We start from the raw sequence: 72,089 nt of genomic DNA on the forward strand, positions 1-72,089 counted from the left end.
TCAAGCCAGAGGACTATGTAGGTGCTCCTCTGAGAACCACCAGGTTAGCTGGTGGACCTCCCAAATTATCGCCTGTAGCCTTAGTCACACTCATGATTGGAGACAAGACAGCAAAGCTTCCTGTCCTGGTTCAGGACAATGTCCCTGCTAACATTCTGTTAGGAAATGATCTAGTAGAGTTGGGATTGATCTCGGATGGTCTTCCCATGACTGCTGCTGCAGTCACTAGGTCACAGGTGACACTGGGTCTGGCTGTGAGTCAGGTACCCGAGCCAAAGGCGAGGCCTAAGGCAAGAAGAAGGAAGACCAAGAAGGCCACCTCTGTGGAGGGAACACCTTCTCTTCCTGCTGTTCCGACAGCCCCCATTGGGATCCATGCTCCGGACGGGCTAGGTCCAGTGGAAAACCCAAACTCAACTCCTGTGGGAGAAGAGACAGAAGACTCTCCTGTGGGAGAGGTTCTCAACCCGGAGGATCATCCCGACCTTCAATGCTTGTTAGCTGAAGGGGGACCCTCCCGGGCAGACTTCTGTAAGGGACAGAGAGAGTGCCACTCTCTCGAGGGACTGAGGAAACAGGCCCTGTCCCAGGCACAAGGAGAAGTGCCTAGGACATTCCGGATTTATTGGGAGGGTGAGCTCCTTGTTAGTGAGCCCACTAAGCCTGAACCTGGTGCCCTCAAGAGGTTGGTGGTACCCCAGGTTTACAGGCCCTTCCTACTGCAGTTGGCGCATGAGGTGCCCTTGGCTGGTCATCTTGGGACCAAGAAGACTAAGCAGAGGCTCTCTGCCCATTTCTACTGGCCACGATGGGAGTAGAGGTGGAGTCCCACTGCAGGACCTGCCCAACTTGTCAGTTGTCTGGCAAGACTGGAGGCAGTGTCATTGCTCCACTGCAGCCATTGCCAGTGGTTGGCACACCATTTGAGAGGGTGGGCATCGACATCGTCGGTCCCCTTGACCCTCCCACTTCAGGTGGACATCGGTTCATCCTGGTCTTGGTAGATCATGCCACCAGGTACCCTGAGGCAATACCCCTTCGGACTGTTACTGCCAAGGTGGTTGCCAGGGCTCTCCTGGGCATTTTCACCCGTGTTGGATTCCCCAAGGAGGTTGTCTCTGACAGAGGATCCAACTTCATGTCTAGTTACATGAAAACCATGTGGAAAGAGTGCGGGGTAACCTACAAGTTCTCCACCTCTTACCACCCCCAGACCAATGGTCTGGTTGAGAGATTTAATAAAACTCTCAAGGGCATGCTAGGGGCTTTGGAAGAACCCCTAAGGAGGAAATGGGATCGCCTCCTGCCATGCCTGCTGTTTGCTTACAGAGAGGTACCTCAAGAGGGTGTTGGTTTCAGCCCCTTTGAGTTACTCTTTGGACATCCCGTGAGGGGGCCCCTCGCCTTGATCAGAGAAGGCTTGGAAGCCACCCCTCCAGGTCCCGTCAAGCAAGTGGGGGACTATGTGTTAGGCCTCAGATGGAGGATGACACAGATGATGGGTCAGGCAACAGCAAATCTCAAGGCCAGCCAGGAATTGAATAAGTACTGGCATGACCTTAAAGCCTCGCAAGTGGATTGGACTCCGGGACAGGAAATCCTTGTGATGGAGCCTACCAAGCCTAGAGCTTTGGCAGACAAGTGGACTGGACCCTTCAGGATCATCTCCAAGATGGGCGAAGTCAATTATCTGGTTGACATGGGAGCCTCTGGGGTAGCCCCTCAGGTATTCCATGTCAACAGGCTCAAGCCTTTCCACCGGCGAGCAGAAGTCTCATGTCTCTTGCTAGCTTCAGGGCAAGAAGAGGATGAGAGTGAGCCCCTTCCTGATTTGCTGCATAGCAACCCTCAGGATGGCTCAGTGGAGGGAGTACATCTCTCTCCGGATTTGACAACAGAGCAACAGAGGGCCTGCAGGGCTTTGCTCCAACAGTATGCCTCTCTGTTTTCACTGACGCCAGGCCTTACACCATGGTGTAGGCATGAAATTGACACTGGTGACAGTGTGCCTGTCAAAAGCAGGTGCTACCGTATGTCAGATACCGTCAAGAACCACATCCAGGCTGAGGTCGCCAAGATGTTTGATCTGGGTGTTATTGAACCCTCAACCAGTCCCTGGTCCAGTCCAGTGGTCCTTGTCCCCAAGGCAAGTTCCCAGGCGGGTACCAAGGATTGGAGGTTCTGTGTGGACTACCGAGGAGTCAATGCCGTCACCAAAACTGACGCACACCCATTGCCCAGGGCTGATGAGCTCGTGGACACCATAGGTGCTGCCAAATTTGTGAGCACCTTTGACCTTACCTCAGGCTATTGGCAAATAGCTCTGACGGACCATGCCAAGGAAAAGACGGCCTTCTCAACACCTGAGGGACTCTACCAGTTTAGGGTCATGCCTTTTGGGTTGAAGAATGCCCCTGCCACCTTCCAGAGATTGGTCAACCATGCGCTCAGTGGGCTGGAAGCCTTTTGTGTGGCTTACTTAGACGACATTGCCGTCTACAGTTCCACCTGGGAAGAGCATTTGACACATCTGGATAAGGTGTTGCAGGCCTTGAAAAGGGCTAACCTCACTATCAAGGCCACCAAGTGCCAGGTAGCTCAGGGGAAAGTTACCTATCTTGGTCATGAGGTAGGAGGGGGTCAAATCCAACCTCTCTCCAGTAAAGTACAGGATGTACAGAACTGGGAGACTCCCACTACTCAAACCCAGGTGAGAGCCTTTTTGGGCCTCACTGGGTACTATCGCAATTTCATGGCAGACTATGGAACCATAGCTGCACCCCCGACAGCTCTAACTTCACCCAAACAGCCTAGGAAGGTTAATTGGACCGAAGACTGTCAGAGGGCCTTTGATGGCTTGAAAGAAAGTCTGTGTAGGGCACCTGTGTTGTGTGCGCCTGACTACAGCCGACCCTTTATCGTCCAGACGGATGCCTGCGACACCGGAATTGGAGCTGTCTTGTCCCAGTTAGATGACAAAGGGAGAGAACATCCTATCATATTCATCAGTAGACAACTCAAGGGTAGAGAACTTAGGTGGGCCACTGTTGAAAAGGAGTGTTTTAGCATAGTTTGGAGCCTTAGGCATTTTAGGCCCTACCTTAGAGGGGCCTACCTTCAAGGTCCAAACAGATCATAAGCCCCTGAAGGGGCTTATGCAGATGAAGGGTGAGAATCTGAAATTGCTCAGGTGGTCCATTAGCCTGCAAGGGCTAGACTTCACTATAGAGCACAGACCAGGGAAGAGTCACGATAATGCAGATGGCCTTTCCAGAAGGTATGTTGACCGTCTGGATGAGGGTGTCTATCCCGTGGGAGATTAGACACCCTCCACCTCAGTCTGGGGGAGGCGACTGTGATGCTGGAAATGCATCAGAGGGACAGGGCCTCTGAATCCTTGTCCTTTACTGCTTTTTATCGTGTGTTCTGTCATGTTTTCTGCCCAGGAGTCCATGTGGGACTCCTGGCAGTGCAGCTCTCTCTTTTAGTTTGGTGAACAGACCCATGGGATACCCTTATGGCCCCCATGGGTAGGGGTACAACCCTGTGCCCCTAGTGTATGTTTTTGGGCACCTGTGGGTGGCCCACAGAGCAGGGTATGGGCTGGTGGCAGCTCCATGCTGAATTTGACAGGTGCTCTGGGTGTCCTCCATTTTGGGATACCCAGGCCCTGCCATTGGGATCAGTTGATTCCTGATAGGAAACAAGATGGCCCCTGTGGCCTCTTGCTTTCTATTGCCTGTTACCTTGTTTTCCCAAAGTCCTGGGAAGCCCTGACTCTGTCCCTTCCCCCTGACTGGCTGTTGGGTGGAAGTTCCATATATGGTGTTGTTGTGAAGGCCCAGCTAGACTGACTGGAGCCTTCCCAGGGACTGTACGTTGTGGGTACCTCCTGTGGGTGGGACCTGGGTGAATGGAGTGTGTGACCAATATACACTCCTTGTTGTGGTTGTCTGGTTTCTGGCATGAGAGACAAAGACTGAGACAGCCCTGCCCGAAACTGGCCTGAATGCAGTGTGTAGTGTTGAATGGCTGGGTACTTGTCCCAATCCACATTCCTTGTTGTGAGTGTCTGAAAGGGAGGAGTGTGGCCTGAATGCACTGTGTGCCTGATTGGCTGACTGACTGCATGAATGCCCTTCTGTATGATTGGCTGCTGAGTGTGTGCCAGCAGTGTGGATGAGAGACAGAATAGTATATCTGGGGACTTCTCACCACTGGTAATTGTTCAGAAGCGTTCAGAAGCTGAGTCTCCACTCTAAGAGTAACTGGAACTGCTGATCCTCGACGTCCAGCTGGAAGAAGAAGACTTGCTGTTGCACTTGCTTCGACCGATCTGAAAGCTACCGAATTCGTCGAGGACTGACCCGAGAGAGGACCTGGTAAGGCGCCCTCTTCCCGTGCTCCGAGGGACCATCGAGCACCGCTCCATCTTCGCCGAAGCGCCCTGGAAGTCAGACCCTCGAAAGGCTGCCGACCCGAGACGGGACCGCCGAGGAGATCGAAGTGAAGCACCCGGACATCGCCGCCATCGAAGTCCATTGCCGTCGACCAGGGTTCGCGGGTCTGTGTAACCGCTGGAGGCCCGTCGAAGTTGTGTTGCCCAGCCGTGGGAACCACTTGACGCCGTGCCGCCGACGACCGGAGCCGTCCGCTCCTTGCCTAAGAACATTTGAATCGAAGGACTCCCTCGTCCGCACCGTCGACCGCTTTATCCTGCCGGAGAAAGTCGAGGACGACCAACGCGCTGAGGAGAAACCTACCGGTGGGTTTCCCGCCACCCGAAGACCACAAAGACTCAAACGACTCGACGCCCTTGCTGGGCCCCCGTCTCCACAATCTTTGCGGTCCAGAACAATTGTCATCGAGGTGCCCCGCACGCCTCTGCCTTGCAGGACGCCGACGCTCCGTCGTCGTCGAGCACCGCTTGGATCGAAGCTGCCGCCTCATCGACGCCGTTCTACCCTGTTTGTTGTCGGACGTTCGACGCCCCGTGTCTCCCCCTTGAAAGGGAAGGCATTCAAGAAGGGCCGTCGATTCCCCGACGCCGAACGCCGAGTTCCTCGACGGACGTTCGACGCCCCGTGTCTCCCGCTTGAAAGGGAAGGCATTCAAGAAGGGCCGTCGATTCCCCGCCGCCGAATGCCGAGTTCCTCGACGCTTCTCGACGCCTCTCGACGATCCGTGACTCCCGCTTGAAAGGGGGTCGCTCAAGAAGGATCTGTCGACGCCTCTTCGAAGAACTCGACTCCACCAGGTACATTGGGGGGGTAAAACCATTATAGGAGGGAATAAGACTTGCAGAACAATATATGGACTGGGCTTGTGCTATACCTTTATTTTACAGGTTGCCCAGGTGGGGGGATCTCCACACAGAACTGCGTCTGGTGATAGGGGCCAGTATTCTGCCTATTGCTCAACCATCTTGTTTTCTCTCCTCTCTCTATTGCTGGTTTCACTCTATTGATCTGTGTGACATTGTTACAGTATTGTTGATGTACTTTAATGAGATCTAATACAAAGGGTGGTACCACTTTAGAATTGTATATATTTGCCATTGTTGATTTTCCTAAGTACAAAGTGAGTTATTATGATAAGTGTACATAACCTTGAATATTGATTATATAAAGACTGTGTTCTAACCAATACAGTGTGTGGACATTCCTTTGTGGAGACTTGGGGACTACACTGTACTTAAGAACCAGCCTGCATCACCTCCTGAGAAGCTAGGCCTTGATTGCTCGACCATAGCTACCGAATAGAGAATCTAGGCTGGGGTCCTCTGTGCCTCCCCTCTACCATATAGAGAGCAGAAGTACAGACCACCCCCTACCAGTCTTTACAGTGGCTTGGACACCCGAGGCCCATATCTGTACGTTGTGCCGGTCGGCAGAATGTCTGAGATTTCGCTCTGAAAACAGACTTGGGGTTACTTGTGTTTTAGGCTTTCCCCTTGGCGGCCAGGTAGGTGCACCCACACATGTGAGGTACCGTTTTCATCGGGACACCTGTGGGAACGCGTGACGGTAGGCCATGTGTTGTTGGGGGCGTGTTTCGATGGGTGCGTCGAGAGAAATATGCGGAAAAGGTGTTTATTTCCCCACATTTCGGACTTTGCGGGGGTGTCTGGGTAATAAATTCTGGGGCGATGTGCGCAAATCATACCTCTGCGGATTCCCACGGGTGTCCTCTTTTCGGAAATGCATGGGGTTCCCTGTTTTCCTCGATGGCTTGGACACCCGAGGCCCATATCTGTACGTTGTGCCGGTCGGCAGAATGTCTGAGATTTCGCCATGAAAACAGACTTGGTGTTACTTGTGTTTTATGCTTTCCCTTTGCCGGCCAGGTAGGTGCACCCTCACATGTGGGGTACCGTTTTCTTCGGGACACCTGTGGGAACGCGTGACAGTAGGCCATGTGTTGTTGGGGGCGTGTTTCGATGGGTGCAACGAGTGAAATGTCTGGAAAATGCGTTTTTTTCCCCACATTTCGGACTTTGCGGGGGTGTCTGGGTAATAAATTCTGGGGCGATGTGCGCGAATCATACCTCTGCGGATTCCCACGGGTGTCCTCTTTTCGGAAATGCATGGGTTTCCCTGTTTTCCTTGGTGGCTTGGACACCCGAGGCCCATATCTGTATGTTGTGCCGGTCGGCAGAATGGCTGAGATTCCCCTCTGCAAACAGACTGGGGGTTGCTTGCGTTTTCGGCTTGCCCCTTGCCAGCCACGGCTGGGCAACACAACTTCGACGGGCCTCCAGCGGTTGCACAAACCTGCGAACCCTGGTCGACGGCAATGGACTTCGACAGCGTCGATGTCCGGGTGCTTTACTTCGGTCTCCTCGGCAGTCCCCTTCTCCGGTCGGCAGCCTTTCGATGGTCTGGCGTCCAGGGAGCTTCGGCGAAGATTCAGCGGTGCTCGATGGTCCCTCGGAGCACGGGAAGAGGGCGCCTTACCAGGTCCTCTCTCGGGTCAGTCCTCGACGATTTCGACAACCTTCAGTTCCGTCGAAGCAAATGCCACAGCAAGTCTTCTTCTTCCAGCTGGACGTCGAGGATCAGCAAATCCAGTTACTCTTGAGTGGAGACTCAGCTTCTGAATGCTTCTGAACAATTTCCAGTGGTGAGAGGTCCCCAGATATACTATTCTGTCTCTCATCCACACTGCTGGCACACACACAGCAGCCAATCACACAGAAGGGCATTCATGCAGTCAGTCAGCCAATCAGGCACACAGTGCATTCAGGCCACACTCCTCCCTTTCAGACACTCACAACAAGGAATGTGGATTGGGACAAGTACCCAGCCATTCAACACTACACACTGCATTCAGGCCAGTTTCGGGCAGGGCTGTCTCAGTCTTTGTCTCACATGCCAGAAACCAGACAACCACAACAAGAAGTGTATATTGGTCACACACTCCATTCACCCAGGTCCCACCCACAGGAGGTACCCACAACATACAGTCAAAGGGAAGGCTCCAGTCAGTCTAGCTGGGCCTTCACAACAACACCATATATGGAACTTCCACCCAACAGCCAGTCAGGGGGAAGGGACAGAGTCAGGGCTTCCCAGGACTTTGGGAAAAACAAGACAACAGGCAATAGAAAGCAAGAGGCCACAGGGGCCATCTTGTTTTCTATCAGGAATCAACTGATCCCAATGGCAGGGCCTGGGTATCCCAAAATGGAGGACACCCAGAGCACCTGTCCAATTCAGCATGGAGCTGCCACCAGCCCATACCCTGCTCTGTGGGCCACCCACAGGTGCCCAAAAACATACACTAGGGGCACAGGGTTGTACCCCTACCCATGGGTGCCATAAGGGTATCCCATGGGTCTGTTCACCAAACCAAAAGAGAGCTGCACTGCCAGGAGTCCCTCATGGACTCCTGGGCAGAAAACATAACAGAACACACGATAAAAGGCAGAAAAGGACAAGGATTCAGAGGCCCTGTCCCTCTGATGCATTTCCAGCATCACAGTGCACCCACGCATGTGAGGTACTGTTTTCATTGGGACACCTGTGGGAACGCGGGACGGTAGGCCATGTGTTGTTGGGGGCGTGTTTCGATGGGTGCGCCGAGCGAAATGTCTGGAAAATGCATTTTTTTCCCCACATTTCGGACTTTGTGGGGGTGTCTGGGTTATAAATTCTGGGGCGATGTGCGCAAATCATACCTCTGCGGATTCCCACGGGTGTCCTCTTTTCGGAAATGCATGGGGTTCCCTGTTTTCCTCGGAGGCTTGGACACCCGAGGCCCATATCTGTACGTTGTGCCGGTCAGCAGAATGTCTGAGATTTCCCTCTGAAAGCTGACTTGGAGTTACTTGTGTTTTAGGCTTTCCCCTTGGCGGCCAGGTAGGTGCACCCACACATGTGAGGTACCGTTTTCATCGGGACACCTGTGGGAACGCGTGACGGTAGGCCATGTGTTGTTGGGGGCGTGTTTCGATGGGTGCGCCGAGCGAAATGTCTGGAAAATGCGTTTTTTTCCCCACATTTCGGACTTTGCGGGGGTTTCTGGGTAATAAATTCTGGGGAGATGTGCGCAAATCATACCTCTGCGGATTCCCACGGGTGTCCTCTTTTCGGAAATGCATGGGGTTCCCTGTTTTCCTTGGTGGCTTGGACACCCGAGGCCCATATCTGTATGTTGTGCCGGTCGGCAGAATGGCTGAGATTCCCCTCTGCAAACAGACTGGGGATTGCTTGCGTTTTCGGCTTGCCCCTTGCCAGCCAGGTAGGTGCACCCTCGCATGTGAGGTACCGTTTTCATCGGGACACCTGTGGGAACGCGCGACGGTAGGCCATGTGTTGTTGGGGGCGTGTTTCGATGGGTGCGCCGAGCGAAATGTCTGGAAAATGCGTTTTTTTCCCCACATTTCGGACTTTGCGGGGGTGTCTGGGTAATAAATTCTGGGGCGATGTGCGCAAATCATACCTCTGCGGATTCCCACGGGTGTCCTCTTTTCGGAAATGCATGGGGTTCCCTGTTTTCCTCGGTGGCTTGGACACCCGAGGCCCATATCTGTACGTTGTGCAGGTCGGCAGAATGTCTGAGATTTCGCTCTGAAAACAGACTTGGGGTTACTTGTGTTTTAGGCTTTCCCCTTGGCGGCCAGGTTTGTTTGTTTGTTTGTTTGTTTATTATTTATAATGCGCCGAAAAGCCCAAGGGTAACAAGGCGCAGCAGATACAAGAATTTGCAAGACTTAGTTACAGACAGTAATATATGTACAGGTACGAATACAGTAATAATAACAATCAGCGGTAAATATAACATATGTACAGTTAGCAGTTATGTATCCAAGATGTGGGCCAGGAGGTCCTAGATGCTGGTTGTCTTCAGCCAGGATTTGATCTTTGAGCGAAAGATTTGGTAAGGTAGGTCCATTCTAAGAGTGGGTGGTAGGGAGTTCCAAAGCTTGGCTGCTTTCACTGGGAAGCTATTCCCACCTATAGTTGCACGTTTGTAAGAAGGGACGGATAGGGAGTCTTTGTAAGCTAACCTCATTGGTCTTGTGGATGTTAGTCTGTGAAATCTGTTAATCAGATAGGTAGGGGCTGCATTGTTAATGGACTTATGGGTGAGTGAGGCAGTTTTTAAGGAGATTTTATCTATAATGGGGGTCCAGTTTTGTTGTTTGCTGTATGTTGTGATGTGGTCTCTTCTTGAGATGCCCAGGGCCGCTCTAAGTGCGTTATTCTGGAGAGTTTGTAATTTGCCAGTGACGGCTTTAGATGACCCAAGATAGAGGGCGTTGCAATAGTCCAAGCGGGAGAGTATAAGGGCTCTGGCCAGGGTCAGACAACTGGCCTCGGATAAAAAAGGTTTGGCTGTCCGGATCAATTTACAAGTATAGGACGTGGAGGAGGCTAGTGAGTTCACTTGTCTGCTAAAGTTGAAGTTAGAGTCCAAGTAAAAACCCAGTGTTTTGACTTCATGTCCAACCCTGATAGTATTACCATCAATTATGAATAACGAGTATGCCGGGCTCAAGTTCTTTAGGCTAGCTTTAGTACCCAGTGTGATGAGTTCCGTTTTATCATCATTCAGGCATAGACCGTGAGTGGCCATCCATGCCTGGATGATGATGTAGACCCTATTCACCAAGGCCAAATCCTTTGCATAATCTCCAGAAAGCGGAAGGAGGATCTGGGTATCATCTGCATAGTTAGTGTAGGTGATACCGAGATGGTCCAGATCATCGAAAAGGGGCTTGGTAAATATGTTGTACAGTGTCGGGGAGACACAGGAACCCTGAGGCACACCGCAGGTGATGGGTATAGGGTCTGCCGCGTCTGTTGGCGAGAAGACCCTCATAGTTCTGCCATCAAGGAAGGATCTGATCCAAGTAATAGCCTCGGGGGAAAAATGGGCAGCCGTGTGGAGATGGGTACAGAGGACAGCGTGATCGACCAGGTCAAATGCTGCGGAAAGGTCAAGGAGGAGGAGTAAAGCTGCTTGACCATTGTCTTTGAGCAGATCAATCTGTGTTTTAAGGTCGATGAGAGCTGTTTCGGTCCCATGTTGGGGTCGGAAGCCTGATTGTCTGGCTCCTAGCAAGTGGTGATCCTCCAGGTGCTTCTGTATTTGTACATAGGCGACCTTATCCAGAATTTTCAGAAGGAATGGTACTGTTGTTATAGGCCTATAGTTAGTTGGTATTGCTGGGTCGAGGGTGTTTTTTTTTAGTAGGGGTAGTACCCAGGATTGTTTTAGGTTAGTTGGGATGGAACCGGTGGAGAAGGAGGCATTGATTAATTTAGTGATAAAGGGGGAAAGGTCACGGGCAGCGTCTTTTATGAGCTGTGCTGGGCATAAGTCTCCTTGGCAGTTAGATGGCTTTAATGACATGATGATTTTTTCCACTTCAAGTATGGTCACTTTGGTGAAGTTAAATCGTAATTGTTCAGTTGTGGACCGTTTCTCAGGTTTAGGCAGGGCAGGATTGTTCAAGGAGGCTTTTTTACAAGATATTTTCTTTTGTAGCGTGGCGATTTTATTAGCTAGGGCATGTTGGATGTCGGTACACCAGTTCTTGTCTTTTATACAGGTGTCTATGGGAGCTATGGGGATTTCTACTTCTTTTAGAATTGAGAATAGTTCCTTTGTATTTGATCTGGCTTGTGAAATGCGAGAGTCAAAGGAGGTACGTTTTGCAAGGAAGATTTCTTTTTTGTACAGGGCCGCTAATTTGGTAAATTTAAATTTGTTGGCTGCTGATGGGTCTTTTTTCCAGATAGATTCGCAGTGTCTTTTTTGTTGTCTTAAGTTTTTGAGGAGAGGTGTGTACCAATTGTTAAGGTGGGTTTTGGACTTGCTTGGCCTGAGTTTGAGAGGGGCAATTAAGTCCAGGGAGGAAGACATGATTTTGTTATATTCCTCAACCAAGGTTTCAGGATCCAAGTTGTCATGCAGTGAGTTCAGTGTAGGAAGTAGGTTGGGGATAAGTCTCTCCACTGTGATACTCTTTTTGTTTCTAGTAAGAGTGGGGGGTGCCCTACACGGTGGTAAGGGTGGTGGTCTAGTAGTGGACAATACAAAAGATACCAGGTGGTGGTCAGTCCAGGCTAAGGGAGAGATGTCAGTAACGCTGGCTAGGCAGTTATAGTCAGCTATCCAGTCTAGTATTCTGCCTTTGTCATGGGTTGGTTTTAGGCTTCTTTGAGTGAATCCTAGTTCGGTGAGGGTGTTCAAAGTGGTGATGGCGGCTTTGTCTTCAGGGTCGTTAAAGCCCATGTTGAAGTCGCCGAGGATGAGCATTTGAGTGGCATTTTTTAAGTTGGTGGATAGGATGGTGTTAAGATCCTCATCGAAGGTGCCTAGAGGACCTGGGGGGCGATAGATCAAATGGACATTGAGGGTTTGAGTATTTGTGATGGGGATTTTAGCTGAGAGTAGTTCGCAAGATGGGGCATTAGTGGGGGTAGCTAATCTTATTGGAAGGCTGCATTTGTGAATGATGGCAACACCGCCTCCTCTGGAATTGGGTCGGTCTTGTCTCAAGATGGTGTAATTCTCTGGGATGGCTAGCATCAACATAGGTCCTGCTGCCGGGTGGAGCCAGGTCTCTGTGATGGCGAGGAGATCCAGATCTTCATTGATCAGTAGGTCTGCGATTTCAGTTGCGTGGGCTACTAGTGATCTGGCGTTAATTAGAGCTCCCTTAATTTGGGGGCTTACTATAGGTGCAGTAGGGGCCGACAGTTTCTGAGGGGGTTTAGTGTTTTTCTGGAAGATGGGCGAGTTAAGGTCTTTAGTGGGATAGCTCAGAGATCTTTTGGGTCTGTAGTTGTCAAAGCTAGTGAGGGTGGGTTTAGATCTTTTATTAGTAGGCATGGAGCGGGCAAGAGGCTCGTGAATTTTGGCTAGTCTAGCTCTGAGTTTTATGTTCCTGACTACAGTGGGGCACGGGAGACTGATCATAGATGCTAGAGAAGCCTCAGTTGTTGTGGGCATTAACTTGCTTGAAGTCGTGTACATGGTGGTGGGGGGTTGGGGTGGCATGTTGGATAGAGTGAAGGTAATTAAGAGGAATATGGGGCTGGCAAGGTAGTTGCTAGGCAGGGGAGGCATGCTGGTTAGTGGCAAGTGTACGTGAGGGGGACCTTAGGCACAACACAGTATTGAAAGGACTGAGAGCGCTCTTAAGGCACAACACAATTTAACTGGTCTGAAAGCGATCTTAAGGCACAACACAATTTAACTGGTCTGAAAGCGACCTTAAGGCACAACACAATTTAACTGGTCTGAAAGCGACCTTAAGGCACAACACAATTTAACTGGTCTGAAAGCGACCTTAAGGCACAACACAATTTAACTGGTCTGAAAGCGACCTTAAGGCACAACACAAGTTAATGGTCTGAAAACGACCGTAAGGCACAACACGGTTCAAGTGGTCTGAAAGCGACCTTAAGGCACAACACAAGTTAATGGTCTTAAAGCGACCTTAAATGCACAACACGGTTCAGGTGGTCTGAAGGCGACCTTGAGGCACAACACAAGTAATGGTCTTAAAGCGACCTTAAATGCACAACACGGTTCAGGTGGTCTGAAGGCGACCTTAAGGCACAACACAAGTAATGGTCTTAAAGCGACCTTAAATGCACAACACGGTTCAGGTGGTCTGAAGGCGACCTTAAGGCACAACACAAGTAATGGTCTTAAAGCGACCTTAAATGCACAACACGGTTCAGGTGGTCTGAAGGCGACCTTAAGGCACAACACAAGTTAATGGTCTTAAAGCGACCTTAAATGCACAACGCGGTTCAGGTGGTCTGAAGGCGACCTTAAGGCACAACACAAGTTAATGGTCTTAAAGCGACCTTGAATGCACAACACGGTTCAGGTGGTCTGAAGGCGACCTTAAGGCACAACACAAGTTAATGGTCTTAAAGCGACCTTGAATGCACAACACGGTTCAGGTGGTCTGAAGGCGACCTTAAATGCACAACATGATTCAAATGCAGATAACAGGCATGGAAGCAGGAGGGCTCCTGCTCGCTCGAGGGATTGAGGCTGCAGAGGGTTGCAAGTTGACCCATCAAGTAAGCATAGCATAGTGTCACAGGTGTTTCAAAAGTCAATATATTCCGTTGTACTCACAGATCGTAGAAGCGCCGATTGAATGGGCACAGGATATCAAGGTGGTCGAAATGGCAAGCAGCGTTTGTCTGGGGTGACGATGCGCTCAAGCAGAGTTTTGGGGCCTGGGCTCTGGCAGCCACTGGTCAGGCTCAGGTCAGGAGCCTTAGTGGGAGCCTTCGATGGGGCCGGCTCACGCCTGCCGGTGCCCCACGCTAGGTTAAGGGAAGGTATCTGCCCAATCAGAAGGCAGATTCGCGGCCAAATCAGGAAGTGCTCCTGAATCAAAGTCGAGATGATCTCCGTTCGTCGGCGGCCATCTTGGAAGTGTGAAAACCATGCGGTAGGTGCACCCACACATGTGAGGTACCGTTTTCATCGTGACACCTGTGGGAACGCGTGACGGTAGGCCATGTGTTGTTGGGGGCGTGTTTCGATGGGTGCGTCGAGCGAAATGTGCAGAAAAGGTGTCTTTTTTCCCCACATTTCGGACTTTGCGGGGCTGTCTGGGTAATAAATTCTAGGGCGATGTACGCAAATCATACCTCTGCGGATTCCCACGGGTGTCCTATTTTCGGAAATGCATGGGGTTCCCTGTTTTCCTCGGTGGCTTGGACACCTGAGGCCCATATCTGTACGTTGTGCCGGTCGGCAGAATGGCTGAGATTTCGCCATGAAAACAGACTTGGGGTTACTTGTGTTTTAGGCTTTCCCCTTGGCGGCCAGGTAGGTGCACCCACACATGTGAGGTACCGTTTTCATCGGGACACCTGTGGGAACGCGTGACGGTAGGCCATGTGTTGTTGGGGGCGTGTTTTGATGGGTGCGCCGAGCGAAATGTCTGGAAAATGCGTTTTTTTCCCCACATTTCGGACTTTGCGGGGGTGTCTGGGTAATAAATTCTGGGGCGATGTGCGCAAATCATACCTCTGCGGATTCCCACGGGTGTCCTCTTTTCGGAAATGCATGGGGTTCCCTGTTTTGCTTGGTGGCTTGGACACCCGAGGCCCATATCTGTATGTTGTGCCGGTCGGCAGAATGGCTGAGATTCCCCTCTGCAAACAGACTGGGGGTTGCTTGCGTTTTCGGCTTGCCCCTTGCCGGCCAGGTACGTGCACCCACGCATGTGAGGTACCGTTTTCATCGAGACACCTGTGGGAACGTGTGACGGTAGGCCATATGTTGTTGGGGCCGTGTTTCGATGGGTGCGTCGAGCGAAATGTGCGGAAAAAGCGTTTTTTTCCCCACATTTCGGACTTTGCGGGGCTGTCTGGGTAATAAATTCTAGGGCGATGTGCGCAAATCATACCTCTGCGGATTCCCACGGGTGTCCTCTTTTCGGAAATGCATGGGGTTCCCTGTTTTCCTCGGTGGCTTGGACACCCGAGGCCCATATCTGTACGTTGTGCCGGTCGGCAGAATGTCTGAGATTTCGCTCTGAAAACAGACTTGGGGTTACTTGTGTTTTAGGCTTTCCCCTTGGCGGCCAGGTAGGTGCACCCACACATGTGAGGTACCGTTTTCATCGGGACACCTGTGGGAACGCGTGACGGTAGGCCATTCGTTGTTGGGGGCGTGTTTCGATGGGTACGTCGAGCGAAATGTGCGGAAAAAGTGTTTTTTTCCCCACATTTCGGACTTTGCGGGGGTGTCTGGGTAATAAATTCTGGGGCGATGTGCGCAAATCATACCTCTGCGGATTCCCACGGGTGTCCTCTTTTCGGAAATGCATGGGGTTCCCTGATTTCCTCGGTGGCTTGGACACCCGAGGCCCATATCTGTACGTTGTGCCGGTCGGCAGAATGTCTGAGATTTCGCTCTGAAAACAGACTTGGGGTTACTTGTGTTTTACGCTTTCCCCTTGGCGGCCAGGTAGGTGCACCCACACATGTGAGGTACCGTTTTCATCGGGACACCTGTGGGAACGCGTGACAGTAGGCCATGTGTTGTTGGGGGCGTGTTTCCATGGGTGCGTCGAGCGAAATGTGCGGAAAAAGCGTTTTTTTCCCCACATTTCGGACTTTGCGGGGGTGTCTGGGTAATAAATTCTGGGGCGATGTGCGCAAATCATACCTCTGCGGATTCCCACGGGTGTCCTCTTTTCGGAAATGCATGGGGTTCCCTGTTTTCCTCGGAGGCTTGGACACCCGAGGCCCATATCTGTATGTTGTGCCGGTCGGCAGAATGTCTGAGATTTCCCTCTGAAAACAGACTTGGAGTTACTTGTGTTTTAGGCTTTCCCCTTGGCGGCCAGGTAGGTGCACCCACACATGTGAGGTACCGTTTTCATCGGGACACCTGTGGGAACGCGTGACGGTAGGCCATGTGTTGTTGGGGGCGTGTTTCGATGGGTGCGTCGGGCGAAATGTGCGGAAAAGGTGTTTTTTTCCCCACATTTCGGACATTGCGGGGGTGTCTGGGTAATAAATTCTGGGGCGATGTGCGCAAATCATACCTCTGCGGATTCCCAAGGGTGTCCTCTTTTCGGAAATGCATGGGGTTCCCTGTTTTCCTCGGTGGCTTGGACACCCGAGGCCCATATCTGTACGTTGTGCCGGTCGGCAGAATGTCTGAGATTTCGCTCTGAAAACAGACTTGGGGTTACTTGTGTTTTAGGCTTTCCCCTTGGCGGCCAGGTAGGTGCACCCACACATGTGAGGTACCGTTTTCATCGGGACACCTGTGGGAACGCGTGACGGTAGGCCATTCGTTGTTGGGGGCGTGTTTCGATGGGTACGTCGAGCGAAATGTGCGGAAAAGGTGTTTTTTTCCCCACATTTCGGACTTTGCGGGGGTGTCTGGGTAATAAATTCTGGGGCGATGTGCGCAAATCATACCTCTGCGGATTCCCACGGGTGTCCTCTTTTCGGAAATGCATGGGGTTCCCTGATTTCCTCGGTGGCTTGGACACCCGAGGCCCATATCTGTACGTTGTGCCGGTCGGCAGAATGTCTGAGATTTCGCTCTGAAAACAGACTTGGAGTTACTTGTGTTTTAGGCTTTCCCCTTGGCGGCCAGGTAGGTGCACCCACACATGTGAGGTACCGTTTTCATCAGGACACCTGTGGGAACGCGTGACGGTAGGCCATGTGTTGTTGGGGGCGTGTTTCCATGGGTGCGTCGAGCAAAATGTGCGGAAAAGGTGTTTTTTTCCCCACATTTCGGACATTGCGGGGGTGTCTGGGTAATAAATTCTGGGGCGATGTGCGCAAATCATACCTCTGCGGATTCCCAAGGGTGTCCTCTTTTCGGAAATGCATGGGGTTCCCTGTTTTCCTCGGTGGCTTGGACACGCGAGGCCCATATCTGTACGGTGTGCCGGTCGGCAGAATGTCTGAGATTTCCCTCTGAAAACAGACTTGGGGTTACTTGTGTTTTAGGCTTTCCCCTTGGCGGCCAGGTAGGTACACCCACACATGTGAGGTACCGTTTTCATCGGGACACCTGTTGGAACGCGTGACGGTAGGCCATGTGTTGTTGGGGGCGTGTTTCGATGGGTGCGTCGAGCGAAATGTGCGGAAAAAGCATTTTTTCCCCACATTTTGGACTTTGCAGGGCTGTCTGGGTAATAAATTCTGGGGCGATGTGCACAAATCATACCTCTGCGGATTCCCACGGGTGTCCTCTTATCGGAAATGCATGAGGTTCCCTGTTTTCCTCGGTGGCTTGGACACCTGAGGCCCATATCTGTACGTTGTGCCGGTCGGCAGAATGTCTGAGATTTCGCTCTGAAAACAGACTTGGGGTTACTTGTGTTTTAGGCTTTCCCCTTGGCGGCCAGGTAGGTGCACACACACATGTGGGGTACCGTTTTCATCGGGACACCTGTGGGAACGCGTGACGGTAGGCCATGTGTTGTTGGGGGCGTGTTTTGATGGGTGCGCCGAGCGAAATGTCTGGAAAATGCGTTTTTTTCCCCACATTTCGGACTTTGCGGGGGTGTCTGGGTAATAAATTCTGGGGCGATGTGCGCAAATCATACCTCTGCGGATTCCCACGGGTGTCCTCTTTTCGGAAATGCATGGGGTTCCCTGTTTTGCTTGGTGGCTTGGACACCCGAGGCCCATATCTGTATGTTGTGCCGGTCGGCAGAATGGCTGAGATTCCCCTCTGCAAACAGACTGGGGGTTGCTTGCGTTTTCGGCTTGCCCCTTGCCGGCCAGGTACGTGCACCCACGCATGTGAGGTACCGTTTTCATCGAGACACCTGTGGGAACGTGTGACGGTAGGCCATATGTTGTTGGGGCCGTGTTTCGATGGGTGCGTCGAGCGAAATGTGCGGAAAAAGCGTTTTTTTCCCCACATTTCGGACTTTGCGGGGCTGTCTGGGTAATAAATTCTAGGGCGATGTGCGCAAATCATACCTGTGCGGATTCCCACGGGTGTCCTCTTTTCGGAAATGCATGGGGTTCCCTGTTTTCCTCGATGGCTTGGACACCCGAGGCCCATATCTGTACGTTGTGCCGGTCGGCAGAATGGCTGAGATTCCCCTCTGCAAACAGGCTGGGGGTTGCTTGCGTTTTCGGCTTGCCTCTTGCCAGCCAGGTAGGTGCACCCACACATGTGAGGTACCATTTTCATCGGGACACCTGTTGGAACGCGTGACGGTAGGCCATGTGTTGTTGGGGGCGTGTTTCGATGGGTGCGTCGAGCGAAATGTGCGGAAAAAGCATTTTTTCCCCACATTTTGGACTTTGCAGGGCTGTCTGGGTAATAAATTCTGGGGCGATGTGCACAAATCATACCTCTGCGGATTCCCACGGGTGTCCTCTTTTCGGAAATGCATGGGGTTCCCTGTTTTTCTCGGTGGCTTGGACACCTGAGGCCCATATCTGTACGTTGTGCCGGTCGGCAGAATGTCTGAGATTTCGCTCTGAAAACAGACTTGGGGTTACTTGTGTTTTAGGCTTTCCCCTTGGCGGCCAGGTAGGTGCACACACACATGTGGGGTACCGTTTTCATCGGGACACCTGTGGGAACGCGTGACGGTAGGCCATGTGTTGTTGGGGGCGTGTTTCGATGGGTGCGCCGAGCGAAATGTCTGGAAAATGCATTTTTTTCCCCACATTTCAGACTTTGCGGGGGTGTCTGGGTAATAAATTCTGGGGCGATGTGCGCAAATCATACCTCTGTGGATTCCCACGGGTGTCCTCTTTTCGGAAATGCATGGGGTTCCCTGTTTTCCTTGGTGGCTTGGACACCCGAGGCCCATATCTGTATGTTGTGCCGGTCGGCAGAATGGCTGAGATTCCCCTCTGCAAACAGACTGGGGGTTGCTTGCGTTTTCGACTTGCCCCTTGTCAGCCAGGTAGGTGCACCCACGCATGTGAGGTACCGTTTTCATCAGGACACCTGTGGGAACGCGGGACGGTAGGCCATGTGTTGTTGGGGGCGTGTTTCGATGGGTGTGCCGAGCGAAATGTCTGGAGAATGCGTTTTTTTCCCCACATTTCGGACTTTGCGGGGGTGTCTGGGTAATAAATTATAGGGCGATGTGCGCAAATCATACCTCTGCGGATTCCCACGGGTGTCCTCTTTTCGGAAATGCATGGGGTTCCCTGTTTTCCTCGGTTGCTTGGACACCCTAGGCCCATTGTGCCGAGGTACGTTGTGCCGGTCGGCAGAATGTCTGAGATTTCGCTCTGAAAACAGACTTGGGGTTACTTGTGTTTTAGGCTTTCCCCTTGGCGGACATTTTCCGGGGTGGGGTACAAATCAGAGGTACCCCCTGCAGAGTTGTGGAGGTAGCCAGAAGAGGGTCAGAGGAGGGAAGATTGGGCAAGGTAGCCAAGGAATGAGAGGAGGGGACAGCCGTAGAAGAAAGGAAGTTGATGAGGCAAGGGAACCGCCTATCAAAGAGGAGGAGATTGGCCTGGGGACCTTGGACCATGACAGTGCCATTTATGTAGACGTTAAGGAGGACTCTGGAGGAGTCGAAAGAAGCCATGAGGACTTCCCAGCGCATGCCACCATTTATGGGAGAGGAGGAGACAGGACAAAGCACAGGGATCATATGGGGGATCCATAGATCCGGCGAAGGAACAACAAAGAGGATCTCGGTGAGGGTTTGTCTGGAAGAGGCACTGCTATAGGTTATCAGCAATAGGGAGACCATGGTTGGAGGCCAAGATATCCTTTTTAAACTTCTTCTTTCCAGACTTAGGGCCTGATCACGACCTCGGCGGTAACCCTTAAATCCGGCGGTAGCTCTATTACCGCCGGATTTAAGGGTCCGCCGAATCAGGGCTTTGGCGGATTTCGCCCCAGCTCTTGGCTGGGGGGAAATCCGCCAAAAATTTGCGCTATTACCGCCGGCGGGAAATCTGCCAGCGGTAAGAGCGTAAATTTTCCCCATTGAGCCCAATGGGGAATGGGGCATTCCCGAATTGGCTCAATGGGGAATGGGGACTACCAAGTCCGCCCAACTCGTGATCCCGTGCTATTAGCGCCGGGGGCTATGGCGGTCGCGCTAATAGCCCCCGCAATATTTGCGTTAGCGTTTCCGCCGAGGTCGTGATCAGGCCCTTAGTGAGAAGGGATGGAAAGTTGATAGAGAAGCAGTTGGAATAGAGTGGAGAAACAGACAGCGCCATGAGTGTGAAGAGAGGAGGCAGAGGGAGGAGTAAGCAAGCACAGCGGTAAAGAACAGTCACTGGGCTAGCAAGTTACAATCAATGGTCAAAAATTAAATGCAAAATGCACCCAAGTTTGACTTTCAAGCTAAATGCAAAATACACTCAAGTTTGACTTTCAAGCTAAATGCAAAATACACTCAAGTTTGACTTTCAAATTAAATGCAAAATACACCCAAGTTTGACTTTTAAGATACATAAGGCCCTGTAGTTAAGGAGTCAAGTAGGAGCCAGATGGTAAGGGTGAGTACAGACACAACTACATTTTGAGAACATAACAAGGAGAGCTGAAAGAGTACCAGCAGAGGAGGTAGTACAAAGGAAGTCAGAAAGGAGGGACTAACCCATGCAGAATGTGTTAATAGAGTCATGGTAGTCCAATAGTCCAGGGGTAGCAGCCTCAGGGAGGGTTTGGCTGTGGCAGTACTCCCATGTAGCAGCCAGTGAAACAGACAGGGAAGATGACAGGAGCCTTTGTGTGGGCCTTGGTGCACTTAGCCGGCTCCCGCCTCCCGGTTGCTGCTATTGGTCTATGGCGACCTGGCAACCAATGGGAGGGGAAGACCAGTGCAAGCACAGTGGAGCTTAGGCAAAGGAAAAAGGTGCAGCCATCTTGGAGGCAGGAATGCACCCAAAGCAGATTGCCCACCCTGCTGTTTGACTGACAGCTGGGCTGGAATGAATGGGTGAAACCTGCATAAAAGACAAGACTGTTTGGCTTGGAAGGCAGAGTCGACCACTGGAGGAAGGAATCCGATGAAGAACTTGGAAGAGACGCCTGCTGCAACTCCTGGACCGTTGGTTTGCCCGGTGAAGCCCTGCTGCTGTGCTGAAGCTCCGAATTCGCCTCCACTAGACAAGCCCTGCAAGGACGACTTCTCCCCTTGAGTTGGTGGGACCAATCGACTCCAAAGTGAACTCGTCTGGACATCCTCTCAGAGCGGGCTGTACTTCCACCGCTGCTGCAGGAACCGAAGTGCCAGGGAGAGGAACACCAGATTGGAGTGCATCACTTTTAAGTGGGTCCCGAGCTGCTGGAAGATCCTCCGGACTCCCAGGAAGCAGGACTGAGCAAGCCTGAGCCACCTCAACAGAGTGCTGGACCCCAGATGCGAGGAAAGTCCAAAGTGGTAGCAGAGAACCGCAGTGGTGCTATTGGCTGGGACGCGACAAGCTGAAACACTGAAGTGCAGCTGAATTGAAGTTTGCCCTTTGCTGTTGCTGACCGTCCCATTGCAATGCAGGAGTCCCCAGAAGTCCTCCCTCTTGTCCCCATGTCTGAGGCCCAGGAACAACAGGATCTGCAGAGCTGCACAGGAACATAAGCCAGCCCGAACCATTTCTTCTAACCAAAGGAACTGTACAGTCTAAGAGAACTTACCTCTTGTTGTGTAGCCTTACTTGATCTCAGTTGAAACGTGTCTTGGTTGCTTCTGTAGAGTTGCTTGCATCTTCTACTACTCACAAGCCTAACAGCTTGTGGCCTTCATTGATTCTCCTTTTCTACAAAGACTTCTAAAACATTGTGCAAGAACTTTTACTTACCTGGAAGGAGTGCTTCAGCTCACCTAGACTTTTGCCCAATTGACATTGGCCTGGTCTGGCTCCCTAGATGACTCTCGTTCCCTCTGAAATTGTGCTTTACCTTTCCTTCCAGGAAGGGATTAACTTACTTTTACATTTGGGGGTTCAAAGGTACTTACCTGCTTCAGAATATTTGTGTGATTTCTTGCCTTATTCTAATACCCCTTTCTCTAAATGTACCAGTGATATATTAATGTCCATAGTGTCCTCGTTATTTAAGTCACCTGAGGGTGCAGGAAGTGTCTGTGTGCCATCCCAAATGGGTATTTACTGATTTAGAGAAACTAGGAGTGTGTATTTTGGAGTGTATTTGTGTGCTACTTTTATATTGCCCCTTCTGAAGAAGGCTTACTCAAACTGACTGTTAAATAAATTAATCATTGTTTAATCAAGACACCTTGTGTGTGAGAGTTTATTTGAATACTTGTCACTGTGAATCTCTGTGTACCTCCCCTACAGCTCACATTGACCCCTCTTGCGATAAGCCTGGCTGCTCAGCCACACTACCAACCTGTGTAGTACAGACTTATACCAAAGGTTGGGTTCCTATTGCCAGGAGGTCAAGGTTGTTGTAGTGCGCCCAAAGGGTACAGCATCAAATCATGCCTTAGAAGCAACATATGGCAATTGCCATATGTAATCCACACTTAGTTCTACTTTCAACTTTTTGGCAAAAACGAGTTATGTATCACAACTTCATAATTTTACTCGCAACTGCCATACTAAACATATTTTCTGATTCTGCCAATCGTGGAGAACTAGATAAGCCGACCAGCAAATCTGTACAATGTAGCACAGCCATGTGGCACATTTGTGCCGTTTCCATAAAAAGCACAACAGTTATGAATATGTAAGTTATTTAGCATATCCTTAATTTCATTTTCCACCCACTCAGCCACTCTCACATTTGGAACATGTTCAGATCAGCCATAAAAACATCTTAGATAGCCATTACAGATCCATGAGTCACACATGGATCTATTTTATATCCCCAAAATCGCCTGGAAATTACATAAAAAATGGTACATAGATGATATCCATCTGCCTTTTGATGGCTGAGAAAAAGGCCTAAATAACAATAGTCTTTTTAAATCAATTGTGAATCTTCATGTGGGACAAATGACCCTGACTCCTGCCTTACGGTCATTTGTTTTCATTGGGGCAGCCTGTACCTGTATCAGTCTCCTTTGCGTTTGATGCTTGCTCTTTGAAGTGTGTGCCCCCATTTTCACACATATTAGTGAAGTGCTTGCCCCCATTTTCACACATATTAATCGTGCTCCAGCCAAGGGTAACTTTCCATGAAGTCCATGCTTTCAGAACAAGCAGGTCTGGAGAACACTGAATTTCGATGCATTTAGCGGGACACTTTTATTGCGGTTGGTCCTTAGATGGGAGATGTGACATCCAGGCGGGAAGATGTGACATCCAGGCTGGAAGTGGGATATGGCCTTGTAATGTTTTGCCCACAGCCGGCGAAAGGGTCTTCATTGGGCTGACATTTTCCATGAAGACAATGTGGCTCTTCAAATGTCACTGGAAGTTTCTGAGTGAAACATAATATACATTGCTCTTTGTCAACCCACACTTCATGTTTTGTTTTCCTGACATTTTTCTGTGAACAGTGATATTTCTTTCCCTTTTACTTTTTTTAAAACCGTTTTTATTTGCACACACATGTGCAAGCCATTTTTGTTTTCAATGTGAACAAATCCTGTTTCCCATGTGACAGGGATCTTTGATTCCTCCTCCTCTTGTAAATTAAAGTGCTGCTTATACATTGGTAATGACAGGTAGGCCCCGTTCCACATGGCTCTTTAACTTTACTTAAAAACAAAAAAGTCCAGGCCGTTTTTGTTTCAGTGTTTAGAATCTTGCCATTCATGTGAAAGGGACTTCTGTTTGGGGCCTTTAAATGCAGCCCACAAGTTGGTCCCAGAGTTTTCCCAGAGGTGGGTTCAAAGTTTGCCCAGAGGGTGGTCCAGAGTTTGCCCAGAGGTGGGTCCAGAGGTGGGCCAGAGTTGGGTCCAGAGGTTGCCCAGAGGTGTGTACAGCATTTGCCCAGAGGTGGGTACTTAGTTTGCTCAGAGGTGGGTCCAGTGTTTGTTTCCCTGGGGCAGGTACTGAGTTTGCTCAGAGGTGGGTACTGAGTTTGTTGCCCAGAGGTGGGTCCACAGTTTTCCAAGAGGTGGGCCCAGAGTTTGCCTAAAGGTGTCATGAACCACCGATTTCGGCCCTTCTGGACCTTGTGGTCCATGATGCACCGTAACATCAGGTCGGCGATCCTCCCAACATGGCCGGCAGCACCGGAACGCTGCTCTCTAGTGTCTATGCGCTACGTGCGGCTTCTTAGAAATTAGCCACGCCCCCGCTGCTCTGCACGTCTCAACGCTACTGAACCGAGTTGTTCAGCGTGTGTATCGTTCCTGTCTATCTTCCAGTTACCTTTTCTTGTTCCTTCCAGGAATCCCTTCTCTTTCCCACCTCGCTTCGGCAAGGCCATTCCCCCTTCTTCCCGGAATCCATCTTGTACTTGGTGCCGTGGGCCCCCCCGGGCACCCGTTGAGTACTGGACTTCAGTTTCCTTTCCTTCCTAGATTTTTCCATGACATCTTTCCTGAATACTGAACACAACCCTGCCTAGGGAGTCGACACTCCTCACACTGGAACCCGAAGACTCGCATCCTTCCCTATACAAGTCCCGATCGGTGAGGAAGAAGGAAGGAGTACCCAAGAAGACCTCAATAAAGGACAAACAGGTGAGAAGGAGGGAAGGGTGTGACAGATTGAGACGTCTAGAACCTAATAACAGAATTGACATGGAGGCTGCAGTCCAAGAACTCATGAGAGGAATGCAAGAATTGACTACAGAGTTTCTAAATCTAAAGGCCGAAAATGCAGCATTAAAACAACTAGTCTTGTCCCAGGATACAGCGTTTAAAGAAAGCGCCCTGGTCAGGGGTATTGTGGATAAATACGATGGCTCTTCCAAATCCCTGCGTTCCTTCCTTGACTCCTGCCTGGTGCATTTCACGTTCAAACCCTACTATTTTTCCACACCCCAGGCTATGGTAGGGTTTATAATATCTCACCTTACTGGCAATGCTTTAACATGGGCGACTCCCTTGGTTAATTCAGGAGACCCACTCCTGGATAATTATGACGGATTTATAGAAGCCTTTAAAGCCATGTTTTATCGACCAGAACTCTTCTACAGCGCCCAGGAGAGACTTCTGGAATTCCAGCAAGGGAGTCAGGATATGCTTACTTACGTGACCCGATTCAAACAACTAGCTAAAGACGCTGATTGGTCCCAAGAAGCTAGTTTCACTCTATTCAGGAGAGGTTTGAATGACAAGGTCAAGGATGAGTTAGCCAGAGTGGCTCGCCCAAGTTCTTTTCAAGCTTTAATGGATTTATTCCTGCAGATCGATTTCAGAATCCAGGAGAGAAAGGCTGAGAAAAGAAAAGCAAAGACAACCTCCCCAAAAACAACCATGGAATACCCTTGCCCTAAAGAAGCCCCCATCCAGCATTCATCAGAACCAGAGCCTATGCAAGTGGGTGCTTTCCGTGGACCAATTTCTCCACAAGAACGGATCCGTAGGATCAATACCGGACTTTGCATGTATTGTGCATCTGATAAACACCTTGTAAGAGAATGCCCTATAGCACCACTGAGGTGCTCGGGAAACGCCTGCTCCCGATCCTAAGCGGAGCACAGCTTCGGGAGAATGATGCCAGCTCCACATCCATTCCTTCCTTCAATGCTCCTGGCCAAAACAACTTAGTGGTTCTCCAAACAATCTTGTCATCCTCCGAGAAAGACTCATTTCCCATCCTGGTTCTGGTGGACTGTGGTGCCATGGGAGTATTCTTAGACCATGATTGGGCTGTCAGACACAATATTCCTCGAGAACCCAAAGAAATAATATAACCTGTCGAAGGAATTGACGGGAGACCGTTATCTTCCGGGCCTATTACTCACCAGACCAAGGAACCACTGCTTTTTTTATAAATAACCACCAGGAAAAGCTCTGTTTTGATATTATAAAGGCCGCTCACTACCCCATGGTTTTAGGCATGCCTTGGCTCCAGAAACACAACCCATACCTCAACGGGGCAGCCGGATCCCTCTTCTTAGGCTCTGAATTCTGCCTGTCCCATTGTTTGTCTCAAGACTCACTGCATAACCCACCTGTGAACTCCCATAAACCCGAACAATCTCCCTTATGTGTCTCCAGCATTACCCAAGTGCCTGAAATATATCAACCATACTCGGACGTGTTTTCAACAGCCGTCGTTCAAACTCTTCAACCCCACAGACCGGAGGATTGTGCCATCGAAACAGATGCTTCAGCCGTAATCCCATTCGGCAGAATGTTCATACTATCTGAACCTGAAAAAAGAGCTCTACGAGAATATTTGGTACCAACCTGGCTAATGGAACCATTCGTCCTTCAAAATCTCCTGCCGGTGCCTCTCTATTCTTTGTACCAAAGAAAGATACCAAAGAACTTCGACCCTGTTTGGAATACCGCGGACTCAACCAGTGCACTATCAAGGATCGTTACCCGCTGCCGCTCATTTCCGACATCTTGGAGGCAGTGCGGGGTGCTGTCATCTTCACCAAGCTTGGCCTTCAGGTTGCCTATCACCTTATTCGGATAAGGGAAGGTGATGAATGGAAAACAGCCTTCAGAACCCCTTTTGGCCATTTCGAATATCTAGTGATGCCCTTCGGTCTCGGCAACGCCCCTGCGATCTTTCAGCGGTTCATGGATAGATTCTTTTCTGATATGCTGTTCCTTTTTGTCATCGTATACCTAGATGATATACTGATCTATTCCAACGACCCCCAAGTCCATCAGGAACATGTCAATGCAGTTTTACAACGATTACGAGAAAACAAACTCCTGGCCAAACCTGAAAAGTGTCTGTTCCATGTCCAGACCGTTCCCTATCTCGGATTCATGCTGAGTTCCAAAGGAAAAGGAATGGATCCTGCCAAGGTTGACTTCATACTCTCTTGTCCATCACCTACTAAAGTAAAACAGATTCAATCCTTCCTGGGACTCGCAAATTTCTACAGGAAATTCATCCCTACATTTTCAGACATTGTGCATCCCATAGTCGGACTCTTAAAAAAAGACACACCATTCAATTGGTCTGCAACTCAAGAGACAGCCTTCCGGGACCTAAAACGAAGATTCACTCAAGGTCCCATCCTGGCTCAGCCTGACATAAATAGGCCATTCCTGGTAGAAACAGATGCCTCACATTACGCCATAGTGGCGGTCTTAAAACAAGAATTTGAAGACAAGAAGGAACACCCTATTGCCTACCTATCCCGCACTTTGACTCCCAGTGAGACCCACTATTCTGTCCTGGAAAAGGAATTACTGGCCATCCGACTGGCATCATCTACTCTTGGGCGCCAAACATCCTGTGCAAGTTCGAACCGATCATAGAAACTTGCAAGTCCCACAATCCCTGGAATGCAGAAATAGTCGTCAAGCCCGTTGGGCCTTCTTTTTTGCCCAATATCAGTTCTGCATTCACCACTTTCCTGGAACCAACAGCATTATAGGAGATGCCTTATCTAGATGTCCTGACTATGAGTCTGTCGAAGCAGATGCCTTTCCGAAGATGTTTCCTAATACAGTGTTTGTCGACCAGGCCAATTCCTTCCTGGAAGATGTCTGTGCCGAAACACCTTCTTCTGATCTATGGGAGGACTACATCAAGACAAACCTGGTTGCTAAGGATGGGTATGTCTTCAAGGATAAGCGATTGGTGGTACCCACACAAAGATTGAGAAACAAGATCATAAGCCTTTGTCATGATACCTTTCATTCGTTGGCTCAGCGGTGGGTCCAGATTGTGCCCAGAGGTGGGTATACAGATGGCCCAGAGGTGGGTCCAAAGTTTGCCTAGAGGTGGGTCCAGAGGTTCCTGTGCTTTATGTAGCAAGCTACACCTCACTAATGACAGCTAAAGAGGTCAAAGCATGACTTGGATGCTTGCGGTCCAGCGGAGAAGGGATGTGACCTGGCAGTTTGGGCTGGTTTACACCTTGAGGGGGAAGCAAACCTTGTTTGCATATCGTTTTTCTCCTTCTGTCATGGCACAGCAGGCATAATATCAATGGAATGAAGGAGGCCAGGAGCAATTGCCAGTGGTTAAGATTAGGCCTTACTAATGTATTGTGAGCGACATGACACTGGACGCAAGATAGCTGCTCAGATAGCTCAGTGGGTTGAGTGCTTCCTTTGAAATCGGTTTGTGATGTGCAGGTCACAGGTTTGAATCTTGAGAGGGCAACTTGTCCATTCATCCTTTCGAGGTCAATGAACATGTACCAAACTCCTGTGTTGCGTGATTAATTATATGTGAATGCTCCATGTATGGCACCTTTGCAAACATGCTATATAAATGAGGAATTACTATTGTTTTAAAGTGCACAGCTCTGATACACTTTAGTTGGAAATTGCGAATTAGGAAATAACACATCAGTATTCTGAAGATCCCACTTTTCTTTTCTCACAACAAGCATTGGCAATGCCAACAGCTTGGGCCCTTGTGTAGGCATGAGAAATTCACTTGCCACGCACTGCCGTAGTGGTGTTACTTGGGCGTCGATGGTATCCGGTGAAGAATAAATAGCTCGAATACCTGAGCATTTAATAGCAGTGTCTGGCAAATGCCTAATACATACACACAAGCCAAAACAGATGGCTTTGCCATTGTGTATTTTTAACAGGCTTGAGTGAAGAGCACGCATAGTACTTAAAAATCGAGTGGCTGAAGGCAGACCTGGTTAAGAAATTGTTATTACACCAGTAGCGTGTTTACAACTCCAATTAAGTCATTAACTGTCAGAAGACTGCTTCCAGGCAAGGTTTGATGGTAAGGTTTGACTAGAGTGAGCTCGAAGAGTTACCAGCATTGTGTTTTGGGCAGTGCGGTTGGCAGCAGGAACTTGTCAATTAGCATGTCAATGGGTGGGCAAATAACAAACAGCACCCACAAGTTTTGTGCCCCTCCTCATATGCCATTTCTCCCTATCTGTGCTCTAATGCAATAGTTTCGGCTTATTGGTGCCCCATTAACTCAAACAAAAATATATCTAATTCCTGTCTGTTCATAAAAATGGTAGTAAGCATAAAAACTGTATACAGTTATGTGGCTTTGCAAACTTTCACAAACCGCGCATTTTACGTATCCTTTATATCGCAAGGGGGGCAGCTGTGTGCACATTTATTATAAACTGAAGCATGTGCAGTGCAATACATGATGGGGTCTGAATTTACCCCATCAACGGTCTCTGCTGCCATCATGTGGCCACCATGAGCAATTGCTGGAAGCTGCTCCTTCAGTTAACTCCTACCATCCTCACTGGAGTTCCTCCTCCGTCCAGGAGCTGCTTGGAAAGAGCAGAGGCGAGCTCTATGCAAAGTATCCTGATAGAAGTCAGACCGAACCAACCAACTTCTTGGCATTCCACGACACACTCTGTCAAAAGCACTGCAGTCTCAGTAGCAGCTGGTTAATTTATAAAGTGAATGGATAGTTATAAATGCTTTCCGAGTTGCCCCTGCCGCGCTTGAGCCAATTAACTTGGATTTTGAGAGTGTTTTCCCTGAGAACGATTTTAAAAGTAATGCGTGTAAACGGGGTCATTTGCAGCAGGACTTTCAGAAAAGGTGAGCAAAATCTACACAAGTTACAGCTTGTGTACGGTATGGAAATGTTTATTTATAAAACGCCTAAACACAGGCAAGTGTGTTTCAAAGCGCTCAAGATGGGTGGGAACAAGGGGAAAAACAACGGTCGCTCAGAGCCCTTGAAATTCTGAGACGATAATAGACTGCACAGGCAGAGTACGTCTATATAGTACAGTTAACAGTGTAGAGAACAGCAAATAGGCCTGACAACGGTTCTGCAGTTTTACCTAGGGCTTTTTGGGGTGAATACAAGGGGGAACAGGCAGACGATCTCCAGACACGGTGTATTCGGATCGTGCAAGTACACAGGTGGTTATGGGGAGGGGAAAGTCCAAGTGGAGCCCGTCGGTGGAGACTGGGGTAAGTGCAGAGAGAGCTACTCATAAGGGTCATTTCTAAGTTCAGTGAGTGTGGGAGATGTGTGGGCCTGGCATGGCTGCCCGTGAGCTGGGAGACACTGAGGTACACCAGGCGGCCAGTCAGCGAGCTTTAGGGAAGAGGAGGGAGGGTGGGAAAGAGCAGAGCGATACCTTAGCAGCAGGGGTCAAAGTGTACGAAAAGAAGTAGTGGAACTATGTTTCCTGCTGGCCTGCACCCAATCCCTACAAACCCCATCGCCACGCCACCTCCCACACACAATACAAACCCCCAAACACCAGCACCTGCTGTTAAAGGGAACGTTCAGTGCAGTGCACTGAAAATGCAAGCTGCAACGTCTTCCTACACTTTTATTTTAAAACGAAACCATTCCGGAACGGTTTCCTTTTAAAATAAAAGTATAGGAGCTGTAAAACGCAATTAAAAAAAGTAGAGGAGCACCGCTCCCGACCGGTCCCACTCACTTCGACCACTGGTTAGCAGGGCAGAGGGATAGAGATGGAAGAGGAGAAGAGGAAGGTCTTGAGGAGCTTCCGGAACTTAAGAATATCAGGCTCAAGACGGAGGGCGGCAGGGAGGCCACACATCATTATGGTGGGTTTAAAACAGCACGAAAATATCCTATTTAAAATCTATATATATATTTGTGGAATTGTGTTTGTATATTCAAGGGTGGCTCCAGTCCCATAATAGTTGGTGGGCTGACATTTTGGCATGAGGTCAGCATACCAGTCTGAGGTCTACTGGCGATAGTGAAGTTTGACCAACCCCAGCCATTTGCCCTGCACAGTGCGAGGGCCGGCGCTGTGCTATCAATATAGGCGATTTTGGGAGATTGACGATTTTGCAACTTATTCAAAAATAGGAAGTTGGGATACAAGGTCGGCGTGCCAGTCTGGTGTGTACTGGCGATAGTGAAGTTTGACCACCCATTCGCCCTGCACAGGGCGGGGTCCGGCCCCGTGCTATCAATATAGGCGATTTTGGGAGATTGCCGATTTTGCTACTTTTTCAAAAATAGGATGTTTTGACACGCCGGAGGTTATGGCTAGGGAGCATAGACTAGGCCATTTCAGCTGAGCCACACATGTCACAGCGCCACCCAGTGGCCATCCTTGGAGCTTCACCTCAGTTTTTGAGCCAATGAGCATGGCATTGTGTGTTGCAAATTAGGTGCAGGAAAATACATATTTTATACGTAGCTTTACCAAGCAAATATAGAATGCTCTCAAGGATGCAGAGAACCACATACACACTTCATCTTCGTTATGAGCCATCAGTGCGTTATAGTCTGTCATTCATGTGGTTGGAGCATTGGGGTATTTTTAATAAACAGCATCAATATTACGGTGGGTTTATACTGAAATACTCACATAGATGTCTGGCCATCAACAACATATAGGAACATTTGGCAACACTTTTTCATGCTGGTTGTGCCTAAAAAGCAATCAGGAGGTCACTCTCAACAATAAATGCCAGCGTTACCCTGCTTTCAAGTGGGATTTGCCCAAAGCACAGTATGAAGCCTGTTAACACAAGATGCCTGCGCTGCCTACTTCACACTGACCGATGCGTCAGGTCTCCCTGGCGTATATTGACATACTTCTCACGCCTTTCGACCCGTTATTGACCCTAAAATGAACCCCTTGTCTCTCATCTTGATGTCGTCACCCTGCCATGATTTGTAGTGCCCCCCCAAACAGAACTATTTCCTCCTACTGTGCTCCTTTACTGAGTTACAGAGCTGTGGGGGTGTGCCCCCCTTTCCTTCAAGTAGAACACGTCCCCTACACTCAGCGTTGGATTGAGCAGTCGGCCAACCGGCCCGTGGCCGATAAGAATTGGAGCTGACTGGACTGTGGGCCGGTTTTATTTAGCACTTAGGGGCCGATTTATCAGTCACACACACACGTAATAAATCATTCATTCCATTAGCATTTCCACTCTGGGCTGCCTCTGCTCTCAGCCTGATGGCGCCGGCAGTGCTGCCTGGGCGGGCGTGGTGTTGTTACATTTGCTAAAAGTAACAGGCTTCGTCCGGCGGAGCGCGCCCATGTGCCCACAGGTGAGAGAGCAGAGCAGGCCATTTAGCATTCAGTTTCGTTTCGCTTCCTTTCGAATTTTGCATTCAAAAGGAAGCGAGACTTCGAGTGCTGACTGCCTGCGGAGAGGATCAAAGTGCTCCCTGCAGAGGCTGTGGGGAAGGCGTGCACACAGTCATGGGGAAAGAACATAATCCGGCAAGCTGCAGAGGTTAGTTGGCAGGCACGCATAAACTTTGTTCTCCTTTCCCAGTGCGTGTGCGCCAGTTTTGGGATTGCTAAATGATGTTCTTGCTGACTGGCAGTGGAGCTTCAAGCACTAATTGTGCAGCCCGTACTATAGAAAACAATAGATTTTTTTTAAACTGACGCCATTCCTCAGACATACTCATGAAAGCAGACTTTTTCCTATTTGCAATGAAAGTGTGTCCTGTATAATAATTACACCGCTCAAGCAGCTACTGCTGCTTTTTAAGTGTCTCCCTTTGCAATGCCTGCCCCATCCATCCGAGAGGAGTTGTTGAAATGGGCAGTGCGCAAGCAACACAAACCCTGCCACTGGCAAGAAATTTCACAGGAACTCAACGCAGCGCATAGGCTGTGTTTAACCACTGCTTTAGAGCAATTGTGTTTTGTGTTGGAGATAGACCCTCTTTGATGCTTTAGACAGTAAATAATAGATATATCTCAAAGGCTGTAACTCCCATTAAAATGAATAGATTGTATTAGAACTAGAAGGGATGTGCAGTCCTGTTATTTGGTTTTGTAACTCTTAAAAAGGATGGATATTTTTTTCTCGCAGTTTGCATTCTGCCCATCGATTTGTTTCTTTTTAGTTTTTATGTAGCGCTGAAGCCCACTTTACAGTCACTTCAAAGCACTAGTTGGCAATAAGGTAAGAGAAGAGGATTGGCAGACAGAAGAGAATGATGCTCAGTGGGAAGTCTAGGGAACCGTGTGAAGTGATTAACATTAAGGGCCTGATTCATAGAATTTTTTCATGATGCAAAGTGACTTTTCACTGGTGCAAAGTGACTTTGCATTGACAACAAACACCCCGATTCATGGAACTGTGCAAAGTGTATTTTTGCAGTGCAAAGTCACTTTGAACCATGCAAAAAAGTTAATGAATCAGGCCCTATCTCTATAGCTCTAATTAGAATTTCAGAGTTTAGGTTATTAAAGGCCTGGTTGAAGGTGAAGAAGCAGAGGTACATTGTCCCCGAGACTGGGGGCATGATGGTGGACAGACCTACACCTTCTGTGCTTATCTCAGATGGTATGAGGCCAGGAGGTTGTGGGGGGGCCAAGGCTTGCTTAGCAGAGTGCTTGTGCTCTAGTCAGGAATTGTGGCTCATTATAGTAGTGGAAGGATTTGTGGTGCAGTCAATAGATCTCGCATTTATGTGGAGGTCTCCTGCATCCGTAGTCCCATCACACCTTCCATGTTGTGTGTGACACCTTCGGACCGTACTGTCTATTTGCCAAATTTATTTTATATGCTGGGTTTTGCTGGCACATATTTTAAGAAGGAACAACAGAACTACAAGTCCCAGAATACAAAGTGCTCTGTGTGGTGATAGATTGTCGGTCGACACGACAACACATGACTTCAGGGACAGGGCGAGGCGGGTCAGGCTGGGCATACAATTGTCTCGGGGACCATCAAAAAAATGTCCCAGGCCAGTTGCAAATAGCAATTAATTCCTTTTGTGACAGACTGTTTGAGTAGTACCCAGGGATTTTTTGATAAAACGTAATGCTAATTGTGCAATTTAAAGAATATTGATTCAGCAACAATGGTCAAAACTATAAGTCGCATAGTGAAGTTACTCATTCAACTGTAACTGGGCCATATTGGTCAAAAAAGTGTCCCACAGTTGCAAGTGGCTATTAATTCCTTTGGTGACACTGTTTGAATAGTAACCAAGGGGGAGTTTTTTAAAATAAAATGTGATGTAAATTATGTATTTTAAAGAATATTTATTCAGCAACACTGGTCAAAACTACTAACCCCATAGTGAAGTAGCTCGTCAAACTGGCCCACATTGGCCAAGAAGTGGTCTACTTTGACCAAAAGAACTGGCCTAAACCAGCATTTAGCATTTTTGGTTCGGCCCTGGAGGAAACTGCACAGGGGGGCAGTGAGTACTGCGCTGTGTGGGAAGGTTGTTGCATGCTTACTGTTACATGATAGGGTGAAAGAGCATCATTATTCAAGCCAGAAACTGTGCGAAACCTCCTTGATCCGTTGCTAGGGCCTTCATATGAATCCACATAGAATGATAAATAGTTTACAGTTAAGTTGGAACCTACACAGTTGGGAATAGCATGTAATTTTGTTACTACCTACGAACATACTTGCAAACGTAGAAGTAATAGCCTGTATTTGTTATGCACGTGTTTAAGTGGAACGAGTTTCCATTCAATTTCATATGGGGCAGCACAGTGGCAGCCCTGGGGTGGAATTCGAGCAGGGACAGCAGCTTTCAGCAATACTTGGACAAGAAGAGTGACATGGGTGGGGCAGAAGTGGGACAAGAGGCAGCATGAAAATGTGTTACAGTGGTAATGCAAGCACAGATTGTTAAGGCCAGTACGTGTTGTATGTTATCACTTTCTCAAGTGTTTACACAAAACATTACATGCAACAGACACATGAACCCTCCATGAGTAACTTTTTAGGTAAAGTCGTGAATTGACGCGATTCACGGATGATGGTTTGAGGGCCACTTTTTTGAGGCGAGGGGTGGGCCACTTTTATTTGGGTGTCCGGGCCTATTTCTTGTCCCAGTCCGACCCTGCCTACACTTACTCTGTCAATAACCGTCCAACCCACACAGGTGCTAACTGTTTGTAGCTCTGATTCATCTCCCCCTCTCTCTCTCAGCCACTAATACTACTGTCACACCATCCATAACTGATCACTCAATTGTTTTCACAACCATCTCCTTTCGAACCTCTGACCTCTCCTCACCACTTGTCCCACCTATTACTAAAAGGAAATTAAAACCTTCTGACATTCCTCTCTTTCTCTTGGACCTGCAGTTCTCGCTCTCCTCCTTCACACCTGATGCCTCTTCCACTAACACTGCCTTCTCCGGCTTTCAATCCCTAATATATGACTCATTCCCTTCTCACTTCCCACGGATAACTTTTACCCCTAAGTCTTAGCATCCTCAGCAAATGGTCACCCCATTCATACGCTCTCTCCGCACAGACATGCGTTCACTGCTGCGATAATGGAGGCGCACCCACTCGCATGAGGACCTGCAACTCTACCTCTCTGTCCTGAACTCTCTCATGTCCTCTCTTGATAGAGCAAACGCAGATTTCTACCTCACCCTCATTGACTCTCCCTCCATCCATCCACACCAGCTACAGAACACCCTAAACTCACTCCTCACTCCTCCTAAAACTGTAACTTTGAGCTCCACTCTCACAGATAATGACCTAGCTGAATATTTTGTTTCAAACATTAAAAAAATTAGGGACTTTCTCCTGACCTTCCTCACACTCCCTCCTCCTACATTATACTGTGCCTACTCTACCATCATCCTCTGCCTCCATCTCCCACTTTAAGGAACACCAATACGGAAGGACTCCTATCTCTTCTGATGAAGGCTAACCCCTCTTGTGCCCCATCAGACCCTCTTGCTCCTCAACTGGCCAAGCCTAGTGCCCCTTTAGTACTCTCTCACCTCGCTGAACTCTTACACCTGTCCTTCGACTCTGCTTGCTTTCCCTCTATTTTCAAAACAGCTGCGGTCATCCCTCTCCTATGAAAGCAAGGGGCTGACCCGAATTTACCACCTAACCTTCGCCCTGTGCCTCCTTCCACCCTACTCTAAAGTGCTCCAAAGGGTTGTGTTCAACTGTCTTACCAATTTCCTAGACATTCACAACCTTTAACAACCCCTAAAAGAAGATTTCCGCTCCTGTCACTCCACGGAAATGGCTCTCATGAATTTATCCAACTTCATCGCCTCTGCTAAGCACTCCAACCTTTCCTCTATCCTAATGTTCCTTGACCTGTCTACTGCATTTGATACTGTCGATCAATCTGATCTCCTTAATACTCTCTTTCTTCTTGAGACGCGCACCCACTTCTCTCAACTCACCCCCCTAATTGTTGGTGTTCCACAGGCTCTGGCTTGGGACCTCTACTCTTTACAATCTACACATCTGCTCTTGGGGCACTAATCACCTCTTTTGTGCATCGTACCAACTGTTTGTGGGCGACACCCACATCTTCTCCTGAACTCTCCTCTAATCTTGCTATCAAAATCTCCAAGTATCTCTCTGCTATTAAATATTGGATAGCTTTGCACTCTCTGATGTTAAACTCTACCAAAACAGGGGTGCTTTTCTTCCCTGAAAAAAGCTCTCTCTCATCTCTTCCTCTGCCTATCCAGTTCCCACCTGACACTCTCCCCTACTCTTCCTCAGCTAGAAACCTCAGCGTCATCTATGACCCTTCTCACACCTTCTCTACTTTCATCACCAAAACTGGAACAGCAGCTCGCCTCAACCTCCTAAACATTTGGAAAATCAGGCACCTCCTTCCTTTCAACACTGCCAAGCATCTCTTAAACACTTTTGTCTTCTCTAAACCAGGCTACTATGCCAGCATCCTCTTTTGTCTCCCCAACTTTGCTTTTGTCCTCTTGACAAGATCATTAACTTTGCTACCTGGACTCTCTTTGAACTCCCTCACTTCACACCTCTTCCTCATACCGTCACCAGGCTGGATGAGTCAAGATCAAAACAGGGCCGGATGTACATGTCTTGGTTCAAAAATCTATCCACAGTAAGGCACCACTGTATCTATCCTCCTCTATCTGGCTCTACAAGCCTTCTCGTAATCTCTGCTCTGCCTTCTCGGCTACCCTTGTTGTTCATTCCTGTGCTTCCTCTTGCTTCCGCTCTTTCTCTCTTTTTGCGCCACTTGCATGGAATTCTCTTCCCTTGGACATCCGAGAAACAGTCCGTGTGGATGAACTGAAACCCTACCGCCTCACCTCTGAGTCATCCTCTTAATGTACCTCTCATGTGCCTGCTAGCTAACACTTTCCCCTCCCCTCTAGCCTGCCTCTGCCCCTCACTTCCTCTGCCTCCACTCGAGCACTTCATCCATCATGGTCACATCCCTAACACAGCTGGCTGTACCGCCTACCTGCACTTAAAAATGTCTAATGCTGATAGTCCTTAATCTATGTATGTCCACTTATGTATTGTCCCAGGTGAATGTTCCATTTACTCCCCTCCACAACCTGTTCAGTATATCACTCAAACTCGCCCCTTTGTAAGAAGCTCACTGCTTCCTGTCAAATCTGATTTCTTATCTATTGTATTTTCTTTTGTGATCAAGAGCATTGTTCCTCCTGTATATAAATACAAATAAATAAATAAATGTTTATCTTTATTGTAGCACTGTACCTGTGTCTCACTCTGGAGCCTGCCCACTGGACCCTGTTCAAGCCGGGATGAATTTATCTCATCTTCTCCAGGTTGCCTGACTTGACAGAAGCTGAAGGAGGTGAAGCTGGGCACTGGTGCAGCACTGAGGCAGCGTTGGCAGGTTACAGGCAATGGTGCAGCACTGAGGCAGCGTAGGCAGGTTATGGGCTCTCGTTGCAGCACAGAGGCAGGGCTGGCAGGTTACGGCACTGGTTGCAGCACTGAGGCAGCGTTGGTCGGTTACGGGCATTGGTGCAGCACTGAGGCAGCGTTGGCAGGTTACGGGCGTTGGTTGCAGCACTGAGGCAGCGTTGGCCGGTTACGGGCACTGGTGCAGCACTGAGGCAGCGTTGGCAGGTTACAGGCACTGGTGCAGCACTGAGGCAGCGTTGGCAGGTTACAGGCTCTGGTTGCAGCACAGAGGCAGTGTTGGCAGGTTACGTGCACTGGTTGCAGCACTGAGGCAGCGTTGGCCGGTTACGGGCACTGGTGCAGCATTGAGGCAGCGTTGGCCGGTTACGGGCACTGGTGCAGCACTGAGGCAGCGTTGGCAGGTTATGGGCACTGGTGCAGCACAGAGCTTGCAGGCGTTGCAACCTTTGCTTTCATCCTCAGTCATCCATTGCCAGAATGCCCTCTCTTGCTTTCCCCTTCATAACCCTTTTCACAAGCTCGCACCCAACTGCTACAGAGTGCCACACACATGTTGTCTGTGTGTTTGTGTATGGGTGCATGTGTCTGTGTGCATGCAATAGACAATGTGCATGAATGCACTTGTGCTAGGGAATGAATGTACACATATGTGAGTGAGTCTGTGTGTGTGTGTGTGTGTGTGTGTGTGTGTGTGTGTGTGTGTGTGTGTGTGTGTTTGGTGTGCACATTCATGGAGCCAGTGCAAGACACCTTCCATGCCAATTGGGCAAGGAAGAAAGGTTGCACTGGCACGACAAATCTTCTTTGTAGTTGCTGACATATATTGTGTGCGCCCACCATTATGAAAGTGTTTTACAGTGGCAACCCTGGCACATATATCTAATGTAGCATGAAAAGGTGTTTTACAGAGCCCTGCTGAAATATGTAGTGGACACATTTATCTTGGATATGCTGTTACAGTGGCAGTGCTGGAATATAATGTGGGCAACATCATGAAAGTGTTTCACAGAATCAATGCTGGTATACACTGTTGTCTCCGACATTGTGAACATTTTGTAAAATACTTCTGTGTACTGCTGGTGACCTGGCATTAATCGATTTCTTCAGGTGCTATCCTACAGATTCTAATCATGTTATTTCTTTTTAAGTAGCTTTTCACAACATTCTATGATAAAATGCACCATTTCAACCCATTATTTAAAACGCCTTTTGATGGGAAGACTGCACGCGACTGCACCTACACTGGCTAAGGCTCCCTCGCTAAGGTCCGCCACCCACTCATTTCAGGGCAATATTGCGCACCTTCATATAAACTGAAACAATTACCTTTACTTTTGAGCTGGAAACACTAATGTGTCGACCAATAGTATGTACTTTGTCACATGGTTACTAACTACACTCTTTTGTTGTGTTCTCATGAATATGACAGGTAGCATAAGGTCAATACCCTAAGCATGGGATGTGTCACTTAATTGACTGACATGCTTTTTAGATATGCTGTTTTGTGTACTATGTGTTCATGACTAATACATTCTGTTTTAATGTATTGTGTTTGACCACTGACCATATTGACGGTGGGGGCGGTGGGGGGGGGTTGATGCCCTGTCTGAGTTGTTGCTGGATACCTAACCGCGAGGTGTTAAGGGTGGGGTAGCCTGGGCTCGGTTCCCTTTCTATGTTTCTGTTTTCCCTCATGAGACAGGCCCCCCATAACAAAAAAGAGGGCTCTACCCCAGACTGTTTTTTAGACACATAAGGCCAGGAAGGCCAACTTTACGTAGACTGATGTGCACGCGGTTCTGTTTGGTCTTGTTCCCGCCTCATCTTTTCTCCACATCTACTTTCTTGCCAATGTTAATGTCAAATAGCATTTGTACACAAACTACGCACAAAAATACCAAATAACTGTGCAATCGTTAAGCACACAAGGCCCTGACCTCTCAGCTCTCACTCCAGGGCCGGTCCCAGGGTGTAGGCCCTGTGCAGCAAACGAAATGGAGACTTCCTGATTTGCATACGTATTGACATCATCAGAAGTGACGTCACAGAAAAGGAAATTACAAGGAGAGTCACCAGTCTGTGACACTGAAGGGAATCATGGGGGGTGACATTCCAAGAAGTTGTCCTGAGTAAATCAAGAGACTAATAAGTGAATAGTGTTTAAAATATCAATGGTAATTATTATTATATGTGGAGCAACGTTACAGTCTGTGGCATAATGAGCGGGGAGGCAGGGGAGGCAGCTGGCCCCCAGTGGTTCTTTCAAGAGTCAGGCCGGGACATTTGGGAGCAGGACACAGTACAAATCATCATAACATAACATAACATAACCTCTCCCTTTCGGCTCCCTCACTGACAATGGCTGGCGGGACAACGAAGGTGTCAGACAGGAGCATGGTGTTCCTGCTCAGCAACCTCATTGTCCTGGCAGCAGGACAGTAGATTCAAAGTGGGAACAATTTACACGTGATGGTTTCGTTTAAGAAACCATTGTTTTGGACAAGGCGTTCTGACCGTTTGCATTTTGTTTTTGAAAGCCCAGGCAACGCACAAGTTCGCTGCCTGAAATATACGCCCATCACCAGGACAGTTTGAAATGGTTTTGTGAGATGTATTTAATTATCTGCCTTATTGTCACAGATATTTAACACACCACAAAGCGTCTATTAATGCTAGAATGTAGCATTATTCTCACATTACATACCAAGCCTGACTTTGCCAAACATTCAAACACAAACAGGTAACCTTTTCACATTTTACCTTTTGTTGCAAGTGTTTTAAGTCTTGAAAGTGCATTTTCAAAACCCACAGGCCATTTTTGCCTTCTACAGAATTGCATTCTGGTATTTGTAGTCTTCCATTCAAGCTGGGGGCAGGTCGGAAATAATGCCATAATTGTAGACTTTTCGCCGAGCATATTTCTGTAAGGAGTTATAGATTTGTGTAAGTACTTTACTATAGCGTGTGTACTTTTTAAGTCATCTTTATAAAACATCATATGGTTGAAAACCAAACATGGGGGTGAGGAGTGAAAATGAGTCAGGAACGTTTTGCCCAGGGTGTGGAAAGAGAGGGTGCAGTCCTGGAGACTGGAGGGGTTATTTTCCGTGGTTCTGGTGCTGGTGTTGATTTTGGGGCACAAGTCAAGTATACATGTGGGTGGACAGCGTCGGTTCACTTTTTTCAGAGGGCAGACACAAACCCCGTCGGGAGTTTTTGAGGACGGCATAAAAACAAAGATTGCTTGCTCAAGTGTTTGGCTACTAGGATTTCACCCCAGGTTGTCATGTTTCCAGTGCAGGCGCTTACCCCCAAGATGACATACAAGTGTCATTAAAGCACATATCTCATATTTGGATTTTCTTTTCCATGGCATATAACATCATAAAGTGTTGAATTTAAAAGGTGGGCACCTTTTATACTTTGTCAGACATTTTCCTCTCTGGTTATTTTTCCAGGTTGAATACTTTTTTTGAAAGGCCATGTAAGAGGATTCAATTCAACACTACAGCTAAGTCAATGCCTAGTCTGGGATACTGAATGGAAACCCTTATTGATATATCTTTACGTCCAGTTCATGCGTTCTGGATGACTACCCCTATATAACACCCCTCTCTTGGAATCCCCCTGACCCCACTGAGCCACAAAGTAGTTCTGTTTTGCAAGTTTAAACGGTTTATTTGATAATTTAAACAATATATATATATCACACTTTATAATAAATTAATAATTGAATATCACACTTAATCTGAGCAGTAATCAATAATGGATAGTCTGGCACTAGCACACTTGTGAATAGGAACAGAAGAATAAGGTGGTAGAGAATACTTTATATAAGTTCAGATGGATGTAATGTTGAATGAAAGGCAGTACAGAAAGTACTCAATATGATTTCACCAAAACAATGTAATCACTTTTCTCTGGCAATCCCCTCCCCCCTTTATGCAATGCAAGGAAATGGAAGGAAAGCACACAGTTCTCAGAAATGCAATCAAATGTAATTCAGTTCACCCCAGCAAGCTTAGACTACAGAAGTTTGAAACACAGGCCCAAGATGCTTTTATATGTGCTGGCAATGAAGTGAAAAATTTGCTAAAATGCTTTTAATTCCCTCTAGAGGTTCAGGGTGAGTGGTATCTAGTTAATATTAGTCTAGGCTCACTCTAGCAATGATTCAGGGATGGTTCTTAAGAGGCAAACGAATTTTTAGCAAGGAAAGCAAGGAAGCTGCTGTTTTCACACGTGGAGAAATTTGCAAATCGTGGTAAAATTCGCGAGTGCGTTTTTTGCGATTGCGGCAAAAGTATAGGGAATAGGGATGCGGTTCTAGGTTCGTTGAAAAGCCAAGATTCCCAGCTTTCAGATGAAAGTTACTGCAAGTCTCTAAGACAAACGGTCACAGAGATATGAGCGATATGGTAAAGGTCGTTTTTCAGATTTGAAATTTTAAAGTTCAAAGTGACAAATGACAGCTAGCAACTAGAAATGACAGGTGACAGCTTTACAAAATGACAGGTGACAGTTAGGAGGCAGTTCTACTTAGATTAAAATAGATTGAATTATATTATTTTAACTAAGAGATTGGTTCTGCACAGTTCTGCTAGGTACTCACAATATATTTAGAAATAGAATGGGCCTCGCCACGGATCTGGTCAGGTTTTCTTCACTCGCCACGGACGGTCTCTGCGCACAGCGTCGGGGTCCGCTCTACTCTGCTGGTCTGGTCTGGGTCTCTGGTTCTGATCAGGTCTGTGGGTCCGGATACAGCGGTCTCCGGTTCAGCTGGTCTCTCTCTGGATACAACACTGCTCTCTGGCAAATGGCAAGAGTTCTTGCAAAGAATTCAAACAGCTCGCCTGGCTGTGATAATGGCAATGATTTGAGGCCTGCTAAAGAGGGATTTAGCTTGTAGTTGACCTCTCTGCTACAAATTCTGAAGTAAAGTCTTGGTCTCTGAAGGTGGATAGATTGAAGTCTCTATGTTGGCTCTCTGGAGGTTGATGGAGGTAAAGTATGGATTTTCCCGGCAGAGCGTCCCGCAGCAGATGGAATAGAATGTCCCTATCTGTCCTGTCTGTCTGCTTTTATGTGTTTTGAAAATGGGTGGAGAGGCTAGCTTCCTAGGCCCTATCCCTCTCCACTTGTCATTGGCCACTTCCTCCTCTTCCCCTTGATTGGGGGAATGAAATGAAGTGTCATCATGATGAGGTCTGTTTATGATACAGAGAACCCACCCCTGTCAACTTTACACACAATCTATATTTGATCAAAAAGACATATTTCATAGTTACACAGTGGTTTGAAATTACATGCACCCATCATGCATATCACATGAGATATACCCTGTTCAAATCTGCTCTTCCTGAGAGCTTGCATTGAGAAATGGCAACATATTTCACTTTTTGGTCAAGTTACCAATATCAGATTCTTACTCAAATTTACCCAAATGTGTGCAAGGCATGCAGGCATTGATTGATGAAGTATCAGACTTTTCACATGCAGACATTTTAAGTAATACCCTCTTAACTGCTAGTTTGCCCCCAGATCATGCCACCGGTTCTAAAAACCTCTTAAAATGTGGGCAGAAAAATCACAAGAATTATGGTATCATTTAAATAATTATGACAAGTCCGTACTATGGGTTATTCATCTTTTTCTAAGACCATATTCTGGCTACAGGGGTGTGTCTTTTCAGGTCACATGGTGCAGAAACCAGTCTTTCCACTTTCTTCAAGCTCAGCCTCTGTCTCCAGTTTCTCCCCCTCCCAGTTTCTGCCAAGAGGAAGCCATTTTATGACCCCTGCAATAAACCATCTGCCTGGGCCCTGGAAGGCCCATTGTTCAAGAGGAAGCCATTTATGGCCACTTCAATAAACCCACTGCCTGGGTCCTATGTTTAGTCTCTAGCAGTCCCTTGGTAATTCAATCAGAGAAGTGTCATATCCCTTTTGGTGGGAACAGCAAAAGGCAGCTAGGCCTGGGAACACAGCTGTTGTGCAAGTCTCAACTCCTGTCGGGGGTAGCTGGTGGGCAGAATTCAGTTCCTTAAGCCAGGCCCCAGCTAATGTCACTTTTAGTTACCCAGTTTTCTGCATTCAAATAAAACTACCAATTTTTACATATGCAGCTAAAATGCTGATTCTAAGTTTAAACTATGACATTTAAACAATTGCAACCTATGTGACACTCAAAGTAGGTCACTCATTTCTTTTAAACATTTAGATTTTTAGTGTCTTTCAGTCCAAATTTACTTAAACTGCTGAAATCCACAGCTCAGCCAGTCTTGTTATAAACCTTCAAGTCACTTCAGAATATAACTTTACATTGTATCCACCCCTCAGTAAGTCTTTCTTTGGCCTGCTTTGGGTTCATTTATTCAGTTTTACACAAACAAAAAAAAAAAGAAGTTTGGTGTTGTTTTAAAACGCCGGCTTTCTGATAGTGGTGAGTACTGGTAATGCACCCATTTTTGGGATTTAAGAAAATGAGTTCCCCACAATTCTAGGTTGCTTTTGGCAATCAGCATTGCCATTCCCAATGGTTTCAGGCTACTGTGTGGGTAGTCCAATGGTGGTTTTAGGCAGTGCCCTTCTGTGCCCATAACATCGGCAAAATGGGTGGCAGCCTATTCTTCATGCACTTCCCTGGGCATTTTCTGGGAATCTCTGGCCATCATGATGTTTTCAATGCCAGTACTGCACAGTTTTGAGGTAGGGCTCGGATGCATGGATAAAAACATCCCACAGCCAATGCTACCTTCTCTTGTTTACTATCTTCCAAGGCACTGGTATTCACACGTTTTCATGCCAAGCCCCCCTCCTTGATTAACAATATTTTTTCTGCCAACCCCCCACCTAGGGGTTGGCCTCCCTAGGGAGCCCAAAGGATGTGTAGGGTTGTGGGGCAGGTTTAAGGTGACTGGTTAATGTCTCGGGAGGATAGCTTCTGGGCAACGTGCTCGCCTTGGGAGCAAGACGACATGAAGCAACACAGGTTCGATCCCCAGGTTTGCGCTTAGAAACCTCTGGGTATTAAGTGCGTTATAAATAACCTGTCATATCATATCACTGATTTTAATAGTAAATATAAGCAGTAGAAAATCTGTATATATTTTATGTTAAAACCAGACATCTTAATCCCTTTTTAAAAAGTCTGGGACCCCTCAGGACATTTGAAGACCACTGACCTGAGGGGAAAGGTCAATTGAACTAAATTTGTACATTTCACTTTAAGATAAGGGTCACTTACTCTGCACATGTTAATGGGTGGCAGTTTTTTTTTACATTTTTGCTACCACAGCATAGATTCCCTCACTGAATGACGCGAGGGACCTGCAACCATCCGCAGCTTGAAACAACACATTTTACAACACATTTTGACACAGGAATAGGAAAAAAAGCCATATTATTTACAGGAATGTCTAAGCATATAATATCCCAGCAACAGTCACCTATCCTGATGAGTTGTCTTTGCAGCATTCTGCTGTAGGGTCCCCCCTACTCTGGCATGCTCGCCGCCTCTTATCCAGGGTCTGGTGGTCCATTAATGAGGCTTCCTTCCCATTTTTAGGTCAGCTGCACTTGCACATTTTGCAAGATGCATGCACACACACCAAGCTTGAACCCAGCAGGAGAGGAGACGGAAGCACTGCCATGACAAGTGATCTAGATGCCCAGAAAAGAACATCACAGCATGGTAAGAAAGGGCTAGACTGGCTGCCCCAAGTGCCACTCTAGCCATTTAATAACGTATACCGCACTTGATTTAAAACCAAGTAGGGTATGCGTAATTACTTGGCTAGAATGGCATTTTGGGCCATTCAAATGAGCCCTTTCTTACTGTGGCGTGACATTTTCTCTGGGCATCCATGATCAACAAAGTATGGTATGTGTTATTACTCGCCTCGTCTGGCATTTTGGCCCAGCCAGTCTAGCCCAGTCTACCCCATCTGCGGCATCCTGTCCGGGACAGTCATGACTGCAGATTTATCATGCCAACTATTGTGAGCCAACACATCTTGTAGTCATTACTTCACCCAGAATGCACCAGCATGCTGCCCTCCCATTTCTTATTGCACCCATTGGCACATCTCATCCATGGCCCACTGCTTTCTCTGGGCCCTCAACCTTTCATTTCTCAGATTGTAGTGCTCTGATGGGACAGGCTGGGGTATTAAAAGGATATTTTACCTACTGCAGTTATGAAAGTAGCTCCAAGCAGGGGTGTTGCTAGGTTTGGAAAAGATCCGGGACTATGCTAATGGCGGGACTGTCAGGACTGGGGGCTAGCTATAGCCTTTTGGTTGTAGTTCCTGAGCCTCTATCCAGGGCTACATCCAAAAGACCCGGGGCTTTAGCCCCCTCCCCTAGCAACGACTCTGGCTCAGAGCACTGGGAATGCCTTGATCCTGCAGGCCGCCAAGGAAAGTCCCAGACAGGGTACAATTTCATGGGCAATGGCCTGGGCAGGGTGTGTGTGGGACACCAGCCATGAAATTGCTACACTCCTGCAAAATGCACAACGGTTGACCCCTCTTCCTAAGCCCCCTTACACGCACCTGTTCTAAGCCACAGGTGCCCACCACCAACAAATCTGTTTTTACAACTTTATCACTGTGGCCCGTCATTCATTTAAGTCAAGTCAAAAAGTGTATTTCGGTAAAACAAAACATACCATAAAAATAACAGCAATATTCAACAATCGACAATATTACAGTCATAATTACAAATAATAAAAATACTAACAACATTAAAATCCTAAACGCATTGCCAAGATACTCGGGTTCAAACAAACCTTAATAAAAATGTCCTCAGAGACAAAGCACACTACAAACAGCAATACAAATAAGGTAGCAGGCGCCCCTCTCTCGAAAGAACACAGCATGATAACCTGTTCAGTGGTTATTAACCACTTTGAGAGTTCGCAGCCATCTGCTTTTTGCTCACTGTACCTTTCACAGATGCGAAATATCCATTTGCATATCAGTCTTTGTCCCGCCCACATGGGCAGTCCAGCACCGAAATGCTCTGGCAATTCCTCTCTGAACAAGAGTACCACCAGCAACCCCATACATGTGTTTCAGCCTTGTTGGGCCTCATCAGTGAGGTGAAGCTGTGCCTCTCTGAGCACAGTGAGCAGGGAGTCCACGTCTGGTTGCCCCCAGGTAACTTAGGGTGACCAACTCCAAGTTCCTTCCAAAAATACAAAAATGGTAGCAGGCGCCCCTCTCTCGAAAGAACACAGCATGATAAACTGTTCAGTGGTTATTAACCAGTTTGAGAGTTCGCAGCCATCTCCTTTTTGCTCACTGTACCTTTCACAGATGCGAAATATCCATTTGCATATCAGTCTTTGTCCCGCCGACATGGGCAGTCCAGCACCGAAATGCTATGGCAATTCCCTTCTGAACAAGAGTACCAAGAGCAACCCCATACACGTGTTTCAGCCTTGTTGGGCCTCATCAGTGAGGTAGAGCTGTGCCTCTCTGAGCACAGTGAGCAGGGAGTCCACGTCTGGTTGCCGCCAGGTAACTTACGGTGACCAACCCCAAGTTCCTTCCAAAAATACAAAAAAGGTAGCAGGCGCCCCTCTCTGTTTGTTTGTTTGTTTGTTTTAATATTTATAATGTGCGCCAGACCCGGGAGTATCAGGGCACAGAAGGCAAAAGATAGTTGTTCAGCTTTGGTTACATTGCTGTAGAGTAGCATACATTATATACATACTTAAGGCAGGTTACATCAAGAAAGCAAATATATACAGTGTATACAAATAGGGCAAGTAGTGTTGTCTAAATGTGGTGAGGTGTCAAATGTCATTTTCCTTGATCCAGTTGATAAGGCTGGATCTCAAGCGAAGATAGGGTAGGTCTTCTCTTACTCTCGGCGGGAGCGAGTTCCAGTATTGGGCAGCTTTGACCGGAAAACTGCTACCGCCAGTCTTTATGCAATTAAATCTGGGCACTAGTAGGAGGTTGGTGTTAGCTGCTCTCGACGGGCGATTGGAGGATGGTCTGGAGAATCTGGCAGTGAGGTATTGTGGGGCAGCATGGTGTAGACATTTATGTGTCTGGGGTGCCGTTTTGAGAAGACTTTTATCTTTTGTCGAGAGCCAGTTGTTGGATCTTCTGAGGTCGGATACGTGGGCTTTCTTGGGGATGTTGAGGGCTGCTCTCAGGGCATTATTTTGAAGAATCTGGATCTTATTGATAATGTATTTATTGCTCCTCACATATAAAGCATTACAACAATCCAGTTTGGATAAGACAAGGGCTCTTGCTAAGGTAATGCAGTTATTAGGCGAAAGAAAGGGCTTAGCTGCTCTGATTAGCTTGCAGGTGTAAGCCGTAGCTCAGGCCATGGAGTTGACTTGTTTTTTGAAGTTTAAAGTAGAGTCTAGATAGAATCCAAGGGTTTTGACTTCCTTGGCTACTGTGATGTCGTTATTGTCTCCTTTAAAATTCGAGTAGAGATGGCCTTGTTTGTGGAGGTTAGCAGGGGTGCCAAGAATGAGAACTTCCATTTTGTCATCATTCAGGCAAAGCCGTGCGAGGCCATCCATGCCTGGATGATGAGGTACACCCTATTCACAAAGGCCAAATCCTTGTTGTAATCTCCCGTCAAGGGGATGAGGATCTATGTATCATCCCCATACTTTGTGTAGGTGATACCCAGGCCGTCGAGATCATCGAAAAGGGGCTTCGTAAAGATATTGTACAGAGTAGGAGAAATGCAGGAGCCCTGGGGCACACCGCAAGTGATGGATATGGGGTCAGCGGCTGCTGTGGGTGAAAAGACCCGCATTGTTCTATTATCAGGGAAGGATTGAATCCATCATATTGCTTCTTGTGAGAAGTGAACAGCAGAGTCCAAATGGTTGCAGAGAATCTTATGGTCTACCAGGTCGAAAGCCGCAGAGTGATCAAGTAGCAGTAATAGAGCTGTCTTACCATTGTCTCTCAAGGCATCTATTTGTGCTTTGAGGTCGATAAGCGCAGTTTCCGTTCCATGTTGTGGTCTAAAACCCGACTGGCGCACTCTTAGGAGATGGTTGCATTCCAGATATTGTTGGATCTGGAGGTACGCCACCTTGTCTAAGATTTTAAGCAGGAACGTAACTGTGGTGTTGGGACGAGAGTTTGTGGGTATGAAGGGGTCAAGTGTTTGTTTTTTGAGGAGTGGGAGGACCCATGACTGTTTCAGGTTGTGGGGAAAGGTGTCAGTGGAGAAGGAAGAGTTTATAAGTTTGGTGATAAATGGGGAGAGGTCACGTGCAGCATCTTTTATGATTTGTGGACGGGGTGGTCAGGGGCATGGGTGCAGAGATTTTGTTTGATTGGGGGAGAGGAGGAGGGTTTCTTTTTTATTAATAATCTTGGCTTGGAGGGTCAAAATGTTGCCAGATAGGGCGTTCTGAATACTGGTGCACCAGGTTTTGTCTTTAAGGTAAGTATCTGGGGCTTGGATAGGCGTTTCTATCTCTTTGAGGATAGTGAATAATTCCTTAGTATTAGAGTTGGCTTGAGTGATGCGCAGGTTGTATGATTCTTGTTTGGCAAGGATAATCTCTTTTTTGTAAAGGGAAGCTAGTTTGCTAAAGTTGTTTTTGTTGGTGTCAGTTGGCTCTAGTCTCCAGATTTGTTTGCATTTGCGTTTCTCCAGTCTGATTGCTTTCAGGTGGGGAGAGAACCAAGTATTCACATGTTTTTTTCGGTTTGCTCTTTCTGACTTTCAATGGCGCTATGGTGTCTAGGGCAGATAACATTACTTTGTTGTACTCTTCTACTAAGATTGATGGGTCTGTGAGGGCAGGGAGAGAGTTCAAGGTGGGTAGAATCAGGGGGATGAGTTTGTTGGTAGTAATATTTTTTTTGTTTCTAGTGGGAATGGCAGGAGCTGTCTAACGGTTTGTGGGGGGGGCTGTCACCTCTAGGGAGAAGGAGCTCAGGTGGTGGTCGGTCCAGGGCAGCGGTATTGAGGAGGTGATGGAGGTCTGGCAATTGTACTCTGCTATCCAGTCGAAGGGTTCTACCTTTAGTATGGGTTGCACATGTTACCTTTTGGGTGAACCCTAATCCCGCAAGGGAATCATTGATTTGCGTAGCGTTATGATCTGATGTGTCTTTGAAGCCAAGGTTGAGGTCTCCTAAGAGAAGGCAACGTGAGGAGTTTTTAAGGTTATCAGAGAGGATATTAGTGAGATCTTCTTCATAGAAGCCTAGTGGGCCTGGAGGTCTAAATATGAGGTGGATGGATAGAGTTTGGGTATCAGAGATGGTCAACTTGGCGGTGAGGGATTCGCAGGAGTCTACATTTAGTGTGGGTGTTAGTCTCAATGCTAAGCTAGTCTTAGCAATTATGGCAAGGCTTCCGCCTCGAGAGGTGGTGCAATCTATTCTTAGAAGGGTGTAGTCCTCGGGGATGGCTAGCATGATCGCTGAGCCAGCTGCTGAGTGCAGCCAGGAATCAGTGATAGCGAGGAAATCCATTTTTTCTGTGAGGAGAAGGTCGGCTATTTCGGTAGCGCGGGCCACCATAGAACGGGTGTTCATTAGAGCTCCTTTTATACTGTCTGTGGGCTCCAAGGGTAATACCTGGGTGTTGAGGTAGCGGCTAGGGTGGGTGTTGCGGTCTCGATTAATTTGACTATTAAGTTGGAGTGGGTGCTGAGTGTTTGTAACTTTGTGAGAGGGGGCTTTGGAATGAGGCTGCTGGCCTCTTAGATTTCTAGTAGTGTTATTGGGGAGAGGGTATGAGATTTTGGCTAGAGGTTCATACATTTTGGAAAGTCTGGCGCGGAGTTTGAGGTTTCTTTGGAGGAGACAAGAAGGTCTTGTAATCGGACCATTTGGACAAAGCGGTTTGTTGTGGCGCGTTGCATATGCATGCGTTGAAGAAGGCAAGGTGTGTGGCATGGTATGGTCTAGTGTCCTTAATAGGTGTAGGATGGTCCTCAGTAGGACAGTGTAGGTCAGAGGCATATACATAGTTTGTGTGTAACGTGGCTGGCTAGTGGTAAGGGTGGCATAAGAGTTAGTGGCGGGGTGTCGACACATGGGTGTCAATGGCTAGGTAGGGTAGCATCGCGGGTGCTGTGGCAAATGTGTAGATGGATATGGGTAATCTATCTAGGGTGGAGTGATAGTAACGAATCAATAGTGGCACAGATGTTTAGATACCGTGATTTCCCATTAGTGTGGGCACAAGGGCTAGGTTCAAGGTATGCACAAATGTCTAAAATCAGGGTAAGCGCAGATGCACAAATATCTAGATTCAGGATGGGCATAGATACCTAGATGCAGAACTGATGCAGTGGTCATGGCACAGCACAAATACACAAATATCTAGAATCAAAGTAGGCACAGATGCACAAGTATCTAAATTAGAGATGGATACAGATGCGCAAATATCTAGATTTAAAATCAGCACAAATGCACACGTATCTAAAATTGAATTAAGCACAGATGCAGAAAATCAAAGTGGGCACAGTTGCCAAATGTCTAAAATCAGAGTAGGCGCAAATTCCTAAATGCAGTACTGTTACCGTGGTGACAGTGGTCGTCTGGCTAGGGTTAACAACAGCACAGGGCAAGGATTAAAGTGTGCATAGCTGTCTAGATTCAGAAGCCTATAAACAGTGCAATTACATTGGTCGCAGTGGTCTCAAGATTAGGGTCAGCATGGTTACAACAGGGCTGGGAACAATACGTTTATAGTAGCTGGGTTGACCAGACATGTATGGTAAACAGTGAATACTGTGAGCGAATTTGGGAGCAAACAAGCAGATATGTAAAATATGTTTTAGGAACGTTCAAATAGTCATAGCACGACAAGTGCCGGCACAATAATGATAATAACGATAGTTGGGGGCTTGCAGGAGGCAAATGAAACAGGTGGTCTGGGGGTCACTGATGTTAAGAGGTAAAAGGAAGTCCTTACCGGATGGGGGCGAGCTTGTGGGGGCCCAGTGCCCATACAACTCCAGACAGGCAGTAACCTTAAAGTTCGTGCAAAGTCAGGCAGTCAGCCTGGCGTCGATCAGATGCCTCTCGGGGGCACCTCTAGGCGGGGCACTGCTCTGGCAATGGAAGGGCAGCTCCGGCTCCTCCTAAGGACTAATAGATTCCATAATGGGTGCGGCGAGGCTGGTGATGGCGGTGTGAAGTGATTTTGTTAGTCTCTTACTGAGGTGGTGGGTAGGAGTGGGCTGGTATGACTAAGATGGGATTAGTTTCAACCAGCAAACGATAAACAAAACAGTCCTAGTGGAGTCTGTCAAATCGAAATGGCCTATACTAACAAAAACCTATTTCCTGCCCTATCTCTTGTACAAAAGTGTAAAAAGGATATAATGCATGCAAAAGGAAAAGTCAGTGTTCAAATGATAATGTGGCTGAACCAGCTCTCCTCCCAACGTTCGGCCTCATGGGGTAAGGTGATCCTTGCAGGCAGGATGACGCACTCTGGCTCAGCTTCCAACTCAGTACACAGTTCACAACCATGGATTGAGGCCCGCCTGACGTTCCACGTTTAAAGTTCCTTTCTCTGACTTTCAAAATAATGTTTCAACCAAAACTTTCACAAAGGTCCCCCTCTGCTGGGCTCAGACCTCTCATGATGCAGTTCACACAAAGTTGCAAGGGGGCTCCCTTCTGCTAGCTTAATATATATATAATATATATTGGGTCTCCCTCAATCGGGCTAGGATCACTTTCGGATGTCGAAGTCTTTCAAATATGCGTGGCTTTCTATATAGACCACTGCAGCACCATTTCGATTAAACGTTCACTATTAACTTTCACTCTTGCTGTTTGTTCGCCCTTTAGCTTCTAACAATGCACCTTTCAAGGAGACTTTCGAATGGGTTATTTCCTTTCACCGGACTACTCTGTTACTTAGTATCGCTTATCTTGCAGCTCTCTTTCACTTTACAGTTCATTCACGGGTCTGCCTTTCTTCGCGTTTCATCCACAGGCATGCAGCCTTCCCTTGTGATATGATGTTGCTACTTCATTCACTTTGACGCACACCTGTTTCTTAGGTCTCTTGCCAACTCACCGGCTGTGTGCGTTTCTTTCTTGTTTGCCGCTTTCCGATTTTTGAGTCCATGTTAGTACCACAGGCTTGACCTCGCCTCCCCAACTCTGCCTTTCACCCAGGGGGGTCACTGGCGTCCTTGAAACACAATGCAATCTTCACTTGTGGGATATGGCCTTCTCCGCGTGTCTTTCGTGGCCTGTCGGAGGCAACAACCTCCAATAGGGAAGCCTTTGAGTTTTCAGCCTGTTACTCTCGTCCCGCGGTCTGTTGCTCTGCTCCAGTAGGTATGCCTTCGTCCTGGAAGTGTCTTTAGGTGTTGCCTTTTAAACGTGGAAGGAGAGCTAATTGGTATCAGGTTTATGCACTTAGGGTGAATTGCCTGATTTTTCCTGACCCGATTAACGGGATATGTCCAGTGTGATGTGAGAGAGTTAGTCTGGTTACTCTCAGTCACCCTCTTTCTTGGCCCAGTGTTTGTGTAAAAAGGGGGCGGCGGAGTTGGGACTTAGGAAAATCCTAAAAAAAAGGATGGGGTAGATGAACAAAAAAGGGGGGAATGCCACATCTCCCCATCGGCTATCTCATCCCCACTCCCTGAAGACCCCTCACCCGGGTGATCCTCTCGCACTGGCCCACCCCCAGGGTCTAGATCCAAAGGCGATGACCGTGCCCTGGCCATCTGATAGTGAGATCCCCGGGAACTATTGGGTGAGATGCCCTCTGCCTTCTCATGCTCTCTAACGGACGAGAATGCAGGACAAAACAATAAAAAATGTGCTAAACCTTTTTTAGCCACTGCACAAAATACACATGATTGGTCCTCGTTCCCCTTGGACCTGGCCGCCACCACTGCTCTCAAGTGAATGCAATTAAAACATGCCCTTGTAATAAGTAAGCGCTGAGAAGGATTCTGAGCCAAACACAGACACTTCTGGAGACCGGGGGCCATAATAATCATGTACCTCCTATCAGCTGACGTCATGATCTGCAAGGACTCTCTCTTCTCTCTAAAAGACTGAGGTACACTGGCTTTCATGGTTTTTACAACATTAGCAGATATAAGATCCACCGTGTAAAAGCAGTGAGTTCCATCCACTTCCACCAGTGAGGCTTTAACATCTCTGAGCCAGGGGATCTTCAAATGGGGGTCCCTAGGCACCAGAAATGTAATTAGCTCATGACTCAAAATGGCTTCAATCTTCCCCCAAACGCTCAGCCAGTGACTTGCAGGCTGGGATGCGATAAGATCACTAAAAAGACAGCACCCCAGTTCCTGGTGCATCGGAAAATGAAAGGCTGACCTATGAAACCCCAATATTCTCTTAAAGTATTATCCACCACCTGAATGCGGTTAATCTTGCCATAACCCCTAGCGACATAGGAGGCGTTGCCATTATAAACGTTGAGCAGCACAAGCTCAAGCAGCTTTCTTTTGAGCATGCTCAAATCCCTAGCGGCCCCACCAATAGCCTGTTTAAATCTTGTGGTCTGCTTATCAACATACTCTTCACTCCCGGAATTCAATGAGAATCTGACCCCCAGATCATCAAAATTGTCTACTTTAGGGATTAGGTCACCCTTGCTAAATATTGGTGAAAACGTTGGGGTTCTCCCTTCAGCAGGCCATTTATTTTGGTTCTATGTCATTTTCCTGTTTTCTGGAGGTTTGCAAACCCTAGAAAAAGGAAATCACTGCTTTTTGTTTTTTAAATTCAGGGGGTTTCATCCATCACCCCCCCCAAACCACATCTTTGCTCCCTGTCAACCTCTGACCCCCTCTGCATACACACATGCTTTGGCGCGCACACGCACACACACACACACACACACACACACACACACACACACACGCACACACACACCCCCCCCTATGATGCCCACAGCACGCCATCTCTGTCTCTCCGTGCCTGCCAGCCCCCGCGTGTACTCGTGTGTGGCGCAGGGGCTGACAGTTCAATTTGGAAAGACCGCTCTTTGTGGTCACAGAGGGGGTCTTTAAAAATCGGTCTTTTTTCCTTTTGGAAAAAAGAAAAAGGTAATGTGGCCTAATACCTTTATTTGCAGGTCCAATGAATCCATAAATTTTAGTGTAATCATTGACGAGGCACTGTAGGGCTCTAGGGGTACGGACTAATGAGACTGTGTCATCTGCGTAAGCAAGTAATGGTTGACGTCTATCACCCACCGTTGGTATGACCGGCGTAGAGTTTAGTAAATGGTCATATAGGCCGTTTATGTATAGACAGAAGAGCAGAGGGGCCATTTCACAGCCCTGACTCACCCTGCAATCCACCTGGAAAAATGTGTTGCAATGTCCATATACCCCACTCCTCACACACGCCACCGTTGAGAGATGTAACCACTCCAGCATGTCCACCAGAGCACCTGGACAATTCATGGATCCAGTACACTCCACGGCTTGTCACGATTGACCTTGTCGAATGCAGTGATCAGATCCATGAAAGCCAGAAAATGGGCTCCTCCTTGATATATAGGGAGCGGACCACCACCGAATAGAGATTCAAGGCCTGCTCTGAGGTTCCAAGACCCAGTCGAAAGCCCAGCTGAATAGGGGAGAGGATATTACCACTCTCCGCCCAAGACTCCAACCTACCCAAGACCCTGAACACTGAATCCAAAAGAGAAATTTGTCTATATGAGGTTAGGAGTGCCTTTGACCCCTTTTTATAAATTGGATGGATCACTGCGCAAGACAAAGAGACAGGGTTAGTACCTGCTGAACAGGTAGCATTAAACCCCAAGGTCAAAATAGGGGCCCAGAGGCCCGGTCCTGCCAAAAACAAATCTGCAGAACATTATCTGGGCCAGGAGCCCTATTCATAGCCTGACATTTCAAAGCTATCAGAATTTCCCCAACTGTGAAGGTCATTTTATCTTTTGCCAGAGATAATAACTGTTGCAAATCCAAAGCTCATGGCCGTTCGGTGACCACCTCCACAGACCAATTGCTATGTAAGGATGATTAATGAGGAACCCATACCTGGTCCGAGACCATCACAACCGTGCCACTATGCTTAAATTCATGAAAAGGCCCATTATTTACAATGTCCCAAAAAAGTTTAATGTCATTAGTATCCAATGAGTTAACCAACTCCTCGAAAGACTCTGCTTCAATTTCACGCTTTCTTGAAGCAATGGCTTTCTTGTAAATGTCCCGAGCCATGAGTATATCACGCTTGGTGGCCTGGGAATTCTTCAAAGTTTCGAGCAGAGAGGACTTCGATTTTGTGCAGTCTGCATTAAACCACACAGGGTGCCACCTTCCCTTCCTTTTACCATCCTTCTTAGTAAATGAGGCCGAGAGATGAATCAAAAGGAGTAAAACGTCAGACCAAATAATGCTCTGATCTGAACTGTTGGAGAAAGTTTTTTCTAACACCCAACAATTGTTTATCACTATGTCCCTCTGCAAACTCTCTCGGTCCACTAACTGCCATTTTAACTGGCGCTTGTGGCTATCGAGGGAATCCTCTGGCTGATAAGACAGGCCCGCAGGGACATGCTTGCGCTGCAGCCTGACCTCGAGCCAAATGGGGAAATGGTCACAGCATATGTCAGCCAACACCCTAAACCCAGTAACACAGTCCCAAGATTTTACTGGGCCACAAAAATAGTCAATTGTGGAATGATCCAATGCAGAAGAGAAGGTATGATTCCCCGGAATATCATCTGGGAAATAGCCGTTCTCCGAACACAACCCCAAATGAAAAAGGAGCTTCCATAACCTGAGCCCCTCCCCACAGGTTCTAGCATCGCTCATGATGGGTGGAGACATTCACATCAGATCATCTTCAGAGGAATCAAACAAAGTACAACCTGGACCACCACCCAACATAGCATTAAAATCACCCCCCCCCCAAAATAAGGAATAGGGCATTTGCAGCAGGCCAAGTTACAAAGCCCCAAATCACCAAAGCCAATACTGAAAGACAATTCTTAGCATACTGAGCATGAGGGCTATTATAAATGTTTACCACCAAAACATCACAGCTGCCCATCCTGCAAATTCTCACCACCTGCAGAAAAGGACAGGAGAACTCCAGCTGAAAGGATTCCTTTGCAAGTTGTGTTTAGGCCCGGATACACAAACCTCTGTAGCAGTTCCTCCTAGGCTTTATCTGCGCCGATATGCAATAGGTCATAGGCCCATCAATAATGTTGTCCTCCATTGCCCATTTCTCCTGTATTAAAACAATATCAGCCCCCCCCAAAAAGTGACAAATCCTCTGGACTAGCTAATCTGGGTTTAATGCCGGCCACATTCCATGAAGCAATCGCCAACAATTCCGCTGACTGTGCAGTTGGAGATTGAGTGGATGTTGCATTTGGTAGACCTCCATCCACTTGGCCCCGGACGGGCCGTGCTGAACCTCCCTCTCAACTATCAGCCCATAGTCTCTAAAGCTGTTTCATAGGTGGGACCTGAATGACTGCGCCATACGCCTTCTCCCGGGCCTGCTTGGAGACCTGAAGGGGCTCCAGGGAGATCTGACTTAGCCTATGCTCCGGTTCAGATCTTGTAAGATCAATAATGGGACGATTGGAATCAACAAAAGGCTCAATATTTCTGCCTAGCCCAGAATTCCGAGAGGTACCCATGGGTTGCATGAAAAAGGAAGAACCACGCCCTCCCCTCACCCCTCCTCCTGCTAGTAATACCAAGAATCACATCTTCCAAAACCTCAATCCCCCTCATTGCCAGAGCCTCTCGACAATTCAGAATACACATACGAAGATTTGCATTGACGAAGGAGAAACTTACATTGCACCCCTTGAAGGACATACAATCTGATGAAATGCGGACGGTCGGAAACAATTTAAAAGAGCTATCGTTTACCCCCAGCACTTCCGAAAGGCCACGCGCTAATGTTTGATTATAGGCCTTTTTATTGCCACGTGTTAGGCCCTTAAAGCAACATATTAGATTGAGGTCTCACCAGCCTCTCAGAGGATCTTCTTTGACATCTCCTCACCCCACATCATCTCAGGGAGCACCCTGGGAGGCCTAGAGGACCTCGATACTCCAAATGTTGTCTCTGCAAACACCTTGCTCAGATCTGATTGGGCAGCTTGACCTTCCAGGACCAGCTGCAGCAGCAACAGTTTGGAGGCAAAAGAGCTGATTATGACTCTCCAGCGGGCTGCCAGACCGCATCGAAACAGTTCTTGGTACTTGTCAAATCCCTGCCAATAGTAGCCCGACCAACATGCGCCCTACGGGCCAACTCAACCTCAGTTGCAGGACACACCGGACCAACCCTTTTGCCTTCATCACCGCATTACAGACATTGCAAGCAGAAACATGTCCAGAACAAACATTTGTGGCTTTAATGACTTCTTTATCTCTTATATCTCTTGCCACAAGGTTGGCTAGGGATTTTGCCAACAAACTAATCACCCACAAACACGAGTCCAGTTTTCCTGCATCTTTGCCACACCGGTCCATCAAGATCCCTCAGATCCATGAAAGCTGTGTCTAGCCTTTTACAATGCTGAGCAAGGTATGAGACATGTTCTAGACTTGGGCTCACACAAGACTCGGCGGCTGGCTCAGCAACCGATGCGCCATTCAACGAAAAGCTTGAGCCACAAGACTCTGAGAAGCAGGAGGAGAATTCCGACGGCCTTCCTGTGAGCACTCTGGTTGATAGCCACACTGTTCCTGTATCACAGATGAGATACACGGGAGCTCTCTGAAATGACTACTCCCCTGATTGCCAGCAGAACCTGCCAGACAAACCTGTGTGGTTGACGAAGTTTGATCTTGCGGGGAATTTCCCCCCAAAAGGTCCCCGGACTCTTCCAAATCAGTAGAATCAGCATCATCCAGAATTATACAATTGATACAGGGAAAGGATTCCAGTGCCTCTGGGAGCCTAAATGGATTCCCCCACCACACATTTTGGTATTATATTGCACCCCTTTTCTCACCATCTTGAGACCCCTCGCATCAATTTGCACCCACATGTAACTTCCCTCACTGTACCTTGGTCCAGACCCATTTCCTGTGGCGGGAGGTGGGGGTGGCTGCCCTGTGAGCAGAGCTAATTAGCTCAGGAGAGGGTACGGGGGCTAGGGGGTGAAAATGTGTCCAACCCTAGCAGCTGCCTCTGAGATCGCCGCTGAGAAAAAGAGCTCCGCAGGCCAGTGGCTGAAGTGGTTGAAGTGTACAAAAAGAAGTAGTGGAACTGTCTTCCCTGTTGGCCTGCCCCCGCCCCCCATAAACCCCATCGCCACTCCCCCTCGCACGCGCACTTCAAAACCCCCAAACAAACAAGCCTACTGTTTAAAGGAACGTTCAGTGCAGTGCAAGTTTCAACTTCTTCCTACATTTTTATTTTAAATCAAAAACATTACGGAGAAGTTTCTTTTTCAAATAAAAGTATAAAAAAGGTAAAAGTTAATGAAAAAAAGTAGAGGATCACCTCCCACAACTGCTCCCACCCACTTTGACCACTGCCACGAGCGCAGGGTGCGTCTCTCCAGAACAATACGGAATCCGTACTGCCATGGAGAAACACACCCTGCGCCCTCACCCTTTGTGTGGACAGCTTTCAAAGTGGGGGCAATGTATACGTGATGGCTCATTCAACAAACCATTGTTTTTATTCTGAAGGTCAGCACAAAACATTAGTTAGCTACCAAATCTACGCATTCTTCCAAGAGAATCACCATACCACACAGAAAAAGTTTTAAATGCTGTTCCTAATTTTCATGTCTTTTTATTTGACCCACCAAAACGATTTCTTTGTATATTCCTTTTCAGTTACACATAGCGCATGTCTGGGAAGGTTCACTGTGAGAACATGTTTTAAACTAAGCTCTATATGTTCATGTCTTTTTATTTGACACACAAAAACGTTTTTTTTACATATTACTTTTTTAGTTACACATGGCCCATCCCTGGGAAGGTTAACTGTCATTTTCTTGCTTACGTATTCTAGTGGCTGCTTTGGGGCTTGGACTAAATGCATCTGCTGAGCATCAAAGGTATTTTAATTGTCTACACAAGCCAGCCACTGCCCAGCGCAGGCCAGATGGCTCCTCAATGTGACTTGGCACCTTGATTAGGAAAGCAGGGTTCATTGTGTGTCACCATGCAGACAGTAGTCCATGGCAAATCAATGCAGTGATGTGCGCACAGCAATGTTTTGTGCGCTGCATAAGTCACTGCCCTGTTGGATAATGGTGTCTATGTAGTGTTCCTCTATGTAATGGCACATATACATGTTTTTGTCTGATGTGTTCCATGTCCATACATAGCACACTGGAACGTTTTGTGTATGTGGCTCTGACGGGCACGCCACACTGTGCCCACATTTAAACACATAAAGCAATCAAATAAATTGCCTCAGATTTTACATAGACTAGGCCAAGCGGCCTTTCTACGCGGCCACGCCATGATTTTCACTAGCTGCAGGCCAGCACTAATAAGAGATGCTAAGGCCAGCTCTGATATATAAAGCATGGGCCTGCAAGTTTTTGCATAAATAACCTCTGAGGCCTGCATAATGGCGAGGAGGTAGTGGCTGAGGAACTGTGGGCCCTTTAACATGCATTAGAAGCCGGTTTTGTTTAAAACGTTCATCAGCTTATTACAGGACAGGCTAAAGTGTGTTAGAGGTACAATCCTTTCTGTGTAGCCTTTATGTGCATTGCATATTGGGTGTCTCTTGTAGGGAATCCGTTCCTGTTTATAGAGATAATTCCCTAAAGACGTTTCTGTATTGGGGGCTGGGCATGTTCACACTGAGACCCAGCCCTTCTTCATCAAAAATTCCCCAGAAACAAGAAGCAAAAGACCCCTTGTGCCCCGTTTGAGTGGCTGATGTTGCAGCCATTTTATACTTGCATCCAATAATATGACCAAATGAGTATGTATGGTTCACGGTGGCAAATATTTTAATGTTAGGGTGAGTGTTGTGAACAGTGATGGGAGCACCAAGCCATGCATCGGTTATGCATTTATAGATTCGATTCACACATATAATCCTTTTATCACAGACTTGTTTATCAAACATAGAGATCTCTGATCACTGTTATATTACTGAAATGCTCTGTAAGTTAATGTACATTAGACAGGAACAGTCATTTGTGCTTTTTGTCCCCTTCCCAACTCTCATAGAGGTTTTTTGAAAGAGTACATTAGAAGTGTACCAGACTGTCCACCTTAGAATGATAACCTTCTGTCTGAAAATAATTCATGTTTACTCTAGAATTGCCCCTTGCGAAATACGAACATAGCTCCTGAAACACAGGACCAGTGGTCAGTGGGCCCTCAGACCCCAGCAGTCTGGTCACACTGCAGTGTGCCAGTACGGACAGTTTGAAACTGCATTCAGGCAAGGCCTTCCCTAAGAGCAAGTGACAGAAAAAACATATACTTGGGCAGTAAAAGCTGTCTTTTTACTTTAGAATTCTTCTGTAAAATACTTGAATTACAATGTAATGAAACCAGCTTCATTTGTATAGCAATTATTTATTCATATTGAGAAAGGGTTTTGTCGCGCGACACAGAGGTGTAGTTTGGGAGTGACATGTGCCAGTTGGGTGAGGGGCGTGCGCATACTAGTGTTTCGTCCTGGGCACCAAGGTAGTTAGAAACTGCCCTTCCTTCATCTGCCCATGTTCCCACACATGCTGTCTTGCATGCAAAACTTCACCCTCTCTTTTAGACAGGGAAAAGCTTCCTGTGCCCCTGGGGTGCTAAAAAGAACCTCATACTTTGGCCTAAAATGAATCCCCTTGCCCACATGCTGCACCCCCTCCTTAGATCTACAACCCCATCAATCCCTCCTTATACCTTCAACCTCATGGGATTAAATGGATGCCATGAGAAGTGGTGCTTGCACTGTGACCCTGCAAATCCTGGGCCTGATGGTGTTACAGCGTGCTCGAAATTCACGTGCCGGCACAGCGGGGCGTGGCTATCGGGCAATGACATAAGGGCCTGGCTACATGAACATGACATGCGAGGGTCGTGGGTACTGGCTGATGAGGGAGGGCTGCGGCTCCTTGGTTTGTACGAGTAGCATCTGCTGTGTGAGGTACACTTATCCCCAGGGTGCTGTACAGATGCCCATGGGGTGCCTATCATCCGTGCGTGCCCCAGGGGTTTAGTCAGGAGCACAGACAGGTCCACTGCTTCTAATTTGTGCTTTCGCTTCCCTAATCTATGTATGTAGTCGTGCTACCGGTTGTGTTTCCACTGATACTTCCCTATACATCCTTCCAATTGCCACCATTGGTGCAAGACAATTTGGGCCTCATTAGGAGTTGATCGGTGCGGTGTTAACGTGCTGGTAATTCCATTTACCGGCATGTTACCACATCCCAGGATGTAAAGACAAAAACCAGGACTGGATAAGCAACTACAGATTGGAATGGGTCATGTTGGCAAGTATGCATGCAGGGGATACAGGCACAAGTAGGTAGGCGATCCTCCTTCACCAAAATACAGGAAATGTCTAATCAAGTTTCTTTAAAAATATGAGTAAATAAACTAAAAATACAAACAGTAACACTAATAAGAGACTCCTGCAAACGCTAAAAAGAGACTCCTGCAAACACTAAAAAGAGACTCCTGCAAACACTAAAAAGAGACTCCTGCAAAGAAAGACACAGAATATGCCGACTTTTGGATTAAAGGCGTAAATTGAATCTGAAGACGGAGGTAGACAGGCAGGACTTTCTGCTGCAATCTTCAAGTTCAGTGATGTGCTTTAATAGCCAGACTGAACCACTGTACATACCTGTACATTCTTCTTGACTGACTTGACAGCATCGAGCCAGGCTTCTAAGCACTTTCCAGTGTGTCGAATTGACTTCGAGACAGTCGAGTCGGGTGTTCCCAATGGATCGAGTCAGTCTCGAGACGGTTTGATAAGTCGATGGGGCAATGCGGCCGCTGCAGTGATTGGCTCAAATCAGCAAAGGATCAGGCAGGACCTGCTCTATTCTGCGGCTCAAATCTGTCCAGTCATTTCAACGAGACCAAGTGATGCCGTGCGGTTCAGCAGCAGTGATTGGCATGAAGATGGCTGGAGCATGGCCAGGTTATGGTCAAGCCAGCGACTCGACTGCTTGAATCGGTTCGAAAAGCGGTGAGATTCAAATGCAGCTCTGTTGGTCTAGCGGTGGCTCAGAAGGGACTCAAAAGCAGTTCTAGGCCCTTCCCAGGCAGGAAGATACTATAGAGCACTTGCAGGCACGGCCACCTGCAGCATGCAGGGTCCTTTTTACTAGTGGTCTCACCTGCAGGTAAGCCTTGTCCAAGCGACAGGTCACTTCAAATGGTTCTCTAAAGTGGAGGGTGTGGGGGGGCTTGCTCCCCCCTTGGAAGTCTTTAGCTTTGCTTCTTTTGCAGACAACCTAAGCAGACTGTACCCCAATAAGGTTTCATATGAAACCTTCTTCTGGTGTTCAAAGATGATTACATTAATGAGGGTCACATCCCCATATACACACATTTTCCACTGATGATTGGCTTCTTTTCAGCCCTTCTGCTTGGGTCCAATGCTGGCTGCTGTGACAAGAGTGTTTGACTGGCAATGCCCAATCTTGGAGCACTTGCCTGCAGGAAGTGGGGGTTGGCCACAGAAAGTGTGAATGGCCTAAGAAATTGCAAATGGTGGGAACCTCCTCCTGGCTGTCATTTCTTTCCTGGGCTACTCCAATTCCTCCCCTTGTCTGTCTCCATGACATAAAAAGAGACTGCAGTAATTACCACCTTGATGTGACCTCTCTGTTGTGCTGGCATGGCTTTCCTTTGATGCACTGCTCGCCTCCTTCCACACTGGAAGTATATCCAGTTGTCATGTTTGACGTGGCAAGATTTCCCAGCAGAGAACAAAGGGAGCTTCCAGGGTTGGACCCGGGTGTTTGTGTTAGGCAGAACCAATCCCCAGACAGTAATACACAAAGCTCTGACAGTCGAATGAGCCACTAGACTAGACACCAGGTTGACAATACAATCGGATGAAAAGGATTTGGTCAGTATAACTGTACATTCCCATAGGCCACCATGTCAAACCAGATATGGCTTATATATTTATTTATTATTTCTGCCACTTGGGGATGTGCGGTTATGTATGATTTGGGTCAGGGTTGTCCAAGGTTAAAAGACAACCCCTGGCTGTTGGAACTGTGGGGGCCATCAGGCTGTTGGCAGGAATGCACATGTTACTCTGTAAATGCCATGTTGCCAAACTACAGGGATTGTAATTGTAATTGTAATGGGTTATTTATAACATGCTTAATGCCCAGAGGTTTCTAAGTGCAGACCCTGTTGCTCCGAGTCGTCTTGCTTCCAAGGTGAGAGCATTGCCCCTGAGCTATCCTCCCGAGACCAGCCAGTAGGCATCCCTAACAGAGTTATATGTCTGCACTATATCTTTCAGCAAGGAGCCTTTACGAAAGTGAGTGTGATTAGCAGAGCTCACTTTCTGAAGCAAAATCCAGAATCATTTTGTTTTACAAAAATCAAAAAAGCCTGGGATTGCCCCCCGAGTAGACCGCATCCACAGTAGGATTGTGTAGACTAGACCTACATCGGAACTGCACAAACGGGATAGATTGGAATTGTGTAAGAGTAAACAGTGAGTTCAACATAATTGGGGTTGTTAAAATGTAAGATAACTGGGTTTTCCAAATTGGCTCGTTGCTTGGATTATTATGTTACTTTCAAAGCAAATGAAGAGAAAGCTTTTGTATAACAAAATGGTGGGCATTGCAGAAGAAAGCTCAAGTAAGTCTATATATATAGTGGACCGTACTGCTCCGGTAGTCCACTTATAATGGCTTTTGAAAGTAGAGTGTAAAGGTCCACTTATAACCATCCTCAGAGGCATAGCCAGGATTGTCTAACTAGCGGGGCCTGAAGCTAATGTAGCTGGGTCCGCTGCAGTGACATTAATATCTATAAATGCCAACACTGCAATGCTGAGTGGACATTAACAGATTTTGGATGGGCCTTGCCTGCTGAGGCCCTGCCTACGCCTCTGCGTACCTCCAGGTCAGCCTTATTCTATTTATTAGTAATGTAAAATAGTGTTCAATAACTCCTCTCAGTGAGCTTGATTGCCCATCTGCAAAGATTGCAGAGACACAGTGGCTCAAATGTTCACTCTTTCTGGTCGTAGAGACTCAATGATGAAAGCAGGACCAGCAGAAGATGTGGTTCATCTTGTGGGGGCCCATTTCAACATGATGTTTTGTGGCCCCCTTGCCTAGAGAGAACAACAGCCTGAGGCACTCATGGGTTGCATACATTAATATAGAGTGTGAGGAACCTGAGGGTGTTCTCACTTCTACTCCCCTGGGATTCTCTGCACAGGTGGTCAGGGAAAGGCCATCTCTTTTGGATCCTGTCCCTGGGGGCGGAGACACGAGGGAGGATCACCTGGGTGGAGGGTCAGGAATTGGGAGTGGGAAACCCTCAGACGAGATGTGGTATTCCCTGTACCCCTTCCAAGATGGCATATTGTCATCCACATCCCATTGGCCAAGAAAAGAGTATGAGATATCCTCAGTCCAAATGTGTTAGGAAAAGAGCAAAAACGGTTAAACATCACCTGGGTGATATGATATGATAGGTTATTTATAACACGCTTAATTCCCAGAGTTTTCTAAGCACTGACCCAGGGATTGAACCTGTGTTGCTCCGTGTCGTCTTGCTTCCAAGACCGGTCATGTTGCCGCTGAGCTATCCTCCAGAGACATGGAGGGTCTGTGAGGACTGGGAGTGGAATGCCTTCAGGAGAGAAATGATGTCCCCCTTTTCCTACTACTGATCAACCTAACCCTTCCCCCACCATTAAAGGCTACTTTGTTTCAACTACCCTGTCTTCCTCATGCATGACTGTTAGAAACACTGGCATGAAGAAGAGGCAACTAGGGGCAATGAGGACTAGGTCCTTTTGCCACTCTGGTACTGAGACGAGGAAGAGGCCTGCTGATAGGAGTAGAGGTCATGCATGTCCCCTCAATGATGGTCAGACAGGGCTAATTGTACAACAGCACCTGTAGCCTGATAGGGGGCTGCAGCTGTATAAAAGGCCCAATCTAGTTGCAGGAGGAGGCGGAGCAGGAGGGGTCGAATCATGAGAAGCCGTGGCCTTGAGGGAGCAGCAGCGGAGAGCCCAGAGAAAGCAGTGGGAAGCTGTGTGCATGCAGCATGTTAACGCTTCACAGGACTACAGCCCGGTTGCTTGGCCTCTGTGGGAACAAGTGAACATTCGAAGGGGAGCCATGCCTGGAGGCTGCCCCTTTTTGTGGCATTTGCATTGCTCAGTCTCCTCACTCCAGCGGTGACAGAGGAGTGCCTGAGGGGAAGAAGAAGGAGTCCTGAAGCTGAGGACCAAAGGCCGAGAAGTCTATGCCAGAAGAAGCAACCAGTCAGTTTCTATGCGAAAGGAAACCCAGTATACAAGTGTTTGAAGTTCTGCAGAGGATTATTATGTATTGGCGTGGTCGCATGCATGAGAAGTCATGTTGTCGAAGGACTCCGTGTGAAATCCTCATTAACCTTGGAACAAATAAGTATACTTTGTACTGGAGTGTTCGCGTGCATGAGAAGACATGTTATCGAAAGTCTCTGAGTGCTGCGAAAGGCAACTTTCATTAGCTTCTAACAAGGAAACTAAATGAATGACACAGTCTTTAATTGTAAAAAAAGGTCTTCGAGTGCTGGGCGCATTATAAAAGAGTCTTTAGCTCACTATCTTTCACAGAGGAGAAGTATCTAAATCATATCAGTCCTTGTCCTGCCCTGGGGCAGTCCAGCACCGAAATACTAAGCAATTCTCCTCTGAAAAAGAGTACCAATAGCAACCCCAGACAGGTGTTTCAGCCTTGTTGGGCATCATCAGTGAGGTGGAGCTGTGCCTCTTTGAGAACAGTGAGCAAGGGGTCCACGTCTGGATTCCCCACGTAACTTAGGGTGAGACCCAAAGTTACTTAATATGCAAATCAAAGGGGGGTCTGGGAGTCTCTCTACCAGCAACGAACATAGCCCATTGACCTGTTCTTGGGTGGATGGCCCCTGGGAGAGTCTCAACCAAGTCTTTAGCTCACTGTTCCTTTTGCAGAGGAGAAATATCCCTGCATATCAGTCTCTGTCCTGCCCAGGGGCAGTCCAGCACAGAAATGCTAGGCAATTCTCCTCTGAGCAAGAGTACCAACAGCAACCCCATACACGTGTTTTGGTCTGGTTGGACCTCATCAGTGAGGTGGAACTGTGCCTCTCTAAGAATAGCGAGCAAGGGGTCCATGCCTGGATTCCCCTAGTAACTTAGGGTGAGACCCAAAGTTACTTAAATATGCAAATTAACAAGGGGGTCCTGGGAGTCCCTCTGCCAGACATTAGTCCTGGTTATGAGAGACTTACCCAGAGTCTTTAGCTCACTATCTTTCACAGAGGAGAAATATCCTAAACATATCAGTCTTTGTCCTGCCATGGGACAGTTCAGCACCGAAATGCTAAGCAATTCTCCTCTGAACAAGAGTACCAACAAGAACCCCAGACACGTGTTTCGGTCTGGTTGGACCTCATCAGTAGGGTGGAGCTGTGCCTCTCTAAGAATAATGAGCAAGGGGTCCACGTCTGGATTCCAATAATAACTTAGGGTGAGAGCCAAAGTTACTTAAATATGCAAAAAACAAGGGGGGTCCTCGGAGTCATTATAAAAGCACCATACAGAGATTTATAACTGCCAGAAATGAAACCTTTGCTAATTACTATGAACATCTTTAAGTGCTGGGCACTTATTCAAAGCATTACAAAGATACAAGGACATATAACACCAGTGGGAACTGAATGAAGCTCTTTAACACCTATGAAATTCAGACATAAATGAAAACCGTACCAATGCTTTTTTATGAATGCAACTTCCAAGTGAACTTTACAAGCACACTTTCTATAATTCCTTTTTGTGAATGCAATTTATTTCCAAGTGAACTTTACACGCACACTTTCTATTTGAACTTGCAAGGAAACTTTAAAAGAGGTTTAACAATTGAAAGGGAATGCAATGCAAATGAACCAGTTACACCTTCGGCTCCAGAGTGAATGGAACTTGGGGGATGAGCTCTAAGAAATGTTTCAACTACAACCTTCTGCCAAATGATATTGTTATACCAAGACCAACTACATCCAGAGGATGCAAGGGTGGCGCAGACCTTTAAGAAAGCTGGAAAATATCCTTATATATTGGAAGCAAATCTTGGGGAAGGGAACCCTGAGGTTTCATCTGCTTTTGTGGTTAGAACTGTGTTTTGGAACTTGGAGAAGGGAACCCTGAGTATTGCTTAGCTTTATATCTGAACTTAAGGCAATGCTGAGACATTTTTTGAACAGTTTTTCACTTGGGAAGTTGAAAGAAAGCTTTGTGTTGATCAGTGTGTTGTTTGTTGCTAACATCCCTACACACTGTACAGATTAGTTGTGACGGCAAGTATAGGGTTGGGACACAGACAGATTCTTAAGTTTAACCTTTGGACTTTGACTTTCCTTAGTTTTGGTTTGGTAGGGAAATCCCACCATAGGATAGGGAAAGATAGGTGTTTTTCCATCCTGACCTTTGAGTTAATAAACTGGTATTGTTTATTTAGACCCTGTTGCCTGTATCTTACTCCAAGATGCCTTCACAAGAGACAAATAAATACAGCCGGGGGTTAATAGCTGCTGATTAGCAATAGATCGCCAGCCAGCTGGAAGCTGAAACCCTAAGTGGCCACTGAAAAGCTACTAATCCTTCTTTTGTCAACAAGGAGCAAATGTGGAGGAACCTAAGTAAACAGGTTCCACGGAGGCCCAAGGCAGGTGACACCCTGAAGGGCTCAAGCAAAATGCAGCATGTAATGTGCACTGTAAAGCGCCTATTTAAAGTCTGGAATGAAAGGCTGACTGCTAACATGAGGGCAGTTTCTGGGGCTCCCTGATGCTCGGGCCCCCGTGCAACTGAAAAGATTGAAAGGCCCGGGCGCCATTTCTGGATGAAAGCTCTAACTATCCTGCACTGAGTACTGTTCAGAAAGAGGATTGCTTTCAAGGCCATGTGCATAGCTCACAAAGGCCACTTGGGACTTGGACTAGAGTTCATGTGAGGCAACATGAAACATTAGCACCCCAATCGTCTTCTCCGCCACACACACACACACACACACACACACACACACACACACACACACACACACACACACACACACACACACACACACACACACACACACACACACACACACACACACACACACACACACACACACACACACACACACACACACACACACACACACACACACACACACACACACACACACACACACACACACACACACACACACACACACACACACACACACACACACACACACACACACACACACACACACACACACACACACACACACACACACACACACACACACACACACACACACACACACACACACACACACACACCCCCCCCCCCCCCGTTGAGTGCAGCTACATTTTGTGAAGGTAAAGGTCACGAGTAAATCGTTCACGAAGACCTGTGGCTAGCACGCTCTTGCATGTCATATTATATCATGACATATGTCATGTGAGGAGGTAAGATGTCACACCATATGTCATGTCGGTGTAGGTCACGCAATTTTCGTGCTGGGATTGTATTGGGGGCTACTTTTCTGGCAGGCATGAATTGCTAGATGTAGAACCAGCACAACGCGCAGATTTATGCTGGTTTCAGCGCTGGCGCTAAAGAATGGATTTGCACAAGTGTTAGTGCCAGCGCAGAGACACATACTCATTGTTATTAGTTTGAGTGGTAACGCCTGTGCAAATGTTGTCATAGCTCCAGGGCTAAGAGCAGCCATATTTCGGCATTAATCAAGGGTCAGAATATTCTTTGGCACAATGTGTACTCTCTTTGCGCTGCTGCAAGTACGGGAATTGTGTGGGTAGAGCCAGCACAATGACCAGATTTGTGCTGCTGTTAGCACCAGTGCTAATTTAAGTATAATATATATATATATTATAGGGCAGCGGCCGCCACCCTATAGTTAAAGACATACCTATGACCCATGGGAAATCTGAAAATGCTATTGCTAATAACTTTAGACTTGCAGACTGGATTTGACTGATATCTGACAAACAAAAAATTTGTCATGGGCCCCCTAGAATGGACATTTTGGGAACGATTCTGTAAATAAATTAAAAGGTTATTAAGAAAATAAAAAATAACTTTTTTTTCAGCCTACTCCCATAACTTTTCCCCATAGAGAAAAGGTGCAGCCTTTGAACAGCCTTAGCACAAAAACCGCTGGGCAGATTCAGACCAAATAAGAAACAAGTTAGGCATAAAGCGCCGACTTAATGCACTTCACTGGTTTGAGATAAATCCATCTAGCAGATTTAAAATATTCGACAGAGAAGGGGGTGCCCTCTGCTCCTTTAAACATTTATATCGGCCTTGGTGCTTTGAAAGGCAGAGAAAGGCTAATAACCTTTGACTTGCTGGATGGATTTGGACGACATTTTCCAAGTAACAAGCTTGTCAAGCCCCCCCCCCCACAAACTGGACATTTGGTGAACAATATGTTAAAAAATGAAAATGTTATTAAGAAAACAAAAAATGCATTTTGTTTTCAGCCTGCTCCCATTCTTTTTTCATTTGAGAAAAAGTGCAGTTTTTGAAAATCCGTAGCATGAAAACCATTGAACATATTTCTACCAAATAAAGAAACAACTTTGGCACAAAGTGATGACTTAATTTCTGTGACTGGTTTGGGGTAAATCCATACAGTAGTTTTAAAGAAAACTGACATCGAAGGGGGTGCCCCCTGCTCCTTAAAAACCTTAACTTTGGTCTTGGTGCTTTGCAGCAGATAGGCTGAGAGAGACTAATACCTTGTGACTTGCTGGATGTATTTGGATAACAATTTCCAAACATAAAGAATGTCAAGTGCCCCCGACCCAAACTGGAAGTTCAGGGAACAATTTGTTAAAAATTAAAAATGTTATTAAGAAAAGCTAAAACGCAGTTTTCAGTCTACTCCAATTCATTTTCCCATAGAAAAAAAGTGCAGTATTTGAACAGCCGTAATGCGTAAACCGCTTGCCAGATTTGGACCAAATAAGAAACAATTTGGGCACAAAGCGTTAACTTAATTTCCTTGACTTCTTTGGACTAAATACATCCAGTAATTTTTAAAATATTCAACAGAGACATGGGGGTGCTGCAGCTCCTTAGAACTTTACATATATTGGCCTTATGGCTTTGCAGCAGAAAGACTTTTCAGAAATGAAAAGTCACCATTTGTTCTGCTCGATTGAGTGATTCCTGCGATATTACCAGGAGAAGCCAAAAATGAAAGAACTCTAAAAACACTTTTTGGAGGAGGGGAAAGGATGCCATCAAGCTTGTGAATGAGTTCCTCCATGACCTTAGAGAGTCTAATAACTTTCTCGACTTTAGAAAGGGACTCAAAACTCTTCTGTTTATCTAGTCAGTCCTAGGGGAACACTGATTGTTTCCAACGACAGCACTTAGGTGGCTTGGCCATTGGCGCCATCTAAATAACAATAGCAAAAGCAGTAACGATCACATCAGCATAGAGGTCTTGAGTGGTCAAGAAGACATCATGTGAAGTTGGGGATTTGGGGGTGGGTTGGGGAGCCAGTTATGGGTAGAACATTTTCGGTTTATCTTGGCAGTAGATGGGTATCTCAGGAGATTACAGTGGCAATGCCACAAGACGTGCTCAGCATCTGTTTTACGTCACATGAAGCGATGAGTGATGTGAGGTAATGGTAGAGGGTTAGGGATGGAAAAAAAAATTGAATGGAATGAGGGGACCTGGAAAAAGAAGGGGGACACATGTTGAGTGCCTGTGAAGACATGGAAGACTTTTTAATTCTGAGCATTTTTTCCCGTTATCACAGGAATCCGCAAACTGTCACTCTACAGCAGGAATCTCTGTTATTGGAAATGATAACTGTGAAATTGTCACTGGAACAAGGAGTTAGAAAAAAAGGTTTAACATCTGCAGTACCTATATTTCTGGGTAGGGGGCAATTGGTGTTTGTTATTAAATGAATGGTGTGACATGGCCAGTGGCCAAGGCTGGTGGCCCCAAAAGAAAGATATTGGTGCAACATGCACAGAAGCCACGGTCGAAGCCCATAGCTAGTGAGACCTCAAGAAATGATGCAACATGTTCAGTCTTGTTCAATTCAAAGTTTGCTTACTAAACAACATAAATCAGTTACTTATACTGCATAATTACATGCATAGAAAAGAAATGAAGATTAGAAAGTAAATATTTAATTATAGACATGACAATTCTTTTACTAAAATGTTTAGTCATTTCTTTTGAAAATAAATTATGAATTTGTATTTCGATATAACAGATTACCTTCCAAGGTACGCAATGCTTGTATACTACTCTTCATTGCAATAATCTCGGTATGTGCTTACAATTGTG

Source organism: Ambystoma mexicanum, chromosome 10, assembly GCF_040938575.1.
Source record: "Ambystoma mexicanum isolate Mex_15411 chromosome 10, UKY_AmexF1_1, whole genome shotgun sequence".
Taxonomy (NCBI): domain Eukaryota; kingdom Metazoa; phylum Chordata; class Amphibia; order Caudata; family Ambystomatidae; genus Ambystoma; species Ambystoma mexicanum.